Consider the following 58,261-nt stretch of genomic DNA (forward strand, 5'->3'; position numbering starts at 1 on the left):
ACTCTCTCGGGAGGCTATTTTACAGAAGAAAAATAAATAAATTCCCGGAGTGTATAGCTAATGCGCATGCGCATTCTACAGTTTATTGACTCTAGAAGTGTATAAATAGTATTTAAATAGAAGTGGCCCATCTCAGCTAAATAATCTCTGACGCAGCGCAACACACTCAAAAGAATTATAATTTTAAGATTTACGAATTTCAATTTCATAACAAAATTCCATCGTATTGAATTGAGTAATCTTTAATAAGATTTTTTTTTTTTTATATATATATATATATTTTGAGGTTTATTGCTTTAGTTTTGTTAAACTTTAGGCTACACAATGCAATTTTATGGATTTTTTTATAATTAAAATTCGTAAATCTTTAATATATATATATATATATATATATATATATATATATATATATATATTTAAAATAGTTCAAAAATGCGGTAAAGTTGGTTTTATGTTTGACATTAGTTTGATGGGGAGATCATAACGTTTAATATAGAATTTCTAAATGTTTTATGAAACATAGGCAAAAACGTGTGTCATAAAAGGGATATTTTCTGAGTATTATAAAATTTGTGTGATGTCATAACTTAAAATTGTTTAATAGATTTATAGACCTAATAAAAAAATACAAATAAAATAAAAAAAAACGTTTTGAAATTAAAGGCTTGTGCTAGGCTAAGGACAATGTATATCTCAGTTGTTTTGGTTTCTTGATGTGAACAATGCGGATAGTTAAATGGGTTTTATTCCGAATATCAAACGAATTTCAAACATAAAACCAACTTGACCTCAGTAGGCCTACTGTCAAAGACGTCGGTATATGTTCGCGTAGAAAAAACCGGTGAAAAGGTTTAAATTAGAGTTTGTTGGCCTACGTTTACTTTTTTGGCATACCTTATTGGAAGTAAGATTCGCCTACTATAGCGTCAAATTATTCTAATGTAAACATTAGGCTAAACAACTTTATACTGGAGAAAAAGGCGTCACGGTTCGAATCCAATAATTAAGTGGACTGTTGACATTATGATCGTCATTGGCGTGTAGCCACAAACGTTTTGGAGACTCTGTGTATAGCCAAATTACATCATACGTGGAAATTTTAGGTGAGCCGTTTCTCCACCTCTCTTCCCCTAGCCCCCCTTCCAGCTCAAGTACAGTTAAACGTGTTTCCCCTCTCAGAAGGACTCCTTTCTGCTCTCCATTCTGCAGCGAGAAGCACCGGTGAACTTGACGGCGCAGGTACATTTGGGTTGGGACTGAAAAAAGTGAGAGGAGCAAAACGCAATTGTCTTGCAATCAAGAAGGACTACGAGCGTTTCAGGTGTGCTTCCGATGATCTCTCCATCAAACAGGTAATGTACTTTTCTTTGCGCTTGGCTGTACAATTCGAGTCTGAATGCTATAGCTGTCCCAACTTGACATCCCCGCGCACCATCTTCGGCTCATATGTGTACCCAAATGATCAAGCTTGATTTTATGGCTAGCACAATGCACTGCAGATTAAGGACATGTACTATTGCAAAATACAGTAATTTAACCATCAGTCATTTTCACTGCAACATCCTCAAATGTATAATAGGTTAATTGGACAAATGTTATCATTAGGATCAAATTTATATTTTTTACTGATTCTAATTCAGATGCATAAATCTGAATAGGCACTTATCACATATTATTTACCAGCAAGGCTCATCATGATTGTAACAGCATCATATCAATGAACTTTTGTACTAGCACATTTCAGGAAGGGTTGTCTCTCACTTGAGGAATCTATGAGCTCTAAAAATGGAAGTACTATTAGATATTATTAATTATTTCACCACTGAATTACATTCTGAATTGACTTAAGTAAGAAGACTATGATTGATTGTTTTACAAATTTTGTTGATCTCTGGAATTTTTGTTTTGGTTTAAACTCTCACATTTTAACACAAAGTTACAACATGCAAACGTCAGCCAATGGAAGATCTGTTATTTTATAGCAGACTTCAATAAAGGACTGTTCAGGTTTCCAAAATCAGTCGACAGTAATATTGGCATTATGCTGATAACCACAATGGGGTTGTGTGAATGGGGCCAGTCTATACACAGTGTGTATTTCAACATTTAAGGACTGGCTCCATTCAATTCCATAGTAAGTGCATTAATGAAACTGTCAGTTATGCTTTTTGATTTTTTTAAATAAATCAGCAGGGATGGCAGGGTTAAATACTTCTGAAATGAATTCCACTACAGATTACAGAATACACGCTGTGAAATGTAATTTGTAACATATTCCCTTAGATTACTTTGGATTACTTTTTCAGCACTGGTAGGTTTTTTTCACTTGTTTTGACAAAAAAAACTCTGCCAGTACAGTAAGACAAAATACACATGTTAAAAATACATTATCTGAAAAACCTAAATATATTAAGCATTATTGTTTCTAAAACAAGATTAATCAAATTGATCTTGTTTTAAGGATTTTTAGATATTTTTACAGGAAAACAATACAAAAATGATCATCAAGAATATAATTGTTGCCCTAATATCAAAGGTCTTACTAGAAAAAAAGAAAGTATGATCCAACGTGAATTTTCTTGATACAAAAATATGATCGTAACATGTGCATGTAAATAGACTCGAAATAGCATTTTAGCTTAGCATAAAGCTGACAATTTACACAACTTTTATTTCTATTTCTTCTTCTCCAAACTTACTTCAAACTTATCTGTCTGCTCGTATTAATGTATCATCATAAGAAAGTGTTTCACCACTGTTCAAATGCACTTTGGATCGCATCATTTATATGAATAAATGTTTTTCATCTGAAAGGACTAAATATTAAATGAAACAAATGAAAATAAAATGTGAAGTAATCTCATCAGTTATCAAAATACTTTTTGAATGTAACTGTATTATAATTACCAATTATTTAGTGGAATACAGTTACTTATACTTTGTATTTTAAATATGTAATCCCATTACATGTATTCTGTTACTCCCAACCCTGTAAATGTTTTTTGTGGTAATCAACATCATGTTACAAATGCTTTCAATTGAACTTAACTTGTACTGAACCTCGAACATTCATGTACTGTTCTAGTTCAACCCAGTGGAGTCAGTTATAACACTAGTTATATTATTGCTCATACATTATATATAGATTTTTTTATATACTAATACACAATATTATGATTTCAATAGCCTGTAGAAACAAACAGAAGAACACGAAGTGGACTTTAACATTTCCTGTATTATGATGCTGATTTTCATATACACAACCATTCTTACCTAAATTTAATAATTTCCAGCAAGTTCTACTTTGGCATACTTGGCTAGTCCAGTCCAGACTAACCCATGTCCAGTAGTACTGGTCTTCTAATTACTCAGATAACAAGCCAGTATATCTTCTTGTGCCACACTGAAGACCTTCTGGCTATTGCCTAAATGAGGATGCCCACTTAAAGGGTTAGTTTACCCAAACATTCTCTCATGATTTACTTACCATCCCAGATGTGTATGACTTTCTTTCTTCAGCAGAACTGAAATGAAGAATTTTATAAGCGCATTTCAGCTCTGTTTGTCCATACAACGCAAGTAAATGGGTGCCATGGGGCTGCTGGCTGTTTGACGGTCCAAAAGGCATATTTAGGCAGCTTAAAAGTAATCCAAACGAATTCAGCTGATCAATTAATGTCTTCTGAAGCAAATCGATAGGTTTGTGTAAGAAACAAATGAATAAATAAAACTTTTTTTAACTTTAAATCGTTGCTTCCTGCCAGCGCTGCATTGCTGTTTGAAATGACATAATTCTGGCCACATTCCTTCCTTTGTTGTGAGAATATGTGCGCACTTCTGACTTCTCGCATGAAGGCGCTATTGCGATTACATCACGCGACCGTAACGTGGTGCATCGACTCTGCAGTAAGTAAGTTCCCTATCGAGAGGTCTCTCCTATTGCGTAAGTAGCTTACGCTATGGGAAAACTCCGTTTCTCGAGAAATATTGAAGTCTTTATGTAAAACGCATTGCAGCTGCACAGCAGACAGCAATGAGCGAGGCAGCTCGGTCATTGGCTGTGCTGCAGCAACTTGCTCGAACCAATGACGGGGCGACTCTGAACGCGCGACCAATGGGTGCGTGCTCAGCCTCAGCGCTCAGAGCCCGCCAAGATGGGCATGGCTTAGGGCTATATATTAGGCGCCCGTCATGAGAGTTCTTTAGATTTAATCTCCTTCAGCAAAGACCTTCTCTTCGCTGGATCCTCCGGATTGTTGGAGTCTTTCGCCCGCCGTCGAAAAGCCTACAGCAGGACCGCTAAGAGGACGCCGGCGCCTTCAGCCGCCTTCGAAGCCTTCTGCTACGCCATCCGGCGCGCATCGCTATATCCTTTTACTGCAAGCGCTCGCCTCTGCGACGCTTTTTGATTGAGTAAAAGAGTAATTTTTCAAGGCGTTGTTGCAAATGCCTTCAGCCTGCGCCTCGTGCAGAGGCCCTCTTCCTGACGGGGATCGTCACATCATTTGCACTCGCTGCCTGGGACCTGACCACGCAGAAGCTGCTCTCACTTGAGGCGGAATCCCCGAATGTGACTCCCTGGGCCTCACCGAGCTGCGCGCTCGCTTTGCCGCCTTCGCCGCGAACGAGCCTGCTACCACCGTGCTGCTGTTCCCTCTGTTCGAGCCGCGCAAGAAAAAGCGCCGCTCACGGAGGTCCCCGCGTGCTTCACCACTACCCGAGAACTCCCTGCCGCCAGTCCATTTCAACGCAGGCAGACCAGCACCCCTCCAACAGAGCGGTGGGTCTCGTCTCGTTCGGCGCGTCAGGGGACGACGGTGAAAAGGATGACAGCCTTTCCAATTGACGCTGCATCCGACGACTGGCCGGGCTCGGCCTTCGACCCCGTGCCGTCGACATTAGCGGACACGAGCACGGGCACCAGCATGGACTCAGAGATCGTCCACATCCTGTCTGAAACGGTAAGAGAGTTCACTGAACGCTTCACTGAAGCTCGGAAGGATTCGCAGGCTATGCGTCACTTCCTGCCCAAGCGCTCCAGCTCGTCACAGAGCCGCCAGAGACCGCCTTAGCAGCAGCAGCGAGCCAGGGCGGCGCCTCCCGTCTCCAAAACGTGTAAAACATTACCCGGTCCCCTTACAGGCGGCTGGAAATGTCTGTACAGCAGTCAATGGGCCAGTCACAGAACTCGCTCACCTGCAATCAAACGCCGTTTTAACGGCAACACACAGAAATCACATTTTCTGCCTGTGTCACTAAGGGGTCACGTGTCCACACTAAAGTGCGCATTCCCACATATCAATACTGTCCAAACAGTGCCAAATACTTCCCCAGCTCGAGCTGGACGCCCCATAAATGTAGATCGTGTGCCTATTGTCATGTATGCACCACTACACACAAGCACTGTTCCCACAGTTATACACACTTCCCCAGTAAAAGCGGAAATACTAGAAAGGTAGCGAGCATGCCTGCTGTGATGCATGCACCCCTACACACAAACACTGTATGCATGGCCAAAAACCCGCCCATGGCCGGAGGCTTTATGAAAGTGGCGCGTGCCTACTACAGTATATGCACCCCCACCCATAAGCACTGCCCATACAGTTCCAGACAGTTCTCTAGCTCATGCCACGAGCATCACAGATGCGACGCCATGAGCCAAGAAACTCCCGCTAAGAGCGGGAAGCTTTATGAAAGTGGCGGCGTGCCTATTACAATGTATGCACCCCCATCCGTAAACACTGTCTATATAGTTTTCAAACATTTCTCCAGCTCATGCTGCAAGCATTACGGAGATAGCGCGCGTGCCTGTGATTTCACACGCACCCCTGCACTCGGCACTCAACACAGCTGCTCAGCGCGCGCCCGCGCCTCTGAGAGCTGTAAGCTCAGTGTTAGCACAGCGCTTATGGGTGGGGGTGCATATACTGTAGTAGGCACACGTGCCACTTTCATAAAGTCTTCCGCTTGCGCTGCCCATACAGTTTCAAACAGTTCTCTGTCTCATGCCGCAAGCATTTCGGAGATAGCGCGCGTGCCTGTACTCTCACACGCACCCCTGCACTCGGCACTCAACACGGCTGCTCAGCGCGCACCTGCGCCTCTGAGAGCTGTAAACTCAGTGTTAGCACAAGGCAATTTGCCGGTGGGGCCCATACGTCACTGCGACACGCCCCCAGCCAGCATTCAGCCCATATCTGTGCGAGCAAAAGCCTGGGAAAAAATCCCGACATGCCGAAATGGGTTTTGAACATAATAAAACACAGTTACTCACTTCAATTCGCTCGCAGACCACCCCGCTTTTCAGCGGTGGTCGAGACGATAGTGAGGAAAGATGTGTCACATGTTCTACGCACCGAGGTGCTCAAACTGATAGAGAAGGGCTATAGAAACTGTTCCTCCCTCTATGAGCTAGGCGGGTTTTTACAGCCGCTATTTTCTCGTCCGAAAAGGACGGTGGCCTCTGCCCCATCCTAGATCTCAGACATCTGAACAAAGCTTTAATGATTCGCTCGTTCAGAATGTTAACATCCAAACATATCCTCGCGCAAGTTCGCCCCGGGGATTGGTTTCTATCAGTGGATTTGAAAGACGCTTTCACATTCCGATAGCGCCTCATCACAGGCGTTTTCTGAGATTCACTTTTGAGGGACAGTCGTGCCAGTACACAGTACTACCATTCGGCCTATCATTGGCCCCCCGTACATTCACGAAATGTATGGACGCGGCACTTTTCCCCCTGAGACAGCGGGGAGTGCGAATATTGAATTACCTTGACGATTGGCTAATCATAGCACAGTCAGAGGGTCAGTTAACGACGCACAGATCTTGGATTATCAGCCATCTAGAATGCCTGGGTCTGAGAATCAATTTTGCAAAGAGCGTGCTATCCCCCAGCCAGAATATCTCTTTTCTGGGAATAGTGCTAGACTCAGTGCAGATGACAGCGCGCCTCTCATCAGAGCGCGCGCTCTCTATTCGACGCCTTGCAACATCATTCAGAACGGGCGCGCCCGTCAAACGATTTCAAAGAATGCTCGGTCTCATGGCCTCGGCATCAGCTGTACTCCAGCTAGGATTGTTGCACATGCGTCCTCTCCAGCGCTGGCTCGGGCCACTTTTTGATCAGAGCGAATCACGGCTGTATAAAAGCCCTGACGCCCTGGAAAGCCGTCAACTGGTATCAAACCGGCGTGAGTCTGGGCGTGAATACGCGGAGAAAAATTATCACGACAGATGCCTCCAAAATAGGATGGGGGGGCCCTTTATGAGGGCAGGCCTGTCTCCGGCTTTTGGTCAAACCCGGAAAAGCGCCTACATATAAACTGTCTGGAAATGAAAGTGGTCGCCTTGGCTCTCAGAGCCCTGCTTCCGTACCTGAAAAACGAACACGTCCTGGTCCGAACGGACAACATGACGGTAGTTTCAGTATATAAATCGCCAGGGTGGACTCAGGTCGAGCTCCTGCACTCTATGGCCAGGGAGCTCATCTTATGGTCACAGCACCACCTGCGCTCGCTGAGAGCAGCGCATGTGCCAGGTGCCCTGAACCAGGGAGCGGACATGCTGTCCAGAGACAAGGTTCTCCCAGGAGAATGGTCTCCCCACCCCTGACCGGTTCAGTGGTTATGGCAAACCTTTGGCGAGGCAGAGGTCGACCTCTTAGCCTCCAGGGAAAATGCGCACTGCCCCTTTTCTTCTCAAAGAGCACGGACGCTTCGCCCAAGTCTGGCCGAGCCGCCCCTTGTATGTTTTTCCCCGATCGCGATGCTACCTCAGGTCATCAGTCGGATCAGGGAAGTGAAATGTGCAGTGCTCCTGGTAGCCCCACTCTGGAAAAACCAGGCGTGGTTTCCAGAACTGATGCAGATGATGCAATCTGCCCCATGGCCAATTCCGTTGAGGCTAGACCTCCTCAGGCAGGCCAACGGGATGATTCTTCATCCCCGCCCGATCTGTGGGCCCTCCATGCATGGCCCCTCAACGGGTTCCGAGAACCTCCCCAGTGGAGTTTTGAGAACCATCACTGAGGCGTGGCGCCCTCTGAGCGCTTATATGCCCAAAAGTGGAAAGTGTTCAGTGACTGGTGTGATACCAAGAGCTTGAACCCCAAATCGTCGCGAGATACCAAGTGTACTCGCTTTTTTTTTGCAAGAGCTGCTGGAGGCGGGCCGCACACCCTCCACGCTCAAAGTCTATGTGGCTGCCATAGCGGCGTCACACAATCCTGATAAAGGGCGTTCATTAGGGAAAAACGACCTAATCATTCGTTTCCTAAGAGGCTAGGAGGATGAACCCTCCTCGCCCCCTCGGTGCCGATCTGGGACCTGGCCACGGTCCTGGGCGACTCAAGAGTGCCCGTTCGAACCTCTCCGAACCGTGCACCTTAAACAGCTCTCGCTCAAAACTGCGCTCTTGCTGGCCTCGCCTCAGTCAAGAGAGTGGGCGACCTGCACGCGCTGTCATCAACGCTGCTTGCCTGGAATTTGGACCTAACGACTGCAGAGTTGTCCTTAGGCCAAAGCACGGGTATATTCCTAAAGTGCTCTCCACACCCTTCAGAGTACAGGTGATATCTCTGGCAGCGCTATCGTCCCCAGCAGACGAAAGCGACGCTAATTTACTCTGCCTGGTCAGGGCGCTCAGAGTATATTTGGAACGTTCTGCCCTGTTCAGACAGACGAAACAATTATTCGTATGCTTTGGCGGCCGCACTAAAGGTCTCGCAGTTTCAAAGCAAAGAATGTCGCGCTGGATAGTGGATGCTATAGCGCTGGCTTATGAAGCCAAGGGCCTTCAATGCCCCTTAGGCATCAGAGCTCACTCTACGAGGAGCATGGCCTCCTTGTGGGCTTGGTCGAGTGGGATACCCATTGAAGATATTTGTGCGGTGGCAGGCTGGGGCTCACCTTCGACATTTATCAGGTTTTATAACCTACAGGTCCCCTCATTGCATTCCAACATTCTATCAGCCTGACTATAGAATGGACTGGAGTATGTATATGCTGAGCATTATCTCCTCCCTTATAGGTCCGTCTCTGACTGACTTAAAGGATTTTTTATGCATCTCAGTACATAAAAAACTCAGTACATAAGATATGTGCTTGTGTTTGTACTATGAGCACCCCACCATGGACCACCTTGGAAGGCGCTCTATACTATCCCATTATGTAGCTCGCCGTTGGCCGGCTCGTGGAATAATCACTTTGCTTTAAGGCTCAGGCATCTGCCTCTGGCTTTATAGAGCGAAGTCAGCACGCACGGCGTTTTGCATGGTATTCCCATAGCGTAAGCTACTTACGCAATACTCGTTCCCTCCTCTCAGGGAACCGAGGTTACGTTAGTAACCGAGTCGTTTCGCTTTGTTGGCCATACATATGCTACAGTGAGATGTATTTTAAATCCTGAACACACAAACTGGCAGTTATAACAGAATGCACTGGGTGGCGCTGTTTAGTCTGGAGTCAAGTTGATCACATTTGATGTACAAACCGTTCTGTCAGTGCGTTTAGATGGACACCAAAAAGCGGGCTATTGCGATAATGTGGTTTACAGTGATAAAGCTGGGCTCCTGTTTAAATGTAGCCTACTGTATAAGCGGTGTACACTTTACTCCCGTATATGTTCAGCTCTTCAGAAAGCAGCATCCCCCGTAGCAACGTAATCCCCGCGACGCTTCTGTAAACAACGTAGCCTACATGACTGCGGTAAAGTTGTTTTTATATTGGATATTCGTTGGCTACAGTCGATCCTTCCTTTAACATTAATTGGTATGTAATCGCGAAAAAGTGGCGGTTTATGCTGTGCCAGATAATACTGTAAGTACATAGTAAGTAATTATAATGTTATTCGGTAAATGTAATTGTTTTAATCATCAAAAGTGAAAAACGCTCAACAGCGATCCCAACAAGGGTTTTTGAACAGAGATACATTATTCCATGACTACATTAAAAAGTGGTTCTTTTTATATGTATAATTTTTATGTTGTTAAACAAATGAAGTTACATTTAGATCATTTGTAATTTTCTTATGATTTATATTGCTGTTTTAACTATTTAATATAAACTGAATGCTTTAATGAAATAAATCTATTTAACATTATGTATTTTTTACCTAAAGCTCTCACATCACCTGCAATGTATATATACACATCTGCTACATATCTTACACCGCTTTGTTTGTGGAAAATTACATGCATGCGAGATATTTAGCTGATTATCCAAGCAGATGTTTTGCAGAATAACTCAGTTGTCCTTATAAGTCACTAAAGCCATATAATACATACAGCATAAACACTTGAGTGAGTAACTGATCAAAATGTTGTTTGTTATTAATTGAAAACCCAATGAAAACAAGTTTCTCTACATTTAAAATGGTCTCATTCACATGAGAATCAATTGTTCCCTTTCGTCTATGGTCTCTCAACATTGCGTCGCTGACGCTATGGGAAATTCCTTTCTCAATGTCCTAACTGAAGCCCTTTGTACAATAACACCAAATCTAAAATTGGCAATGGTGTTTGAGCCCCACCCCTTTAGGCGTGCAGTTGGCCTATATAAGCAGGTCCGAAACCACCATTTCCTCAGAATTCTTCTACTTCAAGACAGCAAGTTCATTATCTTGACAAGCCCTCTCATCTCTGCTTCACCATCGAGAAACACTCCACCTGTGTATGGGTTCTTCGCCCTCAGAGGCAAGCAAGCTGACTCATCGCCTTGACAGCACAGCGCCTGCAGTGAGATGACTGACCTGCTCCCCTGCAGTGTTCCAGCAGAGACATTTGTATCCTTTATTATTGCTATGATATATTGTGCACAGTATATATACATTTGTATATCTAAAAGAGTTGCTAGTGTGTAGCACGTCTTTGTCAGTTGTTTTCAATGTGAGACACATCCCACCATCAGACGGGCATGAGATATGCAACAGCTGCCTTGGCCGAACCAACGCTGAAATGGCTCTCATGGAGACAGACTGCCCTCACTGTAAGGGCATGAGTCTCAGGATGCTCCTCTCTTTAATCACCCCTCTGTCTCCTGATGCAGCATCCTCCCCCCTGCAGCACACACATGAAGATCTCCGGCCTTCCGTGGAGCGCATGGTCTCATTAAATTTGGCGGATCTGATGAATGCCATGTCCATCGCAGCATCTATGGCAAGTGGTCAGGCCTGCCCTCCCTCCAGTGAGGGTGAAGAACATACACCCGCCACTAATACTGAACTGAACTACAATGATCCCTTTCAGTCAAGCCGGAAAGATCTCATCTGGATAAATACACCTTCAAAAGACTGTGTCCCAAAGAGTAGCGCCATTCTTCCTGGAGGTCCACGCAGAGCTCAGAAATATATGGCGAAAGCCCTACTCTGCATGCGCTCAGGTCGGAGGGACTGCTTCTTTCATGTTGTTCAATTGGACAAAATTGCCAGGGCAAAATCTGATCGCTGCCAATGTTGAGCCTGACATGGTACCTCCTCCTTTGGAGCAAGCGCTATCTCCTTATGTTCTGCAAATGTTCCAGGCCGCCTGAACTGCGGTGTGGATCTGATGTGCTGCCAGGGAGCTATGTCCGGGTAATGGAGGCTTCATTCTCAGACAGTTCTGAGGAATTGGTACATATTCGGCAAAGCAGAAGTGGACCTGTTTTCCTCCACAGAGACAACCCACTGTCCCCTCTGGTACTTCATGTCCCAAGACTCACCAGGGGTGGATGCCATGGCTCACAAATGGCCCGTGAAACGCAAGCATGCATTTCCTTCGGTACCTCCATTCTGTCATTTGCTAAATTTGAGAGGACAGGTAAGCGGTTCTACTGGTTGGACCAAAATGGCTCAATCAGTCATGGTTTACAGAGATGGTGAAGCTACTGGTTGGCCCCCCTTGGGAAATACTGCTGAGGAGGGATCTCCTTTCTCAAGCATAGGACATGATCTGACCTCCCCAGCCAGAGCTCTGGAACCTGAACGGAGCCCGCCAAATGTGCCAGGATTAGCTTGATCGGTTATGAACACCATCCTAAAGGCTAGAGTGCTGTTCACAAGACAGGTGTTTGTAAATATATAACAGGTGGTGTGACATAATCAGGTCACATGACCAGGAAGTTATATAGATTTGAAAATGTAAAAAATTCATAAAAAATAGACAAAATCACATTTTCAAAATCCTAGTAATATACGATGTGTGTCAGGTGTTTGTAAATACACTCACCTAAAGGATTATTAGGAACACCATACTAATACTGTGTTTGACCCCCTTTCGCCTTCAGAACTGCCTTAATTCTACGTGGCATTGATTCAACAAGGTGCTGAAAGCATTCTTTAGAAATGTTGGCCCATATTGATAGGATAGCATCTTGCAGTTGATGGAGATTTGTGGGATGCACATCCAGGGCACGAAGCTCCCGTTCCACCACATCCCAATGATGCTCTATTGGGTTGAGATCTGGTGACTGTGGGGGCCATTTTAGTACAGTGAACTCATTGTCATGTTCAAGAAACCAATTTGAAATGATTCGAGCTTTGTGACATGGTGCATTATCCTGCTGGAAGTAGCCATCAGAGGACGGGTACATGGTGGCCATAAAGGGATGGACATGGTCAGAAACAATGCTCAGGTAGGCCGTGGCATTTAAACGATGCCCAATTGGCACTAAGGGGCCTAAAGTGTGCCAAGAAAACATCCCCCACACCATTACACCACCACCACCAGCCTGCACAGTGGTAACAAGGCATGATGGATCCATGTTCTCATTCTGTTTACGCCAAATTCATTTGGCGTCTGTTTACGACAAATGAATGTCTCAACAGAAATCGAGACTCATCAGACCAGGCAAAATTTTGGTGAGCTCTTGCAAATTGTAGCCTCTTTTTCCTATTTGTAGTGGAAATGAGTGGTACCCGGTGGGGTCTTCTGCTGTTGTAGCCCATCCGCCTCAAGGTTGTGCGTGTTGTGGCTTCACAAATGCTTTGCTGCATACCTCGGTTGTAACGAGTGGTTATTTCAGGCAAAGTTGCTCTTCTATCAGCTTGAATCAGTCGGCCCATTCTCCTCTGACCTCTAGCATCAACAAGGCATTTTCAGCCCACAGGACTGCCGCATACTGGATGTTTTTCCTTTTCACACCATTCTTTGTAAACCCTAGAAATGGTTGTGCGTGAAAATCCCAGTAACTGAGCAGATTGTGAAATACTCAGACCGGCCCGTCTGGCACCAACAACCATGCCAGGCTCAAAATTGCTTAAATCACCTTTCTTTCCCATTCTGACATTCAGTTTGGAGTTCAGGAGATTGTCTTGACCAGGACCACACCCCTAAATGCATTGAAGCAACTGCCATGTGATTGGTTGATTAGATAATTGCATAAATTGAACAGGTGTTCCTAATAATCCTTTGGGTGAGTGTATATAACAAGGGGTGTGACATCATCAGGACACATGACAAGAAAGTAGATTTGAAAATGTAAAACAATTCATAAAAAATTACATCAAACTATAAAAAAATAATAATATTCCAAGCCATGTAAGATTTATTGTAGGTGTTCGTGAATGCATTGCTGGTGCAGTAACAACACTGGATTATATGAGTTAGAAGAAAATGTTAGAATTCAATTAGGGCTGTCGATTTAATGATAAAAAAATTAAATAAAAAAATTAATGCAATTATTCGCAATGCCCCCATATAAGGAAGATTCCTGAGAAATGCAAGCTTGTAGTACCACCTGTTTACTCCAGAGGGCAGTAAGTGAAACTTCAGCTGTATGAAAACACGCAGTTTATACAGTGAAGAAAACAACCTTCAGCAGCAACAACACAGACATGCGTTACATTTTGCATTCAAAACACTTAATGGAGCGCAAATCCGATCTAAATGATCTCAAGATGTGTTTAAATATTGAGTATTAAACTATATTTAACTTGACACGGTGACCTAAAAATGTTATGTTTATGATGTGACGCACCAGAGACGCTACACAAGTATGTCTGACGCAGATGTAAATTGACGGTCCTTAAACAAGCCCTCATAATAAATCTCCAACTGATTGAAAAATTCACTTATGAAATGGATTGCTGTGAACTGAATAACAATGATTGACTTATGATAAATAATATGGTAGTAAACAATACAGCCACTTTTTGTATATGTATATATACATATATAAATATTTAACTATTATATATATAATTGTTAAATATTTAAAGATAACTATGTCTAATTTTTTCATCATTATATATTGAATTATTGTTATATGAGGGGCTTTCTCACCAAATATTTGTATATGCGATTAATTAATCGGGACACCATGTAATTAATTCAGTTACATTTTTTAATCGATTGACAGTCCTAAATTCAATGTAATAAAAATTTTACAGTTCCTAGTGAATAACTCATTCACAGCTTTAAATTTTTTATTCATGCTACACTTAATTCACCCCATTACATTCTATTTGAATGATGCTATTACATATTTTAGAATCTTGAATAATTTGTTTTTGTCCCTTAATTTGCTGTTTGTATAAATGAGTAGGCCTACAGTTACTGAGCATGTGGGTATTCTTGTTTTTCTCAACAAAAACACAACATAAGAGACAATATAAACATAACTATTAAATGTGAGTGTTTATATTTGACTTGTATGTTAATAACGTCAGTCTACTTTATTAGTGATTGCTTTTTCTTCACTTTGCGTGAGCTTAGATGATTTCATTCTATACTTTTTTGTTTTCATGGATTGCTTGTTTAAATGTAAAAAAAAAAGAAAAGAAAAACAGGACATAATATAAGATTTTTTTGGAAATAATTAGAAGCTTGTATTTTTTAAATGGTGACAACCTTTATGACTAAAAAAATCATTTTGCAATGTCTTTCTAATTAATTACCTTCATTTAAAAAATAGAATATTCAATTATTAATTTTTTATGATGAATGACCATCCCTTGTATCGATTCGGTTAAGAAGACATTAATTGATCGACTGGAGTCATGCTGATTGCTTTTATGCTGCCTAATATGCTTTTTTCTAAATGCTCTCGTTAGCCGTGTCAGGTACTATATGACTGGCTGTTGTGTAATGGTGACATAAGGTCATGAAGAAATGCTTAAAATACTTTTACTTTTTCATCATACAAGTTCTATCATGGCTGTAAAGTCCAGTGTTGCTTAAATTTCTTTTTAAATGTACATGTTACAATAGGCACAAAGGAACTATGAATACTAATGACGGCATGGTTCAAGCTTGTTTCTGAGTGCCGAAACTAGTGCTGTTAGTACTAACCGTATGTTTTCAACAATGCTCTTTCCCCTAATTATTTGACACACTCTCAAATTACATACATTTCTGAAAATTGTAAGCATGCAAATAAACAATTTTTTTGTTTCACTGAGAGAAGCATATACAGTTGAAGTAAGAAGTTTACATACATTTAGGTTGAAGTCATTAAAACAAATTTTTTAACCACTACTCAGATTTAATATTAGAAAACTATAGTTTTGACAAGTTGTTTAGGACATCTACTTTGTGCATGACATGAGTAATTTTTCCAACAATTGTTTGGAGACAGAAGGTAACTGTGCCTTTAAGCAGCTTGTAAAATTCCAGAAAATTGCCAAGCCTTTAGACAATTAGCCAATTAGCTTCTTATAGGAGGTGCACTGATTTGGAGGTGTACCTGTGGATGTATTTTAAGGCCTGCCTTCAAACTCCATGCCTCTTTGCTGGTAATCAGAAGAAATCAGCCAAGACCTCAGAAAACAATTGTGGACCTCCACAGGTCTGGTTCATCCTTGGGAGCAATTTCCAAATGCCTGAAGATACCACGTTCATATGTACAAACAATAGTACGCAAGTATAAACCCCATGGGACCACGTAGTCATCATACCACTCAGAATTGAGATGCATTTTGTCTCCTAGAGATGAACGTAGTTTGGTGTAAAAAGTGCAAATGAATCCCAGAACAACAGCAAAGGACCTTGTGAAGAAGCTAGAGGAAACAGGTAGACAAGTATCTATATGCAAAGGAAAACAAGTCCTATATCGACATAACCTAAAAGGCTGCTCAGCAAGGAAGAAGTCACTGCTCCAAAACCGCCAAAAAAAAAAAAACCCAGACTACAAATTGCAAGTGCACAAGGGGACAAAGATCTTCATTTTTGAAGAAATGTTCTCTGGTCTAATGAAGCAAAAATTGAGCTGTTTGGCCATAATGACTATTGTTATGTTTGGAGGAAAAAGAGTGAGGCTTGCAAGCTGAAGAACACCATCCATACATGAAGTACGGATGATGGCATCATGAGGAAGGAAAATTATCTGGATATATTGAAGCAAAATCACAAGACATCAGCCAGGAAGTTAAAGCTTGGTCGCAAATGGGTCTTCCAAATGGACAATGACCCAAAGCATACCTCCAACGTTGTGGCAAAATGGCTTAAGGGCAACAAAGTCAAGGTATTGGAGTGGCCATCACAAAGCCCTAACCTCAATCTGATATAACATTTTTGGGCAGAACTGAAAAGCACGTGCGAGCAAGGAGGCCTACAAACCTGACTCGGTTACACCAGTTCTGTCTGGAGGAATGGGCCAAAATTCCAACAACTTATTGTGAGAAGCTTGTGGAAGGCTACCCAAAACATTTGACCCAAGTTAAACAATTTAATGGCAATGCTACAATTACTAACAAAGTGTATGTAAACTTCTGACCCACTGGGAATGTGATGAAAGAAATAAAAGCTGAAATAAATAATACTTTCCACATTTATTATGACATTTTACTTAATTTTTTTTTTACTTCCCTTTTCTCCCCAATTTGGGATGCCCAATCCCCAATGCGCTCTAAGTCCTCATGGTGGCATAGTGACTCAATCCAGGTGGCGGAGGACAAATCTCAGATTCCTCTGCTCAGAGCGTCAATCCGTGCCTCTTATCATGTGGGTTGTTGAGCGCATTACGCACAACTCGCTGCATGCCCCACAGAGAGCGAAAACCACACATTATAGCGGCCACAAGGATGTTACCCCATGTGACTCTACCCTCCATAGCAACTGGGCCAATTTAGTTGCTTAGGAGACCTGGCTAGAGTCACTCAGCACACCCTGGATTTGAACTTGCAACTCCAGGGGTGGTAGTCAGCATCAGTACTCGCTGAGCTACCCAGGCCCCCAACATTTCACATTCTTAAAATAATGTAGTGATCCTAACTAACCTAAATCAGGGAATGTTTTCTACTAAATGTCAGGAATGGTGAAAAACAGAATTTAAATGTATTTGGCTATGGTGTATTTAAATTTCTGACTTCAACTGTGTTGGGCCTCATGTATTCAGATATAAGACAAAGGAAGGCCTAACACAGTCGTAAAGCCTGACCGAGGCTTACACACACAGTCATACATTTTACTAATAAAAACTGCACCAAAATCAAACAAAGGGAGTTCAAAACAGACTACAAATCCCATGAAGCCTTGCTCACTTTACACCTATGTGTGAAATTCCAAAGGATCGAACTCTCAACTCCTATTGGATGAGGCGCACGATAGAACGCCCCTCAACTATGATGCCATCAGGAGTAGAAATACCTCTGAGATCCTTCTGGGCATTGCTTCCAGTGACTTTGCGTGCTGTGCGTAGACGATGCTCGCAGGTGTATCCACGTTGCACAAGGAAGTAACGTACGACTTGAAACTCTGGCCATACAATCTCCATCTCCACTGAACACTTTAACGGATCCGATAGAGACTGCCGAGCAATCTGCATCTTCATTTGTTTGCCTGCAGAAGTGAAGAAAGAAGATTTCTCTTTCCTCTTCAAGCAAGTCGACATCACTGATTTCTCTGCCAGCCCACCAAGAATCAGCAGCCATTCCGCCCACCGACAGAGTGAAGAAACAGCCTCCCATCAATCACCCAAGCCTCGAGGAACCGAGTCGAAGTCAAACGACAGATGAACACACATTCTACCTGTGTCCTCACACGATCCAAGTAAGAGGTTTACGTCTGGGCAGAGGTAGAATATTATAGTGTGTTATTATTGTGTATCAAGGTTATTGCTTGTACAGTTTACGGACTGCCGAGTCCTCTCATTGCTGTTAATAATACTCAAGGTATTAACGGAACGCACTGTTATCATGAATTAGATTTTGCTGTGTTGTAATCCAACCACGTTTGACTGTTGTGTGTTTCTGCCATCGCGGATGAGTCTGGCACACTTAGTTTATCCATTAAAGAACCAAAATACCTTGGGACGGTTTACGAGCCACTTCTCTGAGTGATAAACTAACAGCTGCTTTCTCTCCCATGATCGTGAAACAGGCTTAGGTGCCGCCACTATATTCTGTCTCTCGCTCTCGTACTAACCACACACGCCACCCCTCACAAACATACTCGCACACACATTTGGCTAGTAGATAACTTGGTGATGAAGCTCAGCTTTGTCCCCAAGTTATCGTACAAGTGGAGACATGTTGTAAACGGGCAGATGCCATTAACCGTATTCTCTCTGTCCACATTTGCTCGGACACTCCACGAGAGTCACGTCCACCATTTTGTGCATGTCACTCCTTTCTCACACACACACACACACACACACACACACCTTCCTCTCATGTGTTATAGGCTTACTTTGGTTATCATATCTAATCACATCATTGTTTAGTTTGTAGTAGTAAGTCGGAAGTTTATTGACTGCATTGTATTGATTATTAATTGATATTACTGTATCAATAAACTTTGTTATATTTCAAAGAGAAGTGTTTTGGTTTGTTTTACATACTCCTGTGTCAAAGACTGGCAGGGGATGTCAGTGCTCGGATTCAAGCCTTCATTGTTTCCTTTTGATGTTCTCCGGACATCGATTTTCCTAAGAGAACAAACTAATATTGAGACTGTTATACTGTCTGGTTGTTAGTCCCTGATTCTAGGGTGGTGCCCCAGCGAAATTAATCCTTATTAATATTCTATTGATTTTGATAATTGATGGTTATCTTTGGTGATTGTTGATTTAAAGGATTAAAAAGCTAAAATTGTTTCTAATCAATGTTCTATTGATTTTAATAATTGATCATTATCTTTGATAATCATTAATTATTGCTAGTATGTAGATGAAAATTATTGAATCGTTATGTAAGCCGTCTACATGCTGCAACCACATTTTGGGGTGCTGATTATAGTTTACTAAATGACATATGATATTTCAGTAATGCCTGAGGTCTGTGACATAACACCTTGTAGTTTTGCCACAGGAAAACTTTACATTTGGAACTGATTGGTTTAAATTGCCTGATCTCTCTAATGATGTCATTCCAGATTAATAGTTGTTTTTTTGCTGAGCAATGGCTAGAAATACCCATTTGAGTGTTATAGCCAATAACATATTTTGCAACATAAACTTTTTCTGTTTTATGTTAAAGTCATAGGCATGCTGTCAATCAAATCGCTTAGTCGTCTTTACTGTCAGTCACACAGTATTGTGTGTATACACTACTTCACATCACATACCATGTAGTATGTAAGATTAATTGATCCTTCACTAAGCCTCGCCTTAAAACCATTTCTGATCAATCCTGTCTTATCAACTGTTGCCCTGCCGCTATTTCTCTGAGAAGCATTTGCCTTTTTACAATGAGAGCCTATGGGAGTGAAGTGTGTTCGTTTTAAGCAGGAATTTGTCAAAATGTAAAAAAAAAAATGTAAATGTTGTTGCTGGGTCACTTGTAACAGTGACATGAGGTTCCTATAGAGGATACATGCAGTGTTTTTCTGTTCTTTTAAAAAAATTAAATAAATATTGAGAAGAGAATGCTATGGATTAAAGTGTGTCATTCCTCATTCCCAAATGAGCATGTATAACATCAGCAAGGACACCTACATTTCCTCCAAAGTAAATTAAAGCTAACAAATTAAAGTTCTGCAAATATCTCCTCACAGTCTGCTAGCTGCCCATTCATTTCTGTGGGTAGTTCTGCAGAGCTTGTCAGAGGAAGCAACGGTAGTTAAGGAAGTGGAGCTTAGTGAAGGGTCACTGAGCTGTCAATGAAGCACATAGTCACTGTGATAGTTCTTTGGAATTTTTCCAAATGGGTTAATTTGCATTTTATTTACTTTACAAACTAGGATTATTATGCGATGGACATGGTGATTGCAATACCCAGAAATGCATTTTTTTTGGTTTTCACCCATTGTTATCCACGTGTTGGCACATGTTGCCCATTTATAACTTGTTTTTCAAATGATCAGCCTGAGAAGATCATGCTGAGAGTTACTGTAACTGCATCAGTAAGTACTTCTATTGCAAGTTACAGTACACTTACAGGGACTGCCTAGAGTTTTAACCTACACTTTTGGTTTTAAAACATACACATTTTCATGTTTATCTTCGTTAGGAGCTGTTATCAATTGAATCCATGACACAGACCTGTATCTGTATCCATGCTTTGTAAACCTTTAGAAGGATTTCCGTTTATGCTATTTTAAACTGGGAGAAACACTTTAAACAGGACATAAAAGGAAAAATTAAGACCAGCATGTAAGCCATTCAGCTTTTTCCCAACCAACTTTGGCAACTTATCTGACTCTTTCCTTTGCCCACTCTCTCAGCAAAATCCAGAACACTTTACATAGTAACAAAAACATTGCTCTTATTTTCCAAATAGCCTAATCATTTTCCTTTGCTTTATATAAATCTTTATATGTATATCTTAATAAATTCCAACATAATTCCTCATACTGCAATTCAGTGCCTTGTATGGTAAAAATGGCTTGTTTACAGTTCACAGTCTGAATACACATTTGTCACACTGTCTCAAAGATATTTTTATGTTGTTTCTTTATAATATTTTAACTGGACTCGGAGAGAGGTGGGTGAGGGCAAACTGGACATGTAAGAAGCACTTACAGAAATAGTGAATTTCCCTAGATAAAAATAAGTGGATATTTGGTAGTATGTGTAAATTAGTCTATTTGTAGGAAGAGCTGTTGCATACGCTAGTCTAGAGAAAGACTAATAAATAAAGCAGTACTCCTAAAAGCAGGCCAACACTGGCAAAGATTTATGAATATTGTATGTTTGTCAAGTGAGCCAAACCTTTTGAGTCCTTTTTTGCCCCAAAACCCTGTGAACTGCTGAAATAGTAGTCTTTTCTTTATCCATGCATGGCAGACATTGGCAATTAATGACTAGTTAATTCCCAAACTGCTTGGTGAGCTGGAATAGATAGAACCACCATGCTCTGGCATGAAATACTGCTTCTGTGGTATTGTGGGGAAACCAAATCTTTGTTTTAAGCTTGAAAATCCACAATTTGCACATTTGTTACAGTATATCATTGTCAGCATTACCCAAACCTATATTTTCCTTTCGCCTCTCCAGAAACACCCCACTCTCAGTCCAATGAAGACCACTTCATTGATCAAAATCAAGATCAAAATACCCCTGCAAAGATCACATTTTAGTACCGGCCCTTGCCCGAATATAATCTTTTAAAAGGTGTACATACGTCAGGCATTAATTGTTGCTGAATATTTTTGCAAACACAACGCTGATAACTTTCTCTTAAACTTGTAGGTGAACCATGCAGTCCTTGCTTCTCCTGATTATTTGTATCTGCATCTCCTCAGCCACAGAGTCTTTTGATGAATACTTTTACACTGGTGTGTATTCATTTAGTAAATTATTCATATTCATTTGTATATTCGTATTCATTAAAATTGATACCACAGTCTAACTTATCTTTTGTCTGTTTTTATGTTGTCAAAGATTTGTTATAGGTTTTTTATTCATAGTAGTCCATGTCCTTGTATTTCTCATGAATGTGTTTATCATCACAGAGCCTGAAAGCACACTGAGTGTCAGCATACCCATTGAGGCATCTCTAGAGCCTCTCATGGGTGACACAATAGTTCTACCCTGTTACTTCCAGGACAACACTGTCAATGACCCCGGTGCCACCAACATTGATCCTTTGTCTCACCGGATAAAGTGGAGTCTGGTCACCAAAGATAAGACCACAAACATTTTAGTGGCATCTGAAGGCATAGTAAACGTGGACAAAAGGTATCTGGACAGGGTCTCCATGGTGGGATACCCCTTGACACCCACAGACGCCACCATTAAGATCACAGAGCTCCATTCCAACGACTCAGGAGTGTACCGCTGTGAGGTCATGCAGGGGATAGAAAATAATCATGATTTGGTTTATGTTCAAGTTCAAGGTATCTTTTATTGCAAAGATTCTTAAAAATATATACACACACAATATTGCTTCATGACAAATGTCAAAAAGACGTAGTACTTATTTTTCTTAGGTATTGTTTTCCACTATCGTGCAATCACCACACGATACACCCTCACTTTTGAGAAGGCCAAGGCAGCCTGTATTCAAAACAGTGCAGTCATTGCCACTCCAGATCAACTCCAGGCAGCTTTTGATGAGGGCTACCACCAGTGTGATGCAGGATGGCTTGCAGATCAGTCAGTCAGGTCAGTAAGCAGTTATGCGGTATGTTTAGTTGATATGGTGTGCGCAACTGTTTTGGTTGGAAAAGGGGATGGTGATTGAAATTGATTCTTTGTGTAACAAAGGTACCCTATTCATGATCCTCGTGAGGCTTGCTATGGCAACAAGTATGAATTTCCAGGAGTGAGGACATATGGAGTGAGAGATGTGAATGAGACTTATGATGTCTACTGCTTTGCTGAGAAAATGAAAGGTAGGTGGAAAACTATTCATTTTCTCATTTGAAAAACACATTACAGTGTTTTGGCTTAAAAACATTCAATTTTGTCTTACAGGAAAAGTATTACATAAAACGTCCCCTATCAAATTCACTTTTAAGGAGGCAGAAGCTGAATGTATAAAGTATGGTGCCCAGTTGGCTACCACAGGACAGCTGTACGTAGCCTGGAAGGGTGGCATGGATGTTTGTAACGCAGGCTGGTTGGCAGACAGGAGCGTCCGCTACCCCATCAACACTGCCCGACCACAGTGTGGAGGAGGGCTGCTGGGAGTGCGTACTGTCTATCTGTTTCCCAATCAGACCGGCTACCCCCACCCAGACTCCCGCTACAATGCTTTTTGCTACTCTGGTAAACAAATCTGTAGATTTCACTTTTTGTTTTGTTGTGTATCATTTCTTTTTTTTTTTTCAATTGCTCATGGAACATTTAATGATCAAAATGCTGTTTGATTATGAATGGTATATTTACAAGTGTCCTATTTTATTTTTTTTTCTTTAATACAGAAAAGGATGAGGAGGGTTCAGGCTTGCTTGACATGCAAACGACTACAGAGGCAGGCGGTGGTGTACTGAGCATTGGCACATTCACAGACAGCCCCCAGATCTTTTTAAGGCCCACCACCACTTTGAGCGAACTACAGGGGAAAGTTGTAACACATAAGCCTTCAATGACCACAAGTGTTAACTTGTCATACACTGAGCTAAATGTTACCCAGCTGCCCCATTTGCTACCTCCAAGTTCCATTGAGGTGAACACTGACGTTGTGGAAGTGGTCACTAACAGGAACGGGTCAGAGATTTCCCGTATGAATGGAACTGAAGCTATCATGTCTGCTGCAGGTATGTGTTAATGTGCGTATATCAAATTTGGTAATATTATAAATTGTATTCTGTAATATGCATGAGCTGTAGGACAAGAACCTTGTGCTAGATTATTTTGAATATTCACCAAAAAATGCTAATTCTGTCATAATTTTCTTGCACTCATATTTTTTTAAACAGTATCTTCCTTCTGTGGAGCTCAAAAGGAGATGTTAGGCAGAATGTTAACCACAGTGACCATTTTCTTTCATTCCATCTTTTGTCCATACAATGAGAGTGAATGATGACTCAAATGTCATATGAGTTTGGAAGAACATGGGTAAAATATGACAACATTTTTATTTTGGGGTTTTATTTAAGGTGTTTTCATAAAGAAATTGACCTAGTGGTATGTGGTAAAAAGTTCCATTCTAAATGTTTCAATTTTAACCTATGAGTTTTTTTTTCCCTCAGTGATAGATGGTCATGATAAGTGGGATAAGTCTGTTCTGTCTCTTATTCTGTGCACAGGTGTAGTGTTCCATTACCGTTCAAGCTCCAGTCGCTATGCCTTTAACTTTGTGGATGCTCAGCTTGCATGCCAGAGCATCGGTGCAGTAATAGCCAGCCCTCAGCAGCTCCAGACAGCCTATGAGGCAGGTTACCATCAGTGTGATGCTGGCTGGCTCTTAGATCAGACAGTCAGGTAGGATTCATTGCAGTGTTGTTGCCTCATATCATATTGAACTGTTCAATATTCTTTGAAATTTTTATTTTTGTTTATTATTATTATTAACTCCAAATAAAATTATTATAAATCAAATGATTTATTGCTGGGCTGATTATAGATGTTTCTAGTGGAATTATCTCTATTAAACGGCATAATGCTTATGTGGTGATCTTGCAAAAAATGTGCCAAGATCATGAGTTTTTTTTCCAGGGAACACACAAATTAATTCAATGTATACCTTGAATGCACTGTAAGTCACTTTGAATAAAAACATTTACCAAATATGCACATACAGTATGTACAGTATAAATGTTAATGGTTATGCAGGTATCCCGTTGTGTCTCCACGTGAGAAATGCTCTGGTGATTTGGAGCACGTTCCTGGTGTGAGGTCTTATGGAATGCGTCCTGCCGATGAACAATATGATGTATACTGCTATGTAGACAAACTAAGGGGTAAGAGCTTTTACATTAAATATGTATTCAGTTTCAGTTGTATAATGCTTTTTAGAATACATAGTGTCCCAAAGCAACTTTACAGAAAATAGAAAAAAATTTATAGAATGGCTGTATAATTTGACTTGAAATATAGAGCTATTTAGAGTGGAAAAAAGGTAAAAATTACTTAAACAAACATTTTGCTTTCAGTTGGATTCTCTCATGGGATAAATAATTATTCTGTGTTGCTTGAACATAAGAGAGTTTTTTTTTAAGAAAAAACACACACTTTTGGGTTATTCTAGGGGAAGTTTTCCATGCAAGTTCATTCGAGGGATTCACTTACGATGAAGCAGTGGATTACTGCCAAGGCCAGAATGCCTCCCTGGCCTCCACTGGAGACCTGTATGCAGCCTGGAAGCAGGGCTTTGATAAGTGCCGTGCTGGCTGGCTTCTTGACCGCAGTGTACGTTACTCCATCAATAACCCCCGACAGCAGTGTGGTCGAGGGAAGGCTGGAGTTCACACAGTTTACATGTTCCCAAACCAGACGGGCTCTCCTGACCTGCACTCCAAATTGGATGCTTATTGCTTCAAGGGTGAATACTGCATCTGTAGTCAAATACAGACAAGAAAGCTTGCAAATCAGTGGCTTTTTTTAAAAGTTGAATGTAAAACACTATAAAACACACTAAAATAAAAGACAATTCTGACACAATTTACTCACCCTCATGTTGCTCCAAACACATATGACTTTCTATCTTCCATGGAACGTAAAAGGAGTTAGGCAGATTGTTATCCTCCGTAACAATTCATTTTCATTGAATTGGAAAAAAAGATGTGAATGTGACTGAGAAAAACGTACATAAGTCATACAGGTTTGGAGTGGCATTAAGATTAAAATTTTTGGTTGATCTAAAACCTTTAGGTTTGTTAAAGTTTTTAATACAACATACATTATAATGTGTTCTAAGTGTTCATGACAAATGTAGTATTTTTATATCTATATAGCGCATCTGGATATGTCTCTGAATGAAAGTGAACCGAACATAACAGTAACAGAAGAACAGATAGTGAACATCACAACCTTCCCTAGTCTGCTCAGACCTGGTAATATAATTTATCTCAAGATTCACACAGTATGTCTCATTTTTCGTTAATACACTAGTTATCATGAACTAAAAATGGACAATAATCTTTTTTACAGCATTTACTAAATTAAGTTAAAGTTGCACTCAGTAATTTTCTCCCCATTAAAAACGTTTTACTCCTAAAGAAAAGAATTGTAGTTTTGAAAAATATGTACGAGATCACGATCACTCACATGAGAAGAGGACTACATCAGGTCATATCAGAAACCTTAGAAAAGTTGTTTTATTCTACATGTGGCAGGGGTGCCCTCATAGGGGCTGCCATTTAAGAATGACCAGCTGTATACTACTCACGTAATCTCAGTAACTGTCTTTTTATTGGACACCTTCACTCTTGGATTACATTAATCATGGCTGATTGTGAATATTGCATTTCTACAATGGCATCTGTAACTGAAAACTATTGATTTTGATTGATGCTGCATCAATTACATGCAAAATCTGCATGTAAGTCCAAGATGACACCAACAAAAAGTTACTGAGTGCACCATTAATTGTTGATTTATCAGAATACTCTTGCTCATGGTTTGATCGTGTTACTTAAAAGCATTAACTAATGTTAACTTATGCCATTTTTAATCTAAAAATGTGTAGTTTATGCAGAAATGAACATGAACAAAGATTAATAAATGATGTAAAAATATTGTTCATTGTTAGTTCATGTTAACTATTGTGTTAACTAATGTTTAAAAATCAACCTTATTCTAAAGTGTTGCCCATTTTACACAGCATATGGTGAGGAATTATTTGCTTAGGTCCAGTAGCTCAGATTCTGACAATATTTCTGTTTCCTTATTTGCCCCCCCTACTACTTATCCCATCCCTGTGGAACCATCTGGATCAGGTTCTGGCTCATCCAGGATCAATGGCACAGACGATCTATTGGGCAGTGGGAGCGGGGATCAGCCTAGTGGATTATCTGGTTCCAATGGATACCTGTCAGGATCTGGGTCTAGTGGATACCTGTCAGGATCTGGTTCCAGTGGATACCTGTCAGGATCTGGTTCCAGTGGATACCTGTCAGGATCTGGGTCCAGTGGATACCTGTCAGGATCTGGTTCCAGTGGATACCTGTCAGGATCTGGGTCCAGTGGTGATATTTCAGGGTCAGGTATAAGCGGTGATGGCTCAGATATCCTTGTGACATTCTCAGGAAGTGACATAGTTGTGTCAGGAGATGGATTTGTTTCAGGGAGACCCGAGGAGGCAGGTGAAGGAAGCACAGAGATCCTCACCTTCCCCTCAGGCCTCTTTGGCATGGACTTTTCTGGCTCAGGATCAGGCAGTGGGTCGGGGTATAGCTCTGAGGAGAGTGGATCTACCTCAGATGTTTCCAGCAGCTCAGGAGAGAGCTGTGAGAGTGGAGGACTTTCCAGCATCTCCTCAGGAACAAGTTCCAGTGAGGAGTCCTCAGATTTCAATGGTTTCTCATCAGGAGTTTTTCCCTTTGGAGGCTTTAGTGGAATTTCATTAGTTGATGGCAGTGATGTCATCATGGTGGATACCCAGTGGGAGAAGGTGTCTATTGTTCCATCTTTAACAGAACAGGAGCTGGGTAGAAGCCATGTGGACTTCAGCGGATCAGGGCAGATCTCAGTGTCTGGGGTGAGTGGCGGCTTCTCTGCAATGAGCGGTGACCACAGTGGTTCTGGAAGCGGTTCAGCATTCTCTGGACTGACATTTTTGGGGCCAGGATTCATTGATCTTTTAAAACAATCCCGTGAACAGGAAGCTTCTGGGGTTTTGTCTTTTGGGTCTGGTGAGGGGAGTGGATTTACATCCGGAGGCGATGCCATCGAATCAGGAAAAAGATCAGAGGCATCAGCTAGTGGCGATATCACTCTCTTCACTAGTGGTGCCATGATGGAAATGTCCAACAAGCCTTTCCAAGGCATGGAGCTGGGACAGGGAGATGTGGAGTATAGTCGCACTGTCAGACTGTCCTCAGAGAGTGGGGATGACAAAACTGTCTATTCTAGTGGAAAAGAATCTGCCAAATGCAGAAATGTAAAAGTCTGCACAATGCGTAAGTCAAAATGCACATGTACAGCCAAATGCATAAATGTAAATGTAAAAGAATATAAGTGGACCCCAACCACTGGTAACACACCAAAGGTGAATTCCAGTGATGCTGCATCAGCACTTCTATCAGCTGAAGGGCCATCAGGACAGTACAGTGATGCTGCAGGACCTGTGCATTATTCAGAACCAAAGGGGATCTTTATTAAACTTGATGCCATTACTTCTGCACCTTTGTCTTCTACCAAAGATCCTGCCATCTCTTTACAGATCCCTTCTATCACTGAAAGCCATGTTGTGAATGGTGAGATACCTGTTGCATAAACAATTAAGCCAAAAATCACCCAAAAATGACATTTATGTCATATTTTATTAATCCTCATGATATTTCTTATCTCTATGACTTACTTTCTTGGGCCCTATGAAAGTTTTATTTATTTCTCTGTGTTTTTTCTGCTGAATATCTTATTTGACAAATTAATTAAGATGTTAATCAAATGAAAACAGAATAATTTTCAACAAAACAATGTTTTTTATAATACAATTTAGTACAATCTAAAATTCAACATTGGAGTTTAATCAAATTAAGTGCTTGACAACAGAGCATTATTTACATTTATATTTCAAAATAATTATAGTGAATATTACATAACTATACAGTAGTAGTTTATAACTGCCATATTTTCACTCAACAGAAGGTTCTCACCTCTGGATAAGCAGGTCGCTATATGGCCCAGTGTGATTATTAAACCAAAAAAGGCTGTGATTTAATTGTATAAATATATTTTCTGTACTGTATGTACTGTGTGCATCATAGTGAATGAGCACTTTGCTCTGTCATCTGCAATACCCACAGAGTGAACGTGACTAACCTTTGTTGATGTGCTCTTCCTGAATTTTCTGCTTCTGGCGACACTATGTTAATAAAGTCAAATGTGAGCACACATAGAATAAGGTCATGATTCTGTGTTTACAGTGTACTGTATGAACCGCTTCACACATTCACTTTGATGTGTGTAGCACATGCAAACTATATATTTAATTAAATGGCACCTTTTATCGATTTCATAATCACACTAATTTAATTTAATAAATTCTGCATTCAACCACGTAAATATGTAAAATTTCTTGACATTCCGTGTTTTATAGTTAACAGTAATTCTGTTTTTATAAAGATTTTTGTGGATTCTGCAATTCCGTCTACGTTTTCCCTGTTTTCTTTCTTCCGTGGAACACAAAAGGAGACAGAAGGGAACTTTCATTGTATGGGAAAAAGGCAGCAGTAACATTCTTCAAAATCTCTTCTCTCAAGTTCCACTGAAAACAAGAAACACATAAAGGTTTGGAATGACATGAGGGCGAGTAAATTATGACGGAATACAAATTTTGGGTAAACTAACCACGAATTTCTGGAGATAAATCCTGCTCCCCTTTTCATTTATTGTTTATCTATTATGGTTTCATTGTTCTGTGTCTTTTCCAAAAACCTTGTTAGCTTCCGTCAACCCATGTGATCCAAACCCCTGTGGAGCCGGATCATGTTCAGTGCAGGATGGCGTGGGCCTCTGTCATTGCCCACCCGGACTGCGTGGAGAAGAGTGCCGGTTTGGTGAGTCAGACTGAATTTTTTCTGCAATACAGTAACTCAACTAAACTCAAATAACTATATATTTTTTTATTGTAAGGTAACAAAAATGCATGGTAACATTTGAGAGCATGGTAAAATAAATATTGTACATTGCTATTTTCATTTTGACCAGTCACCCAGTTTGCCTTTAACAACCAACAAAACTGTAGTTTTTGTTGTCTTTTAGGCTGTTATTTCTATGAATTTATGTTCTCAACTGATTTCTGACTGACTCACTGTGTGCATTTAATTTGTGGATCATTTCTGTTATTATGTTCATAACATTTTGCTCTTGCCTGATTCATGTCCTCACAATCAATTTTACAGGTTGTTTGGCATGTGTTTGTGGTTACTGTAAATTCACTTGCAGTGCTCTCCATTCCAAATGTCTTTTCAGTGACTGTTCACCTGTGTTGTTTTTGTTCAGCTCTGCCTTTCCTGCAGTCTGGTTTAACCAGCACGCCTGCTAACTCCTGGTACATGCTCATACTTCTTGTCTCTCTGCATATGAATCTTAACTCTAAACTTCTGCTTCTTTATTTCTGTGACTGTAAAAATGCTTGTCTTCAACTCACCATGGTTAGATTTCTCTCATTCATGAGGATATGAGAGGTATAAAAACTGTTCCTGAGTCATCACTTTTACAGTAACCACGACTTACTCTGATCTGTCTTTCTATTTACCCCAGAGCTCATTTAGTATATCAATAAAAGTTCTTCTCAGCATATCATAATCATTTGATGTGGTGTTATGATTGGCTTTCGATATAGAAGCAGCTCCAAGAGTTCTGATTCAGTGATGCGCTCTGCTATGCTTGGCCCACCTCGAGGCATCTTCATAGTCAGTCTTAATTGCTAAACCTTTATTTGCAGAAGTTGATGTTTGCCATTCAAACCCTTGTGCCAATGGAGCCACCTGTGTGGAGGTGGAAGACACTTTCAAATGCTTATGTCTGCCCAGCTACGAAGGAGACCTCTGTGAGATTGGTATGAGGCCTGCTTCAGCTAATTCTACTAACTTTCAAAAACAACCTTAAAGGTGACACACAACTCTAGCTGGTGTTGTGTGGTGGAATGGGTATCCTTGGGCATGGGAAAATGCCTTTGGGCCAACAGTATGTCTTTTTTGTGTGCTGTTCAGGGATTGGAGAGATTGATATTCTCTCTGTGTGACACTTTTGCCAGTTCGTTTATGGAAATCCGTTGTCAACGAGAGTTGAGCAATTGAAAACTCTCAAACTCTGTTTCGATCAGTTGTGGTAAAGGAATCAATGATACATGTAATTTGCAGGTAATGTAAAAATCTAGAGGGGGAACACAAACATTCAGTAACTCATGAGGCTGGCTTTCTGAACTGAGGGAAAAAGAAATTGTCTTGTTCCCATTTTCCATATGACCAGAGTTCTGTGAAATGTTTGCTCTTGGCCTCAAATGGAATTCAATCGTCGGTCTATTGGAAGTTTTGGGATTGTGAAAAATACGCTGTATCTGTTAAAGCTTAATTCACTAATACCTGTTTTTTCTGCCAATAAACATGGTTTCTTTTCATAGTTACTACAATATTACTATAGTAAAACCATAATTTCAGCCAAAAACATGGTTAACCTTCATGGATAGTACAATATTACTGAAGTAATAACAACATTTCTGCCAACAATTATGGTTAATACAGTCTACAATATTACGATGGTAAAACCATGGGTTTCCACAAAATAATAAAATAAAACATGGTTACTAGAAACACGGTTACTACAGTATAACTATAGTAAAACCATGGTTTCCACCATGGCTACTTGTTTATAGTTTTGCATTCCCATGTTTTTTATGTAGTAATATTTTACTTGCAGACTGTAGTAACCATAGTTTTTGGCAGAATCCATGGTTTATTTTAGTAATACTGTAGTAACTATGAAAAGCAACCATAGGTTTTTTGGTGGAAACTATGGTTTTAATACAGTATACTGTATCCATATAGGAACCATTGTATAACTATAGAATAACCATGGTAAATGTGTGACTATGGTAAAACTACAAATACCATATTTGAAACATGGAAGGCCTTTTTCTCCTTTTCCTCCTGCTTTTAAAGACAAAGAAATAAGATATTAACAAGATCTAATATGTAGTTTTATTTCCTATTGGATATGTCATCTGGCTTTGCTTCAGATGTGCACAGCTGTGAGGAGGGCTGGACTAAGTTTCAGGGCAACTGTTATTTGCACTTGTCGGAGAGAGAGACTTGGATGGACTCTGAGCAACGCTGTCGAGACTTAAACGCTCACCTGGTTAGCATTATCACACCAGAGGAGCAGGCATTCATCAACTGTGAGTGCCAATAATGTGTCTGTGTGTGCGTGTTTATGCTCCTATGTGTTAGTGTTGTTTTTCTGATTGCAAGTAATCACCCTCTTCTTGTAACAGCATTTGCACAAGACTATCAGTGGATTGGACTGAATGATAAAACAGTGGAAAATGACTTCCGCTGGTCAGATGGGACCCCGTTGGTAAGCCTGTGTAGTGTATCAACCAGATGACCTTGCTGAGATATTGCAATCTAAATAATAGAGCTGTTTTGCATTGTTTGAGATAAAGCTTGATTTTTCCTATTTTTCTACTTAGCAATATGAGAACTGGAGGCTTTACCAGCCTGACAATTATTTCAACTCTGGTGAAGACTGTGTTGTAATGATCTGGCATTTAAATGGCCAATGGAATGACGTGCCTTGCAACTACCACCTACCTTTCACATGTAAAACAGGTCCAGGTGTGCACGCAACCAAACATAAAATTAATTCCTTCATTGATAGAAACTGTGATGTAATTCAATTAAAAAATAGTTAATCAGAAAATGAAAATTCGGTCATCAGTTTCTTACCATAATGTTGTAGCAGACCTGCATGACTTTCTTTCTTTTGTGGAACACAAGAATTAAAAATTTGTAGTCTTCATAGTGTTTACTTGCCACAGAGATAGGGATTCGAGTTAGAGACTCTGACTTGAGTAAAACTTTTATAGACGTCAGACTCCAGACTTGACTCCTTACTTGACTCGACTCGACAAAAAGAACTCGTGAAAATAAAAAAATGAAAAGTCTTTAAACATAACTATTCATATCAAAAAGTTGTGATGTATTTGTATGGTTTTATTACATCTGGATCACATAGGTGTCATGATCAATCAGACCCTCATCATAGAATTTGACGAGGTATTTCTGTGTAAACCCCAAAATGTGATAAGGGTCCCATGAAACATGGTTTCATGCCATATGTGCTCACATTTGACTTTATTACCATAGTGTCGCCAGAAGCAGAAAATTCAGGAAGAGCACATCAACAAAGGTTAGTCACATTAACACAAACATACAGGTGAAACTCGAAAAATTAGAATATCATGCAAAAGTTCATTAATTTCAGTAATTCAACTTAAAAGGTGAAACTAATATATTATATAGACTCATTACAAGCAAAGTAAGATATTTCAAGCCTTTATTTGATATAATTTTGATGATTATGGCTTACAGCTTATGAAAACCCCAAATTCAGAATCTCAGAAAATTAGAATATTGTGAAAAGGTTCAGTATTGTAGGCTCAAAGTGTCACACTCTAATCAGCTAAACACCTGCAAAGGGTTCCTGAGCCTTTAAATGGTCTCTCAGTCTGGTTCAGTTGAATTCACAATCATGGGGAAGACTGCTGACCTGACAGTTGTGCAGAAAACCATCATTGACACCCTCCACAAGGAGGGAAAGCCTCAAAAGGTAATTGCAAAAGAAGTTGGATGTTCTCAAAGTGCTGTATCAAAGCACATTAATAGAAAGTTAAATGGAAGGGAAAAGTGTGGAAGAAAAAGGTGCACAAGCAGCAGGGATGACCGTAGCCTGGAGAGGATTGTCAGGAAAAGGCCATTCAAATGTGTGGGGAGCTTCACAAGGAGTGGACTGAGGCTGGAGTTACTGCATCAAGAGCCACCACACACAGACGGGTCCTGGACATGGGCTTCAAATGTCAAACGTCTTACCTGGGCTAAAGAAAAAAAGAACTGGTCTGTTGCTCAGTGGTCCAAAGTCCTCTTTTCTGATGAGAGCAAATTTTGCATCTCATTTGGAAACCAAGGTCCCAGAGTCTGGAGGAAGAATGGAGAGGAACACAATCCAAGATGCTTGAAGTCCAGTGTGAAGTTTCCACAGTCTGTGTTGGTTTGGGGAGCCATGTCATCGGCTGGTGTTGGTCCACTGTGCTTTATTAAGTCCAGAGTCAACGCAGCCGTCTACCGGGACATTTTAGAGCACTTCATGCTTCCTTCAGCAGACAAGCTTTATGGAGATGCTTACTTCATTTTCCAGCAGGACTTGGCACCTGCCCACACTGCCAAAAGTACCAAAACCTGGTTCAGTGACCATGGTATTACTGTGCTTGATTGGCCAGCAAACTCGCCTGACCTGAACCCTATAGAGAATCTATGGGGCATTGCCAAGAGAAAGATGAGAGACATGAGACCAAACAATGCAGAAGAGCTGAAGGCCGCTATTGAAGCATCTTGGTCTTCCATAACACCTCAGCAGTGCCACAGGCTGATAGCATCCATGCCACGCCGCATTGAGGCAGTAATTAATGCAAAAGGGGCCCAAACCAAGTACTGAGTACATATGCATGATTATACTTTTCAGAGGGCCGACATTTCAAGTCAAGTGGTTTTTATTGTCGTTTCAACCATAAACAGTTAGTACAGTACACAGCAAAACGAGACAACGTTCCTCCAGGACCATGGTGCTACATAAAAACAACAAACGACCAACATAGGACCACATGAGACTACACAACGAAATAAAATACCTATATAAACTACCTATATATACCTATATAAAGTGCACGTGCAAACATGTGCAAAAAGTACAGGACAGTACAACAAATTACTGACAATGAACAGGACAATAGACAGTGCAGCACGACCAGTACTCAGTAGTGCAAAAAGATGACAGTTTCTAAAAATGTAAACATAACATACTATGAGATAATGTTCTATGCACATAGCAGTTATTGAGGTAGCAGACAGCTATAAAGTGACAGTAATTAAAGTGCAACTCAGGACACGTGTGTGTCAAACCAGTCTCTGAGTATTGAGGAGTTTGATGGCTTGGGGGAAGAAGCTGTTACACAGTCTGGCCGTGAGGGCCCGAAAGCTTCGGTACCTCTTGCCAGACGGGAGGAGGGTAAAGAGTTTGTGTGAGGGGTGTGTGGGGTCGTCCACAATGCTGGTTGCTTTGCAGATACAGTGTTTTTTGTAAATGTCTTTGATGGAGGGAAGAGAGACCCCAATGATCTTCTCAGCTGCCCTCACTATCCTCTGCAGGGCTTTGCGGTCCGAAACGGTGCAAGTCCCAAACCAGGCAGTGATGCAGCTGCTCAGGATGCTCTCAATAGTCCCTCTATAGAATGTAGTGAGGATGGGGTTGGGAGATGTGCTTTCCTCAGCCTTCAAAGAAAGTAGAGACGCTGCTGGGCTTTCTTGGTGATAGAGCTGGTGTTGAGGGACCAGGTGAGGTTCTCCGCCAGGTGAACACCAAGGAATTTGGTGCTCTTGACGATCTCCACAGAGGAGCCGTCGATGTTCAGCGGAGTGTGTTCACCTTGTGCTCTCCTAAAGTCAACAACCATCTCTTTTGTTTTGTCGACATTCAGGGACAGGTTGTTGGCTCTACACCAGTTCGTCAGCCGCTGCACCTCCTCTCTGTATGGTGACTCGTCGTTCTTGCTGATGAGACCCACCACGGTCGTGTCATCGGCGAACTTGATGATGTGATTCGAGCTGTGCATTGCTGCACAGTTGTGAGTCAGCAGAGTGAACAGCAGTGGACTGAGCACACAGCCCTGGGGGGCCCCAGTGCTCAGTGTGGTGGTGGTGGAGATGCTGTTCCCGATCCGGACTGACTGAGGTCTCCCAGTCAGGAAGTCCAGGATCCAGTTGCAGAGGGAGGTGTCCAGGCCCAGCAGGTTCAGCTTTCCAATCAGGTGCTGGGGAATGATTGTGTTGAATGCTGAGCTGAAATCTATGAACAGCATTCGAACGTATGAGTCCTTATTGTCTAGGTGGGTGAGGGCCAGATGGAGGGTTGTGGTGATGGCATCGTCCGTTGAACGGTTTGAACGATACGCAAACTGCAGTGGGTCTAGTGAGGGGGCAGCTGGGTCTTAATCTGCCTCATGACGAGCCTCTCGAAGCACTTCATGATGATGGGTGTAAGTGCGACGGGACGGTAGTCGTTGAGGCAGGACACTGAAGACTTCTTTGGCATGGGGATGATGGTGGTGGCCTTGAAGCACGTTGGAACAACGGCGCTGCTCAGAGAGATGTTGAAGATGTCGGTAAGAACATCTGCTAGCTGGTCTGCACATCCTCTGAGCACTCTGCCAGGAATGTTGTCTGGTCCAGCAGCCTTCCGTGGGTTGACTCTACGTAGAGTTTTCCTCACATCTGCCGTGGTAAGACAGAGCACCTGGTCGTTGGGAGGAGGGGTGGACTTCCTTGCCATCACGTCGTTCTGCACTTCAAACCGAGCGTAGAAGTCGTTCTGCGCATCTGGAAGGGAGGCATCTTTGTCACAGGCAACTGATGTTGTCCTGTAGTTGGTGATGGCCTGGATGCCCTGCCACATGCGCCGCGTGTCACCGCTGTCCTGGAAGTGACTGTGGATTCTCTGGGCGTGTGCGCGCTTTGCCTCTCTGATTGCCCGTGACAGTTTGGCCCTAGCTGTTCTTAGGGCTGCCTTATCGCCTGCTCTGAAGGCGGAGTCTCTGGACCTCAGCAGCGTGCGCACCTCCGCAGTCATCCACGGCTTCTGGTTGGAGCGTGTGGTGATGGTCTTGGAGAAAGTGACATCATCAATGCACTTGCTGATGTAGCTGGTCACTGATGCTGTGTATTCCTCCAAGTTGGTAGAATCGCCATATGTTGCAGCCTCCCTGAACATGTGCCAGTCAGTACACTCAAAACAGTCCTGAAGAGCAGAGATGGCTCCTGCTGGCCAGGTTTTCACCTGCTTCTGAAGCGGTTTTGTGCGTCTGACAAGCGGTCTGTATGCTGGAATTAACATAACAGAGATGTGGTCTGAGTAGCAGAGGTGGGGGCGGGGCTCCGCCCGGTACGCGCCTGGGATGTTTGTGTAAACAAGATCAAGCGCGTTCGCCCTTCTCGTTGCAAAGTCCACATACTGATGGAATTTAGGGAGCACTGTCTTGAGATTTGCATGGTTGAAATCTCCGGCGACAATAAACAGTCCGTCGGGGTGAGCGTTCTGCAGTTCGCTCATAGCCCCATACAGTTCACAGAGCGCTTCCTTAGCGTTAGCGCTGGGGGAATGTAAACTCCGGTTATGCAAACAGTGGTGAATTCCGTGGTAGATAAAAAGGTCTGCATCTAACAGTCACAAGCTCCAACAGCGATGAACAGTAACTAGAGACTAGCATAGAGTTCTTGCACCATTCCGTGTTGATGTAAACACACAAGCCACCACCACGAGTCTTACCGCAGAGAGCTGTATTTCTGTCGGCACGAAACAAGGCGAGCCCGTCTAGCTGAATGGCGGCATCCGGAACTCTGTCGCTGAGCCACGTCTCCGTGAAAACAAAGACGCAGCAGTCTCTAAACTCACGCTGCGTAGCCTGCTGGAGTCGGATATAGTCCAGTTTATTTTCCAGGGAGCAAACATTTGAGAGCAGGATAGACGGGAGAGCCGGCCGGCTAGGGTTTGTTTTTAGCCTAGCATGGACCCCGCCCTCTTTCCGCGCTCCGCTCTCGCACACCGCTTACGACGTCCTCTCCCCCGGCATCAGGCGACGGCGAGGGCTGGAGGCCTGGTCTCCGCAGCAAGCCGAGTACGCGTAGCGCCTCCTGCAGGTCATCATGCAGCTTGGTTTTTGCATGAGTCTTATATTTCAGTAGTGTCTGGCGATGGTAGACACGAACACCGGTTGCTCCGATGTCCATGTGTTGCAAAAGTCGGGCTTTTTTAACAAATATAGCACCATTGTGGATCCGGAGTGGCCGCTGCGTGCTACTGCGCCGCCATCTTGGTCACCCAAGATGGCTATGCATTCTTGCATTCTATGCATAGCCTTCTGTATTTAAAATCTTTTTTTTTATTGATTTCATGTAATATTCTAATTTTCTGAGATTCTGAATTTGGGGTTTTCATAAGCTGTAAGCCATAATTATAAAAATTATATCAAATAAAGGCTTGAAATATCTTACTTTGCTTGTAATGAGTATATATAATATATTAGTTTCACCTTTTAAGTTGAATTACTGAAATTAATGAACTTTTGCACGATATTCTAATTTTTCGAGTTTCACCTGTAGCTAATATTGTACTGTCGCAAACACTGGGTTGTGTAGCTACATGACTCGTTTGGATTGTCAACCAGAGGTTCCATCAGTTTAAACATGGAAAAAAAATTGTGTTTCACGGAAGAGAGAATTATTGTGTGTAAAAATAAAATGATAGAATTTTAATTTTTGGGTGAACTATTTCTTTAAAAGCCATCATTTCAGTTGAAAACTTGTTCTTCTCTTCAAGTATCATGTGACCAACCTCCTAAAGTGGAGAATGCCAAGATGTATGGAAACAAGAAAGAGCGTTACCAGGTGAATTCAATTATCAGATACCAGTGCCATGAAAACTTCACACAGCGCCACCTACCTGTGATCCGCTGTATGGCAGATGGACAGTGGGAGAAGCCACAAGTGGAATGCATAGCCAGTAAGCTACTCAGGCATTACCATTTTGTCTTTACATTGTCTTTTGAAGGCTTAGACATTCCCTAGAAAGATTGTCTTAAATATTTAGTGATTTATTTATTACAAATCTCCCTCTAAAAATGTTAAAAATAACATTTAAGAAAATATCAATTCATGTCATGGAATGATCTATTCGTATAATGTATTTTACAACATTGCTTTCAAACATTATTGTTTATACATTGTTGTTTTAGGAGAACTAATATTTATTTTTTTGTTGTATTTATAGAGATCAACAGCAGGCCACAGAAGAAATCCACAGGTCATCACTCACATAAAGCGAATAGCACAACATTGGAGAAGGGTCTTTAATGAGATTTGAAGAGCTATAGAATTTTTAATATTTATTTTCCAAGACCCTGAATTATCAAGCATATATACCTGATTAAAAAGTGTTATTTTTAAAATACTTTAAGTGCCCATCTTGCATATATTGCTGCCCCCTACTAGATCACCATATTTTAAATCTTAGTTATTGATCCTTAGCCATGATGCAGTGCTTCCACTCATCTCTGCAGCAAACGATCAGAAACCAAAAGATAAAAGATCACCAGTATTAAAGATGCCAGTAAATATTTGCTGAAGGCTTTGCATTTGGACTGGCAAGTGTTTCTCGGTGAAAAGGCACCAAGTTACAAGCTGGTGGTGCTTAGTCCTTCCTCTATGAAAAACCCCAAAAATGAAATATGAGGTCAAGAAATGTGAAGTGTTATTATTATCGTCTAAAGTTTTTTGAGAGGAGTTAGAACATTAGGAAAGTTAGAAAATCGTACAACTATGAAAGACTTTTACAACAAAAAATAAAAGAGAGAAAAATGAATAACTTATTTATTTGTACCCAACCAGGCATAGAAAACAACTTGCACAAGGATGTCATTCATTTGTAATGTCTGAGTTGGACATCATAATGTGAAATTAGATCTATTTATTGATTTCTCATGACATAACACACAGTACATCCATCTTTGACTGGGTGTGTCTTTCATGTTTAGTCACAAAAGCCATATATATTTTAAACAACATCAGATCTAGAAGGCCAAATCCAGTCAGATTATAATTGTGAACCCAACCTTGGAAATGTACTTGTATGTTACATATTATCTGTGTTGCCCAAGACTGTGCAGGGCATAGTACTACACGGTGACCAGAATGATCCTTTATCAGATAACAGCTATTATGTTATAATAAGCTTTATAAGAGTTCTAAGTTCAGATAGAACTATAGATGACAAGTGCCTTGTAAATATTTTGCATTTGTCTATTTCTGTGTTGAGACCTCTTACTTGGCTCTTTTGTCTTCTTGAAAAGTACAAGAGGCTGTGCCTCTTTCATCGCAATGCCAGGAGAACTCCTGTTTTATACACCATAGCTCTAGTTTCATCTGACACAGCTGAAATGACGAATGCAGCATAAACTGCCGAAAAACATGCATAAACATTCCCTGAAACAACTCTTCAAGCAAATACTTTGTTGCATGGTCTTTTTTATTATTTAGAAGGTGACAGTGTTCACCTTCATGCCATATATGACTATGCCTGTAAGACCTAAATGCTGCCAGCACTGTCTTGAGGTCATATTGATTTGGAGCCTGAGTTTTGGGATGAGTGACAAAGTCAACATTGAAACCATAAAGAAAAAAGAAAAAAAAAACCTGAAGATGTGTTGTCCTCTGTGAAATAAATTTTTAATTTAGCCAAACATGTCATGCCAAACTTTGTGTATGGAAATTTGTATTACATCAAATGCAACAACATTATAACACAGGACTGATTTGTGTGTTGGCCAGTAGTCACATAGACCAAGAGTCAAGGGCAAAGTTTGTCAGAGCAGTACAGAGCACTTGTATTAAGAGTGGTTATTCACAGTGTACAGGTAATGGGGGAAAAAATATGTTTTAACCTCACCCAGCCCAGCCTAGAAATGTATTTTGTACTGGGTAAATAATATTCCTTTGCAAATTTACAGACGATAATGTTTGCTTAATTGGGTGGAGTGGAAGGAATGACTGGCCCTGTGACTGAATGGATCCTTTTAAGCCACTTCTGATGCCCTTACCTATTTCTCCGCTTTTGCCTAGAGAGCCTTGTTGTATAGCCATGCAGCTCATACCTAGAGCCCTCTTCTGGTTGATTTAAACATGGCATCTATGTTGTGTTACTGTAACTACTGTACAAATACCAGAACCTTAAATTACATATGGGTATACAACAGATTCAACAAGGGTAAAAAAAAAACAAAAACAATTACACTCTCTGATTGTGACACTAATACACCATTCTGATCAGTTATTTGCTCACAATGGCAAACGTCTAAATATAAATGTAAACATTTCTAGTGTGTCATAATACATGTATTCTATTACGTTAAAAATATGTACTATGTACCGTAATTACTTCAACTGTAGTACTAATATATATATATATATATATATATATATATATATATATATATATATATATATAATTTATATATGTGTGTGTATTTTTTGTTACTATTACTATTTTTATTATTTTTGTTTGTCTGTAGTACTTACAATTAACATTATATGGAAAAACAATTGAATATGTTATGTCCTTATTTAGATCAGGGAGATTAGGAAATGTTAAAGGAACATACAGTAAAAAGTCAATACAAAATACACGGTGCATTCCTACTGGCTGTGCCTGGAAATCGACTTATATTTGCTCTTGATGTACAGTGCATTATATAGCTGTATAAGTCGTGTCATTGCAAAACACAATATATAGCAGCCTATGTACTGCCTTGCAGAATTCACTTTGGAAAAAATTGGCTGAAAATTATGTAAACAACGACGTAAACTACATCAAAAAAGTGGCTCAAATGAATAGTTCACCCAAAAATGAAAATTCTCATCATTTACTCATTAGCTTTATTCAGGAGAACACAAATGACAATTTTTAGAAGAATATCTCAGGTCTGTAGGTCCATACGATGCAAGTGGTTGATGATCAATTATATAAAGCCCCAAAAAGCACAAACAATCATAGTAAAAGTTATCCATATGACTCCACTTTTAAATGAATGTATTTTAAAGTGATACGATTGCTTTGGGTGAGATCTTTTCACTATAATAGTGAAAAAGGACTCAAATATTGATCCGTTTCTCATCCAAAGGAATCATATCACTTTAAAATACATTTATTTACACATGGTATATGTACATAAGGTACAGGTGTTGGCAAACGTTTTATCAACAATTACAAATTTAACTTAAACTTGTCAAGATTTGATGACAAATCTAAATATTTATCAAAAATTAAATAAAAATCAGCCAAAGCAAAATAATTCTCTCACACGATTGTTGCTCTGTCTGCTGCCCCTCTGAATCCCAATCCCAGTGTTTGAGAACACTGTTAATGACAGGTCAAGCAAGCGGACAGATTATCTGAAGGACAGTGACATCAGCTCAGGGATCTCATATTCTTTGAGTTCTGTTCATCATCTTACGGACCCAAAGAGAATCCACAAGCTCAGCCACAATTATAACCACAAGTCTCTTTATAAAGGCAAACAAAGCTTATGTGCTTTTAGTTTATTTTACATGAATTCCACAGTCAGATACAAATATATATATATATATATATAACACACACACACACACACACTTTTTTTTGGCATAATCTGATCTGTTCATATCCAAATAATGCTTAGGTGGAAGCTTTGTTTATGTTTGAAATAACTCAGACAAGGTCAGCTGTGTGTTGTTGGTTTGTGCACATCTCTAGCTGATTTCTTGGACACCAAGAAATGACAAAACCAACATGTACATGTGAAGAGAGCTGATGAAAGGCCAGGCTGGAATGCTGGGAAGTGGTGTAAACCGTATGTGTCTGAGAGGGAGAGTGTAATATGTATAATAAAATGTTTGCTTAGAAGAATGGCATGGACCTGTGAGTTGTAACCAATGAAAAGTTGTTCACATTTGTATATTAAGTCTTACAACAGAGTGATACTCTTTGAGAAGCCTCAATGGAATTACATATGTTTGGACAAATAGAAAAGTATCTAAGAAAACTAATTTGAAAATTCACTGTTTAGCTCTTAGAATCTCTTATTTCTTCCCACAATTAAATACTGGTAAAATTCAGTGTCAGGTTTTCCTGAAATTATTTTAAATTGAGTAAAGGAATAGCCCACTTGTCTCACATACTGAATGTAAAATTCTGACATCCTTAATTTCAAATGCAAGAGGAAGTACACATTTAACTTGTTTATTAACAATATTGGTAACAACAATTTTTCTCAAAACATAAAAATATGCCTACTCAATTGTACATTTCTATTTGAACTTGGTTGTTTACAAAGACTAAAATGAAAATGTATGCAAATTATGAAAAGGAAGGACTGTAGTGCAAAAGTCAATTCAATTCATTAGAGTAAATCTACCATATACTGTTTGAGTTTACTATATGGTTAAGTGCAGTTTCTGTGTAATCCATGTATATAAATGTACTTCAGACAGTAAGGAATGGTGCATCCAATGTTTGTAGAATTATGCTGCTTTATACATAAAAAAAAAAAAAAAGTTGGTATATTTGATTTGAACTATTACCCACTTTCTTAAAACTTGAACTTTTGCATTATGTATCAGTGCTGTACAAGTGCTAGAATGTAACAAAATGTCAACTAATGGACATCCATAAGTGGGCTATATTTAAGACAGGTTAAAACCTTCTCAGAAAGGTTTAGATTACCTTATTGACAGTAAAAGATGTTACTCAGTTTCATGGAATATTCCATTAGGAGATGCATTTTGAAATACAGCAATGGTTAGTGATTGTGAGACTAACCATTTTTGGGAAGTATTTAAGTATTAAATAAGTCTTGCATTTGCTTTCACATTTATGCTGCTTTAAAATTTGTAATATTCTTCAACATTTACTTACATGATGGTTTTATAATAGCATCAACTCCGTAGCATTAAAAATGACTATAACATGTTATGACAACATTATTATTGATACAATTCAGACAGCTGGATGCAAAAATACCATAATGTAGTCCTATAATAATAATAATATATAATTATTTTAACATTGTGCCAAAAGCTTACAAAATTTGATCACTTCATTTGTTGTCATTTATGAAAAGTACCTCAAGATCCTGCCATCAATTAAATAAAATACTGAGAAATACAAATTAAGCATGTATAAAACAAAATATCACCATTCTACAACCCACACAATACTCACTCACTAAACCCAGTGCGGAGCCCTAATCATCACAGCCCAGTAGCTCCATTCGTAGAGTAATCCGCTCATGCCACTCCCAAGGCAGAAACCGTACAAATCGAGCAAAGAAGGATGACTCAAACAAGTTCTTTTTGTGTGTGTTGTTGTCAATGTTTCCTTGGAAAATCTGCAGAAAAATCAGATCAATTAGTCAAATTAAGTGAACATTAATGATTGTAAGATCCATCAGATATATGTTGCAATAACAGAAAGAATGAAAATTATTCTTAAAGCTTGGCTAGAAGCTTGAGAACTTTAATTTCCTCTGAGAAAACACAATCAAATATTGAGAGCTGAGAGTGTGACTGTAAGCTTTGCTGTATCTAATAAAGAAATACTTTTGCTTGACAATGACATTGTGTGCTACTGCATCCTACATAATGGATTAATAGAACACAAAGTGTTACTGGGGCTGGTGGGAACTCCACAGCACCCTTTATTATATAAATAAAAAAACAACATTAAACTATGCACTTTAACCTTAGAAATTAATTCAAAAGTTATTTTTAAAATAGAGATGATACCGCTGTAACCTTATCTGTTCTCGTTATTTGATCCTTCACAATGCTCCATGACTGTCCATCATCACTATATGCAATCTTATAGGCTGACACAAACTGCACAACTCCAAAGTCTTTTGCTCCCTGAGTGATGATGCCAGTGATCCTTTTAGGTTTCTCCAAATCCAGCTTTAAAGAGAAATACATTAAACATCAGAAACCAACTTCAAATTGCAGTCATCAATTACCTGTAAAATAATTTATGTGAAATCTATAAATAATCAGTTTTAGTTAGTTATTTAGATAACTAACTAGTTATTAAGATAACTAAATTAATTTGTTAATTATTAGCTAGTTTCAGTTAGCTATAAACCCTTCACTTTGCATAAAATCTCACTTTAAATTTACTCAAATGTGTAAAAATTAATAATCACATTCTTTTAAATAAGCAGGATGGAAATGCAGACTTGTGTAAAATATACATGAAAACTCAAATATTAAATTTATTCAAAAGAGTAATGAGTCTGACCTGGAGCCACTCTGAGCGGTTGTTGCTAGCTGCTGCCCAAGCGTTAGTCTTGCCTTGTTTGTCCAAGCGAGCATAGTGGGGGTGCCAGGTAAAGGCATCTATACCCCAGGTACGGTAAGCACTAGATGCTGAAAGCTGCCCGTCAGAGATTAGACGGGACTTCATGCCCAGTGGATCATTGCAACCAATTGCGCTGGAGTGCACTGTCATGTTAGGACAAATGAGAATGCTAAATTGCCAAGAATGAGAAAAAAAAATAAATTCTCATTTTAAATGAATTTTTTTTTTATCTGAAATTATGATTCTGGAACTGTCAGGAAGACATTTCTATTAATTGTCATCAAGACTTAACTGACAAGCTGACAATATTTTTTGGTTTTGTTTTGTAGTGAATAGAATATGTTAAGTAAAGAAAAACTCAAAATAGTCATTTATTGTTAGAATTGCAATTACCATTTAGCTCACAGCCCACAAGTTCCATCCGGAGAGTACATGCTTTACGGCACACCACAGGAATGATGCGAATATACTGGGCCACAATGGGAGGGTCAAACATGTTTGTCTTGATTCCATCATTATCTGTATTTCCCACAAACACCTGAAAATTTGTGTCAGAGGTGTAATTAGTAACTTTAAGCACCTAAAGAAGGCTTATTTAGGCAATGAATTGATAATATGCACATTGTTTTTTACACTGTCTTTTCTCTGGCCATCCGCTCTGTATATTGTGTAGATTTTGCCATCGAAGCTAGATGCCACCTTAAAAGCTTTGACAAACTCTGCAGTCCCCATGCGACTGGCTCCTTGGGTGAAGATTCCAGTGAGACGCATCTTCTTCCACATATCAATCTAAAATGAGAAATAAAGGGCAGGAAGTGTGAACATCTTTTCAAATACCCTGATTAGGGCTGCACAATTAATAAAAATAAAAAGTAAGTGCTGTTTGCTTCAAAGTTTATTTGGGCTGCTTTGTCCTGTGCAGTATGACCTTTACACAACAAACATGATTTCTAGGTGCAATTAAATTGTTTATTCTAAACAATGGATTTCTGTGAAGCCATTAACACCTGGGGCAAACATTCATCAGTGAATCACTTCTCGTTATATAATCCCCTTTGGTGTAAAAAGGTCTTATAGGTGCACTCAGTTATTTTTCCAGTCCTGAACAGCACTGTGGCAGCAGTGGAGTTATTCAGGTTACTGGGCTCTACCATCTCACAGGACCTGAAGTGAGACACTAACATAGACTCCATTGTGAAGAAGGCCCAGCAGAGGTTGTACTTCCTTCGCCAGCGGAGGAAGTTCAACCTGCCACAGGAGCGCTGACACAATTTTACTCTGCCGTCATTGAGTCTGTCCTGTGTACATCTATAACTGCCTGGTTTGGTTCAGCTACCAAATCAGACAGAAGAAAAATACAACGGACAGTCAAGACTGCTGAGAGGATTATTGGTGCCCCTCTGCCCACCCTCCAAGATCTGTAAGTCTCCAGAGTGAGGAAAAGTTCAGGTAGAATCACTCTGGACCCCACATACAGAGCACTGAGTGCCAGGACATCCAGGCACAAGAACAGTTTTTACCCTCAGGCCATTTTCCTCATGAACAATTAAACTGCCTCAGGACTCCCCAATAGTGCAATAATGTAAATACGTATCTCATGTACATATGTAAATTCACATATTTAATTAAATAACTGTTCACACCCCTACCTTGCACATGTACATATGTCATTTTGTTATATGTCCTATTATTTGTATGTCTATTTATACTCTTACCTTGTTTTATATTCTGTGTCTCACTGTAATGTTCTGTGTGCGCCTGTTTCTCCTATCATGCAAAAAATAAAATCTTTGTGTATGTGAGCACATGGCCATAAAACTCATTCTAATTCTGATGATAATAATAATAATAATAATAATAATAATAATAATAATGATGAATAGTGGGCTGAGACAGTATCACAAAGAGAACAAAAACGGGTACAAATTGTACATAGGTACAATGTAAATACAACGAAGACTGTTTTAACTTCACCACTTATTTAATAACTTGTTGGTTTGTGGCTGAAGTGAAAAAGGTCTGCGTTTGGTTCATCTTAAGAGGACTCAAGTGTGAACCTTCAAAGAGTGGCCATTAAAAAACAAATTAAGAACATGGGCATATGGTCAAAAGAAAATCACTTACTATTTTGGTTTATTATATCAGTTCAAATTGCAATAGCAATATGACTTTTTGCCAAAATCGTGCAGCCCTAACCCAGAAGTAAAAAAAATTGAAATATTTAGTAGCATGCTACAAATTAAAATCACAGCATCAAGAATCACAACAGATAACACCCAGGCCCATGATATAAAAAAATGCAGTCAGTGGACTATTTGGCTAACCTCAATCCAGGGGTTCTTGTCTTGGGGTGCAGAGCTCCAGGCATTGACAATGCCCTGGTTGTTAAGGCGGGCAAGCTCAGGTCCCCAGTGCTGAAGCCCTAGAATGCCAGAGTGCACAGAGGAGGCAGAGATCTGGGACTCGCCAATTCCCCCTTCCTCCATTCCCAATAGAGATGTACAGCCTGCACCATAAACAAAGCAGAAGATGGTCAGACTGCCACGTAATAAGATATGCTATAATATTGTTTCTCAACTCCACTTACTACACATTTTAGATGTCTTACTAATTAACACACCTGATTAAACTCATCAGCTAGTTATTAGAGGCTCCAAGACCTAAATTGGGTGTGTTATATAAGGGAGACATCTAAAATGTGCTGTGATGTGGGTCCCCAGGACTGGAGTTGAGAAACACTGGGCACTGGGCTATAAGGCCTTGTAGTCCGTTTTATATTCTCCTCCTTAAAGGTATTTAAAAGTATTTAAAAAATAAATAAATGTTCACTCACATGAGATCATATCATGTCTCGAGTCATATCAGTAATCTTATTAAAGCTGTTATTCTACATGTAGAGGGTCCCCTCATAGGCAGAGATCAAATGACCAGATGAATACTCACTTCATCTTGGTGGCCCCATATTATTGGACATTTTCATTCAATTAATAAATCATGCCTGGCTGTGAATAATGCATAAATTCAATGGCATCAAAGTTACTGTGTTACATGATGCAGCATCCAGGCCACTAGAAGTCAGTATAAGTCAAAGATGAGTGTGAGCAAAATCTAAACAAAATATTACCAAGTGCACCTTTAATGTTACATTGCATATTTCCAACTAATTTATTACAGGCCTTAACCAACTATGGTTGGCAACTTACAGAACCAATGAAAAAGGTCTTTGCAAGTTGCTTTTGCTATTTGGATGCAGGTGACTTAGGGGGGGAGGGACATTCTCTGTCTAGAAACAATTTTATTGTACCAACATTTAAATACGCCCATGATTGCAAGATGAGTCATCAATATTTTGTTATACATTTATGTTATATATAAATATTATCTGTTTTCCCAGAAGAGAAAACTGTAAATTTAAAGACAAATATCTGCTAAACGTTTATTAATTTTGTCAAATGCATGGTACACTAGCATATAGATGACCTCAATACTGACATCGACCAAAGCCACGAAACTTGAATTCTGATTTCATGGGGTAAAGGTACATTCAAATTTGTAATCAGCTACAAGGCACCCTTGGAATAAACAGAATTAAGTATGATGCTAAAACACAGACTATGACATTCAAGAATAAACAGAGGCAACATCAAACGTGCAAGGTAGATATTGGATAGTTAAAACAGATACTCCCCCGCGACCCTGTACACAGGATAAGCGGTTGACGATGGATGGAAAACAGATACTCACGCAGCTGGCATTGCTTTCCAACATATGGAGAAGGGCACTGGCAGTTGTACTCTCCATCCAGATCACGGCATAGGCCTCCATTTTTACAAGGCTGGTTTGCACAGTCATTCACATCTATGTAACACCACCAAAGATAATACAGAAATATCAAGTATGACTATAATGCACGTATAATGTGAGGCAAGTTGGACATGCCGTAATCCGTGGACAAAGCATGCTTCCAAATAAACATGTTGTTGGTCTACAAACACTGTTGATGTCTTTGAACAACAAGCTCAATACTCTGCAAAAGAGGAGTTAAGGTGCGTGCGTGTGTGTGTGTGTGCGTGTGTGTGTGTGTGTGTGCGCGTTTGGTAATAGTACAGTGCTCATGCAGGTGTCTGCAGGTTCTCTGACTTTCTGGGACAAAATTATGTGTTGCAGATGGCGTGATAGTTAAAATCCTGCAGACAGCAACTGCTGCAAAATTGGCAAAAGTAAACAAAAGATGCTGAATTGAACGAAAGGAACAACATTACATATTGCTATGCAAACTGTTAAGAGGATTGAACACAGAAAACATTATTCAACTCTAGGCCAGCACAAGCACACAATCAGTACAGTAAACAAACACATGCATGCGTGCACATAAACAAACACATCTGTGCACATGTGCACAGTCAACCAGACAAGGTTTTATCAATCTAGGTCAGACTTGTTTCTGAAGACGCATCTTGAGAGCTCAGTCATATATTATTTTTGTGAGCCATTACTGAAGTACTATCAATCACTTATAATATAACAGTAGAACTCCAGAAGAAAGATATAATTTACAAAGTAACATTTTATAATAGTCTGTATTTACTGGGTATGTGGCAAATAATTGAAATAAAAAAAACATACAAGACATGCAAGAAATGGATTTAGTTTAGTTGTACTAGCTTTTCCAAAGCTTTAATGGGTGTTTAAATCTGGCCAGTACATTAAATGTTTTAGAGTCCACTAAATGCTAATAAGCTGGACTGCACTTCTTAAGTATAAAACCTCTTTGGCTTGATTATGGCTTGCCAAATTGCACTGAAGCTGCCTCTGTGGAAACTGTTCCTGGCTGTATTTGGTGTTGGAAGGCCTTTAGAGTCTTAATGCCTGTAAAACCAGCTTTTCTGACTGTGCATTTTAACCATTTGATGCATGAATTATTAAATCACAAATGGAAAAAATCATACTGTAATGTTTCATATAACTTTTATAATAATATAATCACTGAAAATAAAATAATTATCTGTCCTGTCCACTGCTGTAAAAGATAGCGGTAGATACAATTCTAGAGATAGTTGGTGCATCACCGCTTTCGTCTACTATTTTGAACTTGTTGTGAAACACAACTTTTAAAGAGGACAGTCATATAGACTTATGAGCAAGGTTCAAATGTAATTATTCTATGGTGATTTGGATATAACATCCCATCCTGAATGGTTAAAAGTGGCTTTTAAACTTCTGTCCACTGTGCTGGATGTCATGCATCAAAAGGGTTAACATTATAAAGGGAGAAGGACTTGTATGGAGTGGAAAATCTGAACAAATCCTATTTAAAACTCACTATGGTTACAACTCTCTCTCTCTAACCACTACTGACTGCTCACAATCCTGGGTGTGTCTGCTGTTTACAGCAGTGCCATTGTACTTAAGTACATTTCTATGCTTGAGCCTAATGAAACTATTACAGCAGAGAAGACCCAGCATGCTATGGAACTGCAGCCACAAGAATATTCATCATGTAGGAGAAAAGAACATGAATTACCCATCAATTGGAGTCACAGATTATAGTATTGCATAACGGGACATTAATGCAATTTAGAAGACTTACAATTCTTTTTTAAATATTAAATGAGCATTCTGCTAAACCAAAGATAAATGTAGCACTGGAGTGATTTTTCTAATCTAAAATAAGTAGACCAAAACTTACTGATCTGGCAGTGTGCACCCTCGAACCCAGGTTGGCATTTGCACACATACTCATTAAAAACATCTCCTCTTCTAAAGTTAGTGTTCATCTCACATGTGCCATCATTTTTACATGGGTCTGGGCTACAAGGACCTGAAGCAGAAAACAGGTACTGTATAAGTTCTGATGTGAGTCTCAGAATATAGACAGAAGTAAAAGGGGGAGAACAAGTATTAACAACACATAAGGAATATTTCTGACCACTCTCTGTGGCATTGCAGGTATCTCCAGCAAATCCCTCAGCACAGATGCAGATGAAAGGATCTTCTCCGATGCCAGTCACACACGTCCCTCCATTATGACACAAGTTCACCTTGCAGTAATCTCCTATGGAGGCACACATAAGCATGGAATGGAATTAGCTCTTATTTTATCATTCGGGAAGGGACTGAGTGGTCCTGCATATTAAGCTGTGTGAGATAAATAGAAGAAAAAAAACAGAAGGATTGCTTTTCAAGCCTCTGAACAGGATCAGGAGAGTACAAAAGATAAGTGATGTGAGCAGCATAGCCAATGTTGATGTAAAGCTTTCAAATGCTGATGGACATTTCAAGTGTAGGACAAGAGGTTTAATATTTCTAGAAAAGTTAAGATGGAAAAGAGCTGAATAACTCTTGTTGTATGAGTGCAACACAAGGAAATGTTTATGAAGCCATAACAATACTTTGCAGTAAAACAGTAGCCTAATTTAATGCTGATTATGTTCTGTTTTAGAAAGCATCATCAACATTCATTGCAGATCATTCTAGCTGACCAGTGTGTTAGCATTTAAAGGTATGAACAGAATACAAGAACATGGAACACTCTTAGACACACGTTTCAAATGTAAGAGACAAGTTACACAACAACAACAACAACAACAACAACAACATGCCTGCTGAGAAGCTGGGAGATTTGTGCCATGTTTACCCTCTGAGCTCATTAAGATTACACATGGAGGCTAGGCCAGTTCCTCTTGGAATACTTCTCACCAAGAAATCTAAATTATTGGCTACTTGCATTACTAGCACTTTTTATATAACTATGCACAGGTTTACATCCCAGTCCCTTTTATCTGTGAGTCAGATTATCCGAAGTAGTGTAAATCTCTTTCCATCTCACTGCAGTGGATTTGTGCTGTCCCCACAATAGACAAGATATCTCTTTGGGCAGTTTACACTTATTAAGGTCCACTATCCGTTTAATTATATTAATTGCATTTAACTGAATTATTTGAATAAATAAATAAATAAGACAAACTGAAATGGTTATCAATATGTTAATTTAATGTGATGAGACCATGTTACCATTTTAAAACTGAGTCAAGTCCCCAAAATATGGCCAGTGTGACACTATTTTAGAGAAGTATATACATCATGTACTAAGATGGTCTGAGGGCAAAAGACACATTGCATAAAATCTTAACATGAGAAATGTTCATTAACCACATATACACAAACTCATTTCCACAATTACATGCATTCAAAGTTTGCTAGACATATCTTTTGCCTTCTATTTTCTGTATTATCTGCCACTAATATAACAAAGATAAGAAGGTGCTTATAGCTACTGCCAAAAGAAAGAAAAAACTGAATACGATTAATAAAAAGACATTGAAAATTAGCTTTTTAAATTTAAGATTATTACTCACCATTCACAGTACAGATTAAGCAAATGATTAAACCGACGAAAACTATTTTATAGGAACAAGAGAGACTTGGAGTATTCATACTGGAACTGTAATGATTCTCAAGTCAGGACTCAGGGAGCGTTTTCTTTACCGCTAGCTCTACAGACGTCATCATTCTCAAACGTGGAGCAGCGAGACGCGCTCAAGCACCGGGGGCGCGCACCCTTCACGTGCACGGCTCAGCTATTTCAGTAACTGCTGTAATGATGTAATGTCTATCACCTGAGGCTTGATGAACGATATTCTACACACTTGTTTTTCGGATGTTGTACTTGGCATACCTTACTATTTAAATTAGTAAAAGTATGTGCACAGTCAGTTCGTTTGAGCAACCACTTTCAATCACATTTGAAAATTCCATTATTCTCCTTGCCCTTTTTCACAGACAGTGATGACGCGTTTCCGCCTTATTTAGCTGCGTAAATCTCGCATATATATATATATATATATATATATATATATATATATATATATATATATATATATATACATTATACGTTTTTTTTTATATTGACTGTAAGTTTATAACATTATGCTTTTGTTATATTACCCAAAAAAAGAAGAATTACCACAGCTGCTGAGAGAGTGACAGTAAATTTGTCATCTTCTCCCAACTGACCGTTCTCTATTTTTTTTCCTCTTCTGGAAAGTCATTCAAACGTAATAGTGGATTTTTTTTTTCTATTGGTCTTGGAGCAAATGGGAAAGAGAAAATAATATTTCTGTGATCTCCCATTCACTACTGTCGAAGTTTACCCTGCAAACATTTAGCTACTTCCGCGTTCTGTTTAAGAGATGAGTAAATAGATGTTTTAATCACTTATATGTTTGAAATAGAACACAGGGATCCATAAAATTAGCAATATAGAAAATATTTAAGTTTGGTTTAAAAGCAGTATCTTGCTTTTGTGTAAAAAGGTAAATACATTTCTATAGGAGGCTGTTTTTTATTGCGGACATAGAACATTGACAATAAATACAAATAATAATACACAAAACCAACATTGTTACACAAAGCGCGCAACAGCACAATAACAAAAAGTTAGGTGGTATCAGAGCTCTTCTATATTGTTATCACGGTTACCTAGCGTGTTACGGCAGTAAGTAACCTTTTACGGATACCATACAAATTAATAGGGAGATCCGTAAACTGACAACTACCTGTCGCAAAATTATCCGTGTCTTCTCTTATAAAACTGCAATTTTATCGTTTTGTGTAAAACATGTTGAAGTGTGCGTACATGTGGTCCATTCATTAAGTTATCAGCTGTTTCCTCACAAAAGTAATTTATTATGTTTCACACTGAAGCATCTCTACCATAAACATATTTTCAAAAAACGGCCTCTTGTCTCCTCGCAAGTGTTCGGCCGAAGAATGTATAAGGGACCGTTGAGTAACGCCAGAGGTTATTTAGCAGAGATAGGCCACTTCTATTAAAATTAATGGGAGAGGTTGGAACGCATATATACATACACACACACTACACACACACACACACACAGGCAGAAAGAAATTGCTACTTTATTCACCAAAGTGGCATTCAACTGAAAAATTACTATTACAATTTGAAAAAAAAAAAAATTTTTAAATAAATTCAGAACTTCTTAAACTACTTCAAAGAGTTCTCATCAAAAAGTCCTCCACGTGCAGCTATGACAGCTTTGCAGATCCTTGTCATTCTAGTTGTCAGTTTGTCCAAATACTCAAGTGACATTTCACCCCACTCTTCCAGTAGCACTTGCCATAGATGCGGCTGTATTGTCGGGCACTTCTCACGCACCTCACAGTCTAGCTGATCCCACAAAATCTCAATGGGGTTAAGATCCATAACACTCTTTCCAATGGTCTGTAGTCCAATGTCTGTTTCTTTGCCCACACTAACCTTCTCTTTTTGATTTTCTGTTTCAAAAGTGGCTTTTCTTTGTAATTCTTCCCGTAAGTCCTGCACCCCTGAGACTTCTCTTTACTGTTGAACATGAAACTGGTGTTGAGCAGGTAGAATTCAATTAAGCTGCCAGCTGAGGACATGTGAGGTGTCAATTTCTTAAACTAGAGACTCTGATGTACTTATCCTCTTGTTTAGTTGTACATCTGGCCTTCCACATCTCTTTCTGTCCTTGTTAGAGCCAGTTGTCCTTTGTCTTTGAAGACTGTAGTGTACACTTTTGTATGAAATCTTCATTCCTCAAAACAATGATCAGCTTCATTTAATGAACCAAATAGCTTTCAACTGTGTTTGATATAATGGCAAGTGATTTTCTAATAGCAAATTAGCAATTTAGTATGATTACTCAAGGATAAGTTGTTGGAGTGATAGCTGCTGGAAATGGAGCCTGTTTAGATTGATCAAAAATTGCTTTTTTCAAATAGTGATGGTGATGGTGCTGTTTTTTTACATCATGTCCTGATTATACTTTATGATCAGTTGAATGCCACTTTGGTGAACTAAAGTACTAATTTCCTTCCGAAACAGCTAAATCTGTACATTATTCCAAACTTTTGGCCGCCATTGTGTATATACATACGTAGACGCCATACTGACCGCTGGATCATACATCAATGTCACTGCCATATTGGACCGGGGAACTTGCCATAACTCTCTGAAGACTAGACTGGAAAAAAATATGTGTGCATCTTAGGGTTGTACAAACCGTCACACAATCCAAACCAGATCTCAGAGAATTACCCTTCACAGGTAACTCTGAACAATTGTTTCTGGTTGTATTTGGTCATTATAACATTATGTTGACATCTAACTTTGGCCACTGAAGTCAGACTATTAATAGCTAGTGATAATGTGAGCTAGCTATGAAAGCTGAGACTATGTAAGAAATCATATAAAGTTTAAATAATTTTTTATAAAGTCACAGCTTATATTATCGTTTATATTATAAACTAAATTGCCCATAAATGCGATTTTCATCTATATTGCCATTTTTCTCCAAACCCACTTTTATGACAAGCTACTCGTACTTTGAATCCGACTGTAGTTTGCTGGCTAGCTAACTTTGCACACACTTTGAAGTTTCCCAAAGAGAAAGAGTTGAGGAGGCAGTGGGAAGTATCTGTAAGAAGGTAAGTTTTTTCCGACAGTGAGTACTCCATGCTATGCAGTGAGCATTTCAAGCCAGAGGACATTGACAGGACTGGTCAGACTGTCAGGATTAGAGATGGAGCTAAACCATCTGTCTTCAGTTTCAGACTCATCTCCATAGTGTAGGTGTATCACTAGGCTATAAGGCTTTGGTAGCTTGTCATTAGGCTTGTTCAAGATTAACAGCATCTCGCCGGGAAAGCTTCTTTGTTGCTCTTTCTGAATGTTTAGGAATCAAATATGTATTGTGTATTACACTGTGAGATCCTTAAACCTCTTCAAGTTGTTTTTAAGTATTTTTTTCTTCCAAGGAAGGCTGAAGACAGCCTGTCAGTGGACTGTTCTCTGCATTTCCAAGAGATTTAACCTATGCCTAATGTTGTGAGTATTTGTTATGCCACAGACAGCAGTTAGCATCATGAACCTGGTCATATTCAAACCTCTCTCTCTCTCACTCACTCACTGCCCCTCTTTTCAGACACTCACGTATACACATGCACACATATGACATGTGCTGGTGTTGAATATGTTTTCCTGACACACACACTCAAACTCACAGTGCTGGCAGTGGGATTGAGGGGTGAGATTAATTACATAGGCCAGTTGATAGTTGATAATACTAGCTATGCACCCAACAGCTGTGACTGAATGATGTGATATTAACATTACTCAAAACATTTTCATCCTTCTTTCTAATAGGACCACTCCTGTGCATTGCCTGCATCTCCCACTGGTCTAAAGGTCAGACTCAGTGAAGCCTTGGCTAGGGAGGAGAGTTTGGAGTGAGAGATGAGGAACGTTAAGGACCGAGAATGGAGGGCAAAGAACACGGTGCATAGTCTTCTACAAGAATCTGAGGGGGAAGAACCTCTTTATGAACTTTATGTACAAACCCCATTTCCGGAAAAGTTGGGACATTTTGTAAAATGCAGTAAAAACAAGAATCTGTGATTTGTTAATTCTTTCGAACCATAATTTAACTGACAAAAGTACTTAATTGTGTTCTGGTGCCAACAACACACTCAAAAAAGTTGGGACCGTTTTTACAGCTGCGCTACATCACCTTTCCTTTTAATTATAATTTAATTCAGAACCCTAGCTTGTTCTATCACATCTGAATATTTGTGGAAACTATCAATGAACAAAATTACTTGGTGCTCCCTAAGGTACCTTGGTTTGAAATGATCATATTTACAAAACATTTTCTTTTGAAGGTACCTCTCTGTCATGGGGTTCATCATCAATATTGACACCCTGATGTTTATGATTCCTGAACTGCTACAATTTCAGTGATACATCTGCACTTATTGATTTAGCCCGGACCATTTAAATTCTTCAATTCAATTAGCATCAGGTAGGGATTAGGGATGGGCACGATTACTCGGACATGGCAGCAATGATCGATCATGAATACGTTGATAGATGGTGAACATGATGTGAATTCCCATTTAATTCGAAATTCAGTGACAGTTACTTGACAACTTAACAAAAATGTGTCAAAGAGGAAGTTTATTTTTAGTTTAGAGATTGATTATGTTGTGATATTGAGGGGTATATTGATTGTCAGAGACGTCTCATAGCAACCAAACTGATATACCACGCTGTAATGCTATCGTTACAATCTTCAAAAGAGAGAGTAATTGACCTTGTTTTGAACACCTGTCTCTGCAAAACGTTTGCTAAACAAGTTTTATTATAATTTAATGTAAGAGCCTTGACTCGTTATTGGATATTATTTAATAAAAGTGAATGTTTATCACTGACTTTAAACCTCCCTGCATGCCGACATGTTTGTGTGTAACACAAACTGCATCTCGATTAAATGTCAGCTGAAGATTTCCGCAAAGTTTCCAAGTTAGAAGTTTGACATAAAGTGTCATTCCGTTGCCACTTCCCCCAGTTGAAAAGTGGAAATTCAGACTCTCAGAGTTTAATGGAACGCTCCACGAATCATCACAGAAACAACAATATGGAGCATCGTGGCTTTACAGGAGTTCACACTGCCAGCTACTTTGTCGCTGCATGTCGCCAGTCGCTGGCGGTTAGTTCGCTAGTGGTGTGTATGGAGAGTTTAAACAGCACTGTTTCTTTACAATTAATATTATTATTAAAATATTAGGATCACGTGAGATCTACCATCTTCTCTTGTATTGGCTGTCGCTCCCGAAAGTCGCTCTTCATTTGCATAAAGTTAACAATTTCTCAACATTGTGGCGTCGCTGGACACGCCCACATCCGGTCGCCAATGGTCGCAGTCGCTCATGTTGCCGGAAGTCGCCCGCTCTTGTTGAAAATGAATGAGATGAGGTCGTTCTGTCGCCGTTCTGACACACACACACACACACACACGGGCGCGAGTAGCAGTGGATTAAATGTGCTGCGAGTGTTTCAAACAGCTAGACAGAGCGCAGTTAAATGGAACAGAACGCAGTGTCTTCACAAATTAACTTCAACTTAACACGCACATTAAAAACACAATGGTTATGGCGTCTCCTGTTGAAGGTGCGTACACACCGCCAGCGACATCGCCAGCGACATCGCCAGCGACAGCGACTCAATACCATTCATTTTCAATGCGAGCACAGGGACTTCCGGCGACACGAGCTGTCGCGACCGTTGGCGCTAGATGTGGGCGTGTCCAGCGACGTGACAAAGTTGAGAAAAGTTCAACTTTGCAGTGACTAACGGAAGCGACAGCCAATAGGAGAGAAGACGGGAGAGCTCACGTGATCCTTTCTCTCTCTCTCAGCTCCTGCAGTAACGGAAAGGTGGATGAAAGGCTAATTCTTGCTGTTAGAAATTTTCCAGTGCTCTATATGTCTCTTCCCACGTACAAGGACATTTTTAAGAAAAATACTGCGTGGAAAGGTGTATCTGAGATCGCTGGGATTTTATGGACCCAGACAGACCGGCGTTTGCGTTTTCGCCGCAGATAAACAGCCGCTATGGCAAACAGCACGCCTTGTTTCTCATTCATCATCTGCTGTTCTATACTGTATGTTGAACTACTACTACATCTCACTTTATACTTTGCACTTACATTTATGCATTTCGCAGACTCTTTTATCCAAAACGACTTACAGTGCAATTATTACAGGGACAATCCCCCCGGAACAATCTGGAGTTAAGTGCCTTGCTCAAGGACACAATGGTG

General features: G+C 39.9%; 2 protein-coding genes across 4 annotated transcripts; one reads left to right on the top strand and one right to left on the bottom strand.

Annotated features, from left to right (window-relative positions):
- The first annotated feature begins 1,190 nt into the window (after positions 1-1,190).
- Positions 1,191-40,670, top strand: LOC127659940 (aggrecan core protein-like). Of its 2 annotated transcripts, XM_052149983.1 has the most exons (19): positions 1,191-1,352; positions 21,546-21,631; positions 21,809-22,192; positions 22,286-22,460; positions 22,563-22,690; positions 22,773-23,066; positions 23,222-23,557; positions 24,050-24,224; positions 24,576-24,703; positions 24,991-25,284; positions 25,697-25,795; positions 26,681-28,159; positions 29,351-29,464; positions 30,355-30,468; positions 31,648-31,806; positions 31,903-31,985; positions 32,101-32,245; positions 38,055-38,237; positions 38,505-40,670. In XM_052149983.1, the coding sequence occupies exons 2-19, from the start codon at positions 21,553-21,555 to the stop codon at positions 38,585-38,587; spliced, it is 4,452 nt and encodes a 1,483-aa protein (XP_052005943.1). In that variant the 5' UTR covers positions 1,191-1,352; positions 21,546-21,552; the 3' UTR covers positions 38,588-40,670. The 2 variants fall into 2 exon arrangements, with proteins under 2 accessions (XP_052005943.1, XP_052006021.1); XM_052150061.1 differs by lacking the exon at positions 30,355-30,468.
- A 1,241-nt stretch (positions 40,671-41,911) lies between these two features.
- On the bottom strand, positions 41,912-52,161 carry LOC127661443 (lactadherin-like). 2 transcript variants are annotated; one of them, XM_052152206.1, is made up of 10 exons: positions 51,974-52,161; positions 50,545-50,670; positions 50,305-50,436; positions 48,360-48,473; positions 46,940-47,121; positions 45,237-45,404; positions 45,009-45,153; positions 44,556-44,758; positions 44,060-44,215; positions 41,912-43,653 (listed from the first exon to the last, which is right to left on the bottom strand). In XM_052152206.1, the coding sequence occupies exons 1-10, from the start codon at positions 52,050-52,052 to the stop codon at positions 43,510-43,512; spliced, it is 1,449 nt and encodes a 482-aa protein (XP_052008166.1). In that variant the 5' UTR covers positions 52,053-52,161; the 3' UTR covers positions 41,912-43,509. The 2 variants fall into 2 exon arrangements, with proteins under 2 accessions (XP_052008166.1, XP_052008223.1); XM_052152263.1 differs by having other exon boundaries at positions 41,914-43,653; positions 45,249-45,404; positions 51,974-52,159.
- Positions 52,162-58,261: the final 6,100 nt, after the last annotated feature.

This window comes from Xyrauchen texanus, chromosome 1 (assembly GCF_025860055.1).
Source record: "Xyrauchen texanus isolate HMW12.3.18 chromosome 1, RBS_HiC_50CHRs, whole genome shotgun sequence".
Classification (NCBI taxonomy): domain Eukaryota; kingdom Metazoa; phylum Chordata; class Actinopteri; order Cypriniformes; family Catostomidae; genus Xyrauchen; species Xyrauchen texanus.

Bases quoted from the DNA above. Each gene is read 5' to 3' on its own strand.
- LOC127659940 (XM_052149983.1), top strand. From the start codon at position 21,553: ATGCAGTCCTTGCTTCTCCTGATTATTTGTATCTGCATCTCCTCAGCC. The intron at 23,067-23,221 runs GTAAACAAATCT...TCTTTAATACAG, and splicing joins CAATGCTTTTTGCTACTCTG to AAAAGGATGAGGAGGGTTCA. The intron at 32,246-38,054 runs GTGTGCACGCAA...CTTCTCTTCAAG, and splicing joins CACATGTAAAACAGGTCCAG to TATCATGTGACCAACCTCCT.
- LOC127661443 (XM_052152206.1), bottom strand. From the start codon at position 52,052: ATGAATACTCCAAGTCTCTCTTGTTCCTATAAAATAGTTTTCGTCGGT. The intron at 50,437-50,544 runs GTCAGAAATATT...TTTCTGCTTCAG, and splicing joins CTGCAATGCCACAGAGAGTG to GTCCTTGTAGCCCAGACCCA. The intron at 47,122-48,359 runs GTGAGTATCTGT...TTTATGGTGCAG, and splicing joins TGGAAAGCAATGCCAGCTGC to GCTGTACATCTCTATTGGGA.